The sequence below is a fragment of the Rhinoraja longicauda genome, chromosome 33 (assembly GCF_053455715.1).
Source record: "Rhinoraja longicauda isolate Sanriku21f chromosome 33, sRhiLon1.1, whole genome shotgun sequence".
Lineage (NCBI taxonomy): Eukaryota > Metazoa > Chordata > Chondrichthyes > Rajiformes > Arhynchobatidae > Rhinoraja > Rhinoraja longicauda.
Window position 1 is genome coordinate 7,342,865 of NC_135985.1, and position 72,089 is coordinate 7,414,953.

The 72,089-nt window shown below is 44.2% G+C and overlaps 1 protein-coding gene across 2 annotated transcripts; it reads right to left on the minus strand.

Annotated features, from left to right (window-relative positions):
* Positions 1-10,402: 10,402 nt before the first annotated feature.
* mapk6 (mitogen-activated protein kinase 6) lies at positions 10,403-38,078 on the minus strand. 2 transcript variants are annotated; one of them, XM_078427414.1, is made up of 6 exons: positions 37,867-38,078; positions 25,727-26,949; positions 16,200-16,344; positions 15,418-15,582; positions 14,521-14,722; positions 10,403-12,901 (listed from the first exon to the last, which is right to left on the minus strand). In XM_078427414.1, exons 2-6 carry the CDS (start codon positions 26,279-26,281, stop codon positions 11,770-11,772), a joined length of 2,199 nt encoding a protein of 732 aa, XP_078283540.1. In that variant the 5' UTR covers positions 26,282-26,949; positions 37,867-38,078; the 3' UTR covers positions 10,403-11,769. The 2 variants fall into 2 exon arrangements, with proteins under 2 accessions (XP_078283540.1, XP_078283539.1); XM_078427413.1 differs by lacking the exon at positions 37,867-38,078 and adding an exon at positions 33,064-33,193.
* Between the last annotated feature and the right edge of the window lie 34,011 nt (positions 38,079-72,089).

Consider the following 72,089-nt stretch of genomic DNA (forward strand, 5'->3'; position numbering starts at 1 on the left):
GTTTCCTCCCACACTCCAAAGACGTACAGGTACGTAGGTTAATTGACTGGGTAAAAGGTAAAAATTGTCCCTAGTGTGTGTAGGATAGTGTTAATGTGCGGGGATCGCTGGGCGGCGCGGACTCGGTGGGCCGAGGGGCCTGTTTCCGCGCTGTATCTCTAAATCTAAAAAATAATTATCGGAATGATGTGACTGGAGATATCTCGAGTGGGCTCCCGTGAAAAAGTGAGGCCATTTGGTCATTGGAGTTCTCTGGGACTTTTAATGGGTGAATTGAATTGAATTGAGAGATACAGCAGAGAAACAGGCCCTTCGGCCCACCGAGTCCACGCCGACCATTGATCACCAGTTCATACTAGTTCTATGTAATCCCACTTTTTCCATCCACTCCCGAGGCAATTTTACAGAGGGCCAATTAACCTACAAACCTGCACATCTCTGGGATGTGGGAGGAAACCTGAGCACCCAACGGAAACCCACACGGTCACAAGGAGAACGTGTAAGCTCCACACAGACAGCACCCGAGGACAGGAGATAGAAATGCGGAATAAACTCTTGACTTAATCCCAGGTATCACTGTTTGATTGAGTGGCAGGTGCTCCATAAAGTGCATAAATGGAATCCAGGTCTCTGGCACTGTGAGACAACAGCTCTACCAGCTGTGCTACTGTTCCGCCCCTACTCAACTTTACCCCAGGTTTATTATACGCAAATCACTGAGTTTTCAGGTATATTGAGGGGGTAGACACACAGTGCTGGTGCAGATTGTTTAGTTTATTAACGTCACGTGTACGGAGGAGGTACAGTGAAAAGCTTTAGTTTCAATGCTATTCAGTCAAAGAAGACCACACAAAGACTTGAATTGCTCAAGATTCCAGCATCTGTAGTTCCTTTCTCTTTGCATCCGAGATACTGCCTGACCCGCAGAGTTGCACCAGCATTTTGTCTCTATCTTCAGTACAAATCAGCATCTGCAGTTCCTTCCTAGACATGTTAAGGAGTTAGCTGTGAGGAGCTCAACTGTGAATGTAAAGGTCATGCAATTAAATATGAGCAAGCTGCCGTGTTCTTTTTTTGTTTGCTGGATATCTCATTCAGCGGTGGCAAATTCAAGTGCAAATGTGTTGCCGATGAGATGATGCATCTGTAAGTGGAACCATCTGCCTGTGAGTCACTGGGTGCCTTGATTCAATTATATTCTGGTTCTCGAATAAGACAGATGAAACTTTTGTGTGCGGATGTGAATGCACAGGCTGAGTCAGACTGCTAGTCAAACAAAACAGTGGACAAAAAGGACAGAAAATTCAGTTCCATTGAACAAAACAAGCTAAAGCTATGAAGGCGAGTTCATGACGCAGACCGACGGACATGTGACGTGGGGCGATGGCAGTGGCGAGGCCTCGTGGGTCGACCCGCGATCGATGGTCGACGAGAGCGTGGAGGACCGCCGTGAGGGACGGGGAACAATGGAGGACCCGGTATGGGGGGGACCGCTGTAAGGGGGGAGAACAAAAGGGGGAGCCGGCGTGCTTTGTAACTTTGTCAGCGCCGTAGGTGGTCGCTATTTGTATGCATCGGGTAAACAAGCAAAGAATCTCACTGTGCCTTGTCGCATTTGACAATAAAGTATTCCATCTACTGATGCTGTGGAGTGATGCCACTTATTTACTGATTGGATTAATATTAGTAGTTCAGAAATCAGTGACATTTTAGTTTGAAACCATTTCTCTTATATTATTTTGAAGACAGACACAAAAGTCTGGAGTAACTCAGCAGGTCAGGCAGCATCTCTGGAGAAAAGGAATGGGTGACTTTTTGGGTCGAGACCCTTCCTCAGACATTTTATATTATTTTAGTCCTGATGAATTATATTATTTAGTCAGTGCTGATAAAACGCAAATACTTTTGACATTCAAGTCTCTATTTAAATAACAGTAAAATCCAAGGCCGACACATGATGTTTCCGAAAGTACGATTGAAAAATTGATTATATTACAGAATTTGTTTGAATCAATCATATAGTATATATTTGGAGAACACTTTAGCTGGGGGGAGTTGTTATGTCCCATTGGTTAGCAAGTTTCTATAGGTATGTAAAAAGGAAAAGATTGGTGAAGACGAATGTAGGTCCCTTACAGTCAGAGACAGGTGAATTTATCATGGGGAAACAAGGAAATGGCAGAATAGTTAAACGTGTATTTTGGTTCTGTCTTCACTAAGGAAGACACAAACAATCTCCAGGAAATACTAGGGGACCGAGGATCTAGTGGGGGAGAGGAACTGAAGGGAATCCACATTAGTCAGAAAATGGGCGTTAGGTAAACTGAGTTGGGACTGAAGGCAGATAAATCCCCAGGGCATGATGGTCTGCATTCCAGAGTACTCAGGGAGGTGGCCCGAGAAATCGTGGATGCATTGGTGATCATTTTCCAATGTTCTCTCGACTCTGGATCAGTTCCTGTGGGCTGGAGGGTAGCTAATGTAACTCCACTTTTTAAGAAAGGCGGGAGAGAGAAAACGGGGAATTATAGACCTGTTAGCCTTACATCGGCAGTGGGGAAGATGCTGGAGTCGATTATTAAAGATGTTATAGCAGCATATTTGGAAAGCAGTGACAGGATCAATCAAAGTCAGCATGGATTTATGAAGGGGAAATCATGCTTGACTAATCTTTTGGAATTTTTTGAGGATGTCACAAGTAGAATGGATAAGAGAGAGCCAGTGGATGTGGTGTATCTGGACTCAAAAAGCCTTTGACAAGGTCCCACACAAGAGATTAGTGTGCAAAATTAGAGCACATGGTATTGGGGGTAAGGTATTGACACGGATAGAGAACTGGTTGGCAGACAATGAGCAAAGAATAGGAATTAACGGGTCCTTTTCAGTGACTAGTGGCGTGTTGCAAGGCTTGGTGCTGGGACCCCAGTTGTTTACAATATATATTAACGATTTAGATGAGGGAATTAAATGTGACATCTCCAAGTTTGCGGATGACACAAAGCTGGGTGGCAGTGTGAGCTGCAAAAAGGATGCTATAAGGCTGCAGGGTGACTTGGATAGGTTGGGTGAGTGGGCAGATGCAGTATGATGTGGGTAAATGTAAGGTTATCCACTTTGGTGGCAAGAACAGGAAGGCAGATTATTATCTGAATGGTGTCAGATTAGGAGAAGGGGAGGTGCAATGAGACCTGGGTGTCCTTGTACATCAGTCACTGAAAGTAAGCATGCAGGTACAGCAGGCAGTGAAGAAAGCCAATAGCATGTTGGCCTTCATTGCGTGAGGATTTGAGTTTAGGTGCAAGGAGGTCCTACTGCAGTTTTCAGGACCTCGGTGAGACCGCACCTGGTGCACTTTAGGTGCAAATTTGGTCTCCTAATTTGAGGAAGGACATTATTGTTATTCAGGGAGTGCAGCGTAGGTTCACCAGGTTAATTCCCGGAACGGTGGGACTGACGTATGATGAAAGAATGGATCGACTGAGCTTGTATTCGCTGGAATTTAGAAGGATGGGAGGGGATCTTGTTGAAACATGTAAAATTCTTAAAGGATTGGACAGGCTAGATGCAGGAAAAATGTTCCCGATGTTGGGGGAGTCCAGAACCAGGGGGTCACAGTTTACGAATATGGGGTAGGCCATTTAGGACTGAGATGAGGAAAAACTTTTTTACCCAGAGAGTTGTGAATCTGTGGAATTCTCTGCCACAGAAGGCAGTGGAGGCCAATTCAGTGAATGTTTTCAAGAAAGAGTTCAATTTAGCTCTTAGGGCTAACGGAATCAAGGGATATGGGGAAAAGGCAGGAACGGGGTACTGATTTTGGATGATCAGCCATGATCATATTGAATGGCGGTGCTGTGCTGGCTTGAAGTGCCGAATGGCCTGCTCCTGCAACTATTTTCTATGTTTCTAACATACTGAATTATACCAAATCAGATAGTTGCCATTCATTCTGTGACTCGTGTATGGAGTTTGATTAAGTATATTATCCCATAAATTAGACACAAAATGCTGGAGTAACTCAGCGGGACAGGAAGCATCTCTGGAGAGAAGGAAAGGGTGATGTTTCGGGTCGAGACCCATCTTCAGACTCCTGTCTTCAGAAGGATCTGAAGAAGGGTCTCGACCCAAAACGTCACCCATTCCTTCTCTCCAGAGATGCTGCCTGTCCCGCTGAGTTACTCCAGCATTTGTCTATCTTCGATTTAAACCAGCATCTGCAATTCCTTCCTACACATCCCATAAAATAAGTCGTCAGTCTTTCATGTCACAGTTATCTGAACAGGTGATGTGAAAGGAGAAGAATTTCCATACTGCAAAATCAAAACGTCGCACTAATATGGTTGTTATGCGTACTTTTGATTTTGCAGTCTCATGGTCTAGTTTACTGAGAATAACTTATAACCTCTAGCCCACTAAGGACATTGGATTCTGTACTCTACACTGTAACTTCCCCATTGCTGTATCTTATCTACTTGAGTTTGAACTGATTGTATCTCGAAACAAGGAACTGTAGATGCTGGTTTGCACAAAAGTTCACAAAGTTCTAGAATAACTCGGCGGGTCAGGCAGCATCTCTGGAGAGCATTGATAGGTAACTTTTCGGGTCAAGTCTGAAGAAGGGTCCCAACCCAAAAGATAATTTCTCCGTGTTCTTTAGAGATACTGCATGATCCGCTGAGTTACGGCAGCACTTTGGGTGTGATTGTATAGATGTATGGTATGTATAAGGTGTTTGGATAGCGTGCAAAAAAAAACTTCTTACTGTACCTCAGTACATGCGACAATAATAAATCTAAACTTAAAAGTGATTGCTTCAAATGTGCCTGTAAAGCTGCATCAAAAAATAATTTCATTGTTCTAGTTCCTATCCAGTGCAAATGAAAAATAAACAGTCTTGATTCAAGGTCAGGCTGGTCTATTATTCAGCTGATCTGGGAAGGCACACAACTTAGTTTGATGCGGACTGACCACCATAGTGAACTTACATTTCAACGGAAATATCTTTAATTGTGACAATTGTTTAAGTTTGATGCAAGTCGTTTAATTATTATATGTACTAGCAACAGAACAATTACATTTTTACTTGCTGCAGCCTAACAATCTCATTCATGCAATAAAATACATAAATATATAATATATTTAAAAGGTGTATAAAATCATGAGGGGAATAGATCGGGTAGATGCACAGAATCTCTTGCCCAGAGTAGGTGAATCGAGGACCAGAGGACACCGGTTTAAGGTGAAAAGATTTAATAGGGATCTGAGAGGTAACTTTTTCACACAAAAGGGTGGTGGGTTTATGGAACAAGCTGCCAGAGGAGGTAGTTGAGGCTGGGACTATCCCAACATTTAAGAAACAGTTAGACGGGTACATGGATAGGACAGGTTTGGAGGGATATGGACCAAATGCAGGCAGGTGGGACTAGTGTAGCTGGTCACTAGTAGGAGTCAGTCTGAAGAAGGGTCTCGACCCAAAACGTCACCCATTCCTTCTCTCCCGAGATGCTGCCTGACCTGCTGAGTTACTCCAGCAATTTTGTGAATAAAAACCTTCGATTTGTACCAGCATCTGCAGTTATCTTCTTATACTAGTGTAGCTGGGACATGTTGGCTGGTGTGGGCAAGTTGGGCCGAAGGGCCTGTTTCCACACTGTGTCACTCTATGACTCTAATCGATAATTCAATAAATTAATAATCAATTGTATCAGGAAACCAGACCATAATAGTGCAATGCTTTTATCTAGGAGCTAAGGGAAGAAACGGGACTGCTATGGTAGCTATGGTATTCCTATTTAAAAAACATCTTGATTTGCATCGCAGCTTTCAGACAGGTTAGGAAACAACTCCCATACAAGAAATTCATGGAATCAAATAATATTACTTCACAGAAATGTGCATATTTGGCTCATGTCTGTGCCAATGGTTTTCATTGTGTAACAGATGTCATGCAAATTTGTTCTTCAGGTTCCATTTTCTCTTTAACAAGAAATTAACCATTTATTTGCCTTTACACAGAATTTGTGACTCCTCTCCAAACTTTTCAATTGTAAATTCCATACCTTAACCTCCAGCAGTGCAAAATGAAAGCTGGAAACTTTCAGCAGTTCAGGCAGCATCCGTGGATAGAGAATAACCTTTCATCAGAAAATCAATAACAAGGTTCAAAGAAAAGGGAAAGGGAAGAACAGAATCTGTGACATTTGGGGAACAATTTGTTTCAGAAGGCACAGGTCCTTCTGCCTAACTTGCCCATGCTGACTAAGATGCCCCATCTAGCTAACCCCATTTGGCACATATCCCTGTACACCTTTCGTATCCATGTTCCTAACATTGTTATTGTACCTGTCTTAACGACTTCCGCTGGCAACTCATTCCATATAAGCCACCACCAAAATGTTGCCCCTGAAGCACCTCTTAAATCTCTCCCCTCTCATGAGTTTAAGAATCCACTTCCCTGTGGAAAAAAACTGTGAGCATTCAAATTTAATCATGCCCCTCATGATCTTGGATATCTCAGTTAGGTCACCCCTCATCCTCTTTCATTCCAAAGAAAAAAAAAAACAGACTATCCAACCTCTCGTTACGAGCCCTCAAGTTCAAGTAACATACCAGTTACTTGAATATCTTCTGCACCCTTTTGAACTTAATGACATCCTTCCTATAGCTGGTCAACCAGAACTGCATATGGTGCTCCAAGTCCTCAGGCAGACTTGGTGCCAGCACAATGTGCTCAATATGCTATCTGACCTGCCAGTTCTGTTAAGGGCGTTAAAATTGGAGAGCTTAGCAGAGTGTCACTGTGAATTCACGGAGCTTCTATGAATCACCAACTGTAATCTTCCTCAGTTGGATATCATTGAGAAAGGTTCAAGTGCTAAAAAACACATTCCCCAGAAAGCCAGCAGTGCCAAGGGGCCCACAAATGCAGATTTCACTGAAGGCTTTGTTGACTGTGATGACATGATTTTGTGATGCAAAACACAAAGTGTTGGAGGAACTCAGCGTGTCAGGCAGCCTCCGTGGAGGGAATGGATAGACGACGTTTCAGATCAGGACCCTTCTGATCTTGTTGGCTCCCGCTCAGTTTCCAGGGCTCCCAGATCAGTCTCAGCCATGATCTCAGTTAAATCTTGTTCTGCTCCTGATATGATGCTGCCTGCATGAGGTCAATCACACACTTCCTCTTCCAACACGACTGCTATTTGTCATTACTTAAGTCAATAATAGACACCGGTTTAAAATTGGCTAGACACAAAAAGTTCAAGCAACTCAGTGGCATTTCGGGTCGAGACCCTTCTTCAGTCCTCAAGAAGGGTCTCGACCCAAGACGTCACCTATTCCTTTTCTCCAGAGATGCTGCCTAACCCGCTGAGTTACTCCAGCTTTTTGTGTCTGTCTTCGGCGTAAACCATCATCAGCAGTTCCTTCCCACACGATTACAATGGGCTGCTGGCCTTATCCAGTGAATAAAACCACAGTATATTTCCCTATATCCTCATTAACCTGTCTGGTTAAAGGTGTTCATGATATGTAGAAGGGTTATTGTAATTCCCAGTCTTTCCCTTTGGTTGCACAATGGATTTCAGTTTTGTATAATTACTAGACCAAGTGGACCCGTTTGGCCCTTAACCTCTCCTGCATTGGTGCAGCACCCTGATGACCCCCCTCCCCTCAACCCCCTCCCCCCCCCCTCCCTCCTTCACCCCTCCTTTTAAACTTTAAAATATGAATAACTTAAAAAATATAACACCGATTTCAATAAAACTATTGGGCCTAAAACTGTCACGCTATCGTGTACCGTTATGGCTGAAGTCTAGTCACAAACAAGATAACAAATGAGAGTTTTAGTATATAGATGGATACCTAGTACTAGATTATTAATTTCTTGTATTAATATATATTTATCCGTGTATCATTGTGTTAGTGGGCCTGCAGCAAGTAAGAACGTCATTGTTCTGTTGCCTGTACATGACAATTAAACATTCTTGGGTGAAAGAAAAAAGACATCAGCTTCCAATCGTTCAGCTGACTGATGTCATGACACCACAGTTGGATTAGAGCTGGTGGAGCAGAGATCCGGGTTCAATAGCGGCCTTGGATGTTACATTGAAAATGTTGTCTATGAAGTTCGTATATTCTCTCTTGACCACATTGGTTTCCTCCCACATCCCAAAGACGTGCGGATTGGTAGGTAAACTAGCCTCTAAACGTCCCTGAGTGTGTAGGGAGTGGGTGAGAAAGTGAGTTAACGTAGAACTAGTGTGAATGGGTGATCGATGGTCAGGGTGGCCCAATTGGCCCTTTTCCATAATTAATCCTTAAGCTAAATCTCTTCTTCACTGAGACGGTGTACAAAAACCTGGTGCTGATACACCTCCTCGCTTGAAGTCATTCTTGCTGGGTGTTTCCTCCCCCACTCAAAGGCTGATAGACAATAGGTGCAGGAGTAGGCCATTCAGCCCTTCGAGCCAGCACCACCATTCAATATGATCATGGCTGATCATTCCCAATCAGTGCCCCGTTCCTGCCTTCTCCCCATACCCCCTGACTCCGCTATCCTTAAGAGCTCTATCTAGCTCTCTCTTGAAAGCACTCAGAGAATTGGCATCCACCGCCTTCTGAGGCAGAGAATTCCACAGATTTACAACTCTCTGACTGAAAAAGTTTTTCCTCATCTCCGTTCTAAATGGCCTACCCCATATTCTTAAACTGTGGCCCCTGGTTCTGGACTCTCCCAACATTGGGAACATGTTTCCTGCCTCTAACGTGTCCAACCCCTTAATAATCATATATGTTTCAATAAGATCCCCTCTCATCCTTCTAAATTCCAGTGTATACAAGCCTAGTCAATCCAGTCTTTCAACATACGACAGTCCCGCCATTCCGGGAATTAACCTAGTAAACCTACGCTGCACACCCTCAATAGCAAAAATATCCTTCCTCACATTTGGAGACCAAAACTGCCCACAGTACTCCAGGTGCAGTCTCACCAGGGCCCTGTACAACTGCAGAAGGACCTCTTTTCTCCTATACTCAACTCCTCTTGTTATGAAGGCCAACATTGGCTTTCTTCACTGCCTGCTGTACCTGCATGTTCCTTTCAGTGACTGATACACTAGGACACCCAGATTTCGTTGTATGTCCCTTTTTCTTAACTTGACACCATTTAGATAATAATCTGCCTTCCTATTCTTACCACCAAAGTAGATAACCTCACTTATCCACATTAAACTGCATCTGCCAGGCACCCGCCCACTCACACAACCTGCAACCTCATAGCATCTTCCTCACAGTTCACACTGCCACCCAGCTGTGTCATCTGCAAATTTGCTGTTACTTTTAATCCCTTCATCCAAGTCATTAATGTATATTGTAAATGTATACTGATGTATACTGATGACTCTCTTCCACAAGAGCACTTTCAGCCGTGCACGAGTGAACAAAAGCCCAAGCATCGCATCATTCCACAGCTTTGTTTCTGTAGAACTGTACTGCACTGCACTTTTGAATATGGATGCAATCGACGTGTTTGCAGTGCAATGCAATGTTTAAACCATGGTTGCAGTGTATGACAGTCAGCCTGATGTCCCATCTCAATATCTAGGCCACAACGTTCAATGCACCCATTCTCCAAAAGTGGGTGAGGTCATACGGAATTTAATCTTGCAATTTTGTGTTTAGGACATATTTATGTTAGAACAGCCAGAATTAAAGTGTCATAAAATGCACTGTTAAATTAGGGCCAATATGTATCCGGAAAACTTTAAAATTTGAAAAACAATGCCCTACAGTGAAAGGGGAAATGCATCAGTAGGAGAAAAACCCACTCACAACTTTGCGGCACCTCATTGCACCAATTTCATTGTATAATTAATGATAAATTTAGTCAAGGTTTGTATTGCAAAGCATGCCCTTGTCAAATAATTTGAGCAGTTGAAACTGCAAATTGAACTTAAATGGTAGCTACTCACTGAATGACATGGCACATCCATCAGGCCAGTTTTGCTAATTATGCTCATGTTCCACCTTCAGAGTAATCTCCCTGCCCATGAACAACAGACTTCCAGTTATAAGTTTGTAAGATCATAAGACAGGAGCAGAATTAGGCTATTCCACCCATCGAGACTGCTCCGCCATTCAATCATGGCGGATCTATTTTTTCCTCTCAACCCTAATTCTCCTGCCTTCTCCCTGTAATCTTAGACACTCTTTCTAATCAAAAAACTGTCAATCTCCACTTTAAAATACCCAAAGACTTGGCCTCCACCGCCATCTGTGACAATGAATTCCACAAATGATTCCATAGATGAGAAATGAGGATTTCAACTCCACATTTTCCTTAGACTTACTTTTTTGGCAGAAACCCTAGAGAAGTTCAGATAACACAGCAAGCCATGAGTACTCAGGTTCTGGTTATTTTTATTTGTTCCATTTTTGGATTTTGTGGGAGGGGAGGGGGAAGAAAAGGGGCAAGAACCAGTAATACAGAAACTTGGTATCTAAATTGGTAAATGCAAATAAATTTTCAGAAATAATTCTACATGCTATATTCTGAATCTATGGAAACCATGCTGGCTTGAAGTTACAAATTTAAAAAAAATGTACAATAAAAATAAAGATGAAAATTCAACATTCATCTTACTGCAGTTTCTAGTTTCAACTTTTACAGTAATGGTTGCAACTCAGTTATTTCCATGCAGAGAATTCTAGCCTTTTAGGTCTTGACAATTTAAATACAGGATTTAAGACTCAATGGTGCATTTCCAAAATATGTTTTCAAATGGTTTGTAGATTATTAATTATCATCAAGCACCACTAAAATGTTCCAATTCCTATATATGTAGTGAATGCTCTTTCCAAAATAAGCCAATTCTATCAATAGGAAAACTGAGGAGTCATCAGGTTAAGGAGAATGTTACACAATTAACCATAGTGCTCAACATAAAATTAGCTTCAAAATGCATCAAATTCATTTTTAAAGTCACAATGAAACTTATAAAATTAAAATAAATACAGAAGAAATCTTACATCTGCTAAAATAAATAAAGTATCTGGACACTTTACTATGGAAAATGCATACCAGAAAGTTACATGTACTGACAGCTTTTCAAAAGAGTAATTGCTGGCTAAGTTCAGGTGCATGCTATGAAGCATTGGGTGTGACTCAAGGTAAGCCACTCATTGCCGTTACCTTGAGGTAGATAACACATGCGTACCATGATCTGCATTCATTGCTGGTTTTCCTGGCATCACATGTTTAAGAAACATTTAAGCTATCAGAAAACAAAAACTGTCTTTAATATATTGCGGGGGGAAACAAATTTGCAATTTACTGCTTGGGCTTACTTTAAATTTTCAAATTATTATTTTTTTTTAAATCTCATGCACGTTTATATTAACTGTGTGTTTGCCAAAATGGAAGACATTCCATTCTTAAAACATGGAGAATGTGCTTGGTGGCTTTTGTTTCACTAATAAAATGTACCCACTTGGCTTAGTGCATTTTCTCACCACTGTTTCAGTCACTATTTTCCACGTTAGTCTTTTTTTTTTTTGCAATGTACATTATTTTAAACTGTGTGCAAATGACATACAGGTTTACAAAAAAAAATTAAAATGCAATGTCAAAATAATTTGACTTGTAAAAATGAACTGTTCAAACCAAAAAGCACAAATTCAAATTACAAAAATAAAAAGATTCCAGACTTCAGAAAACAAGACAAATGCACATAGTGAAGTATACAAAACAAATGTCAGCGAGTGTTCTATTCAGTTCAAATGTTTCAAGATGCTACTATAGGTCTTATGAGGAATCTGAGGAGATGGTTTTGCAGCCGCAGGTGCTAAAGTGGTCTGAATTGCTCTCGCCTTCAATGGTGAACTGACAGGATTGTCAAATTGGGGAATACCAATGGACTCCAACTGCTTGCTAAATGGGACCTCCCCATTTCTGCTCGCCTCTTTCACACTCTCTTCACCAACCCTCTCCTCCAGTTTCCTGTCACTTGCTGGCTCAGGTTCTGCTATTTCTACGTCGTCTTTCCTGTTGAATAACTTGTCTAAGTAACTAGTGAATGTAGTTTTTTCCAGCTGTTCGTCTTTCCTTCTATCCCAACAAGCTTCCTCATCCGGAATCAGGAAGCTTTCATCCCACCCACCACTTCCATCAATGGCAAACTGGCACTCCCACGGATTCTGGCTCCGACAACCCAGCTGGGCCAAATTGGCCATCCCCTTCTCCTCCTTCTCCTGACTAACAGATTTGCAATTTGACATTGAACTCTTTAGATCCAACTGGGACACTGAATTGTTCAAGTCATTCAGCTTGTCTACGTCAGGAGACTCGGGCGGCATGCTCAGTTTGATGGGACTGGCCATGAAAGAATCAAAGTCAAACTCCCGAATCTTCTCCTTGTCCTTCTCAACAATCTGCTGGGTTGCCTCCACCAGGGCTAGCTGCGCTTTCACAAGTCCATTCTTTTCACACTTTGACTTTCCTTTTTTATCTGGCTTCTCTCTGCTCTGCTCTTTCCAGTTAGATAGGTCCATAATAAGTTTGGGCTCATAGTAATGGTTCACTTCACTCTCCCTCCACACCAGGTTATCCAAGTAGGAGGGTGACCCCATTTTATAGTTACAAGTGTGGCCACACTGCAGATCACAATACTTATTTTCATGATGATCTGAATGTGACCAAGAATGCTCAGTGGAAAAGTTCAAGTCAAATGCAGGATCCTCCAAGTACTTTTCACGGTCTCCGTCTAAATATTTGCGAGGGTCCACCTGTACCTCCTCCTCTTCAGTCATGTCGGACACTGCTCGTGGGTCGCGCTGGACATCATCTGACTCAAAGTTACTGTGCAAAGGCCAATCATGGTCTGACAACTCACTTTCCTGGTATCTGAAAGGAACAATTCAAGCAACGTCTTAGATAAAGGAGGGATGAGCAATCTTAGAAAAACTTGCAATCTTGAAAGAGTGAGTGAGATTCAGCAGAGAAACAAGCACTTTGACGTGTCAAGTCTCAGCCAGCCATCAACGATAGAAATCTAACATCAATCCCATTTTATTCACCTCCGGTATCTATCCCTCACCCACTCCAGGTGTAATTGGCCAATTAACCTACCAAAGTGCACAACGTTGGGTTGTGGGATGAAACTGGAGCACCTGGGGGATATCCGTGCACTCACAGGTAGAACATGCAAACTCCACACAGACAGCACCCAGCTCTCTCATGCTGAGGGGCAGCAGCTCTACCAGCTGTGCCACTGATTCCAAGACTGAAATATTATCTTGGTGAAATTTAAAAGGCCATTTTGCAATTGTAACAAATGTCCCAATCCAAATAGAAGGTGAGATACACAAAATGAAAATGACTTATTTGGTTTCATCTATCTGTATGAGAGGAAATTTTTCCATATTAGGGTAATTTATAATTAGAAATGTGAGTTTTATTGAGCACATACAACAACCAAAAGCATACTGTCCCCACTGGGCTCCCACCCATCGCACCCCCCCCCCCCCTTCCACAATTCGCACCCCTTACACCTTTAGTCTTTTCTTCTCCGGCCTCTGCCCAAACATCTGCCTAACAAAATTTCCCTCATCACTTATCTCTTGCCAGGATTGGCCCCGCCCCTTCGCTCTTCCAGCTTTCTTCCCCCCATTACCACAATCAGTCTGAAGTAGGGTCTCAACCCAAAACGCCGCCTTTCAAATATTCTCCAAAGATTCTGCCTGGCCCGCTGAGTTACTCCAGCACTTTGTCTTTTGTAAACCAGCATCTGCATTTCCTTGTCTATCCACAGGCATGCTGATTTAGCTACTGTAAATTATCTCCAGTGTAGATGATTGAGGAATTGGGATTGATCCAGCACAGTTTCAATTGGCTGTTGCAAGGATGTACAAATGCAACTACCCCAAGATTTAACAGTAGTTCAATTTTAATACCTCATATTCTAAACATTTCTCTCAATATAGAATGACATATTAGGGAAATAAAATTACTTGTACAGATGCCAGAAATCTAAGTTACATTGCAATCATATACTTTGGTCTGATTTACAAATGTTCAAAGTTAAATGTACATGAAACTGTTCAAATCACCTGGCTTTACCCTCTCACTGGTTGTCTTAATCAAAGTGAAGATTTTCTATCAAAGGTTTCCTTGTATGTGTCCACCATTATGCCGCAGTAATAATGACTGGTGATCATTATTAGCAGAAGGAAATAAAACCAATTAATTAGAGAAACTTAATCGACCAAGATCCCGTCAGAAAGGGAATATGCATTCAAGTCCTTTTGTCATAAAGATCAAGCATGCCTCAAAAGTTTCTCATTGCACCTCGGTTCACTTAATAAACCAGTCCTCTGTGAAGGTCAAATCTTTGTAATAAAAGAACAGGATTCTGCTATCATGCATTAGTCACCTGAAAGCATTTCTGGTTTAATTATTGATTAGATTTCATTTTTTTTTTTTAAAGGAGAAATAGCATTTTACCAATAAAATAAAATAAATACCTGTCCCAATTATAGATATGGCTGTGACTCTCATCCATTAACAAAATATCATCAACTTCGTCCTCGATGTGAAACGGGTGGGTAGAGTTTGGTTCGTCCAATGGGAAGGAATAAATACTCATGTATGGATGTGCCAGGGCTTCAGCTGCTGTCAGTCTGTCCATCGGATTGAAGGTCAAAATTTGTTCCAGAAAATCCAATGCTGTTTGAAAAGGAAAAATATATAGTTTGAAGATCCTCAACTTTTCCTTTCATCTAGTTCCAAGTCCACAAGCAGACCTCTGGCAATATTGTAGAGATAACTGCATTCCTGCACATTTCTGGGATGGCACAGTGATAGAGCTGCTGCCTCACAGCACCATGGGCCAGGGTTCGATCCCGACTACGGGTGCTGTGTATGCAGAGCTTGCACGTTCTCTGTGACTGTGCGAGTTTCGTCCGGGTGCAGTGGGTTCCAAAGACGTGCAGGACAGTAGATTAATTAACCTGCAAATTGCCCCTTAGTGGGCAGGATGCAAAAGTGGGATAACATGGAACTAATGTGCAGGTGATCAATGGTCGGCACAGACTCGGTGGGCCAAAGGGCCCGTTTCCATGCTATAAACTAAACATAGCTGCAATATTAATTCCCAACACAAGGAAAAGGAATTCAGTCTATCCCTAAACTCACGTCACTAATTTTAAACAAACTGCAATGCACAAGCCTGAATTTACTCTTCAATTTCTTCCTGGTAGCTCGGCCAAAATTAAATTAGCAGTGAGGATTCAAGTGCTAGGGTTCCGGTTTGTTTTGAAAGAGAGTTGAAGGTCACATTAAGTTATATTTCGATCTACAAATTAAGACTAAAATGTCAAAATTCTACATAAATTCAGAATGCGAGCTTGTGGAGCACATACCTTCAGGACAGATGCCAGGGAGCAACTGTGGTAAGGGGTTATGTGGTTCTGTCATGTCCTTCTGTAAATAAACTGGGATGACACCCAGCAGCTCCTGATGGTCCTCTTCATGGATTACAGGGATGGAATTCAGAATCAGTTGCATTTGCTCCAATTCATGAGCACCTAAACAAACATTTTTTTTTTTTTTTAAAGCTTTGAATATCTGAATGGTTAAAACACAAAACAATCAACCTTACAGAAATGTGCGCAGCTAAGAGTGAAGTGACTGCTCAATTGTTCCATTAATCCTTCCATTAACAGCACAAAATGCCCAGTTCTGCAAGCGAAGTGCTGCACTGTTTGCTTATTCATAAGTATCAGTGTTTCAGTGAAACATGCTTTATAAACAGATTAACTGCTCGAGTTCAAAACAAATAGGAGTTTAATGCAGACCAACGTACTATGTATAAAACTGTGGGCATCACAAAAAGCTGGAGTAACTCAGCGGGTCAGGCAGCATCTCAGGAGAGAAGGAATGGGTGACATTTCAGATCGAGACCCTTCTTCAGACTGATGAAAGTCTGAAGAAGGGTCCTGACCCGAAGCGGATCAGTCTGAAGAAGAGTCTCGACCCAAAACGTCACCCATTCCTTCTCTCCTGATATGCTGCCTGACCCGCTGAGTTACTCCAGCTTTTTGTGATACCTTCAATTTGTACCGGCATCTGCAGTTATTTTCCTACATGTATAAAACTGTAATGCGCTTGTACTTTAGCTTCGATATCTTCTGGAAACACTGACCTGCAAAGAGTGTTTTCCCGGTCAGCATTTCTGCAAAGATGCAGCCAGCAGCCCACATGTCGATGGCTTTGGTATAATTGTTGGGAGAGAGGAGGAGGCGTGGAGATCTGTACCATTTAGTGACCAATCCTTCAGACAGATGGCCCTAGGAAAATAAGATGTACAATTTTTTGCAGTCTATGTCACTTGCACCCAAAATGGAATACAATAATCCATGCACACAGCACCAAAATTGGCCAATTTACAGATATGTATAATCACTGCTTTTTTTTTTTGAGACAATACCCAACAATATACCGGAACTAGATTGATGTGTGCCCGCCAATAGCACGACATGAACTGTTATATGCGCACTAGCGCCCTATTTGCCTACATAAAAGTACCGTGTATCCTTTCCTATAAAATATAATACACATTCAACTCAGAAATTTAAAACTGCCACTTCCAAATGTTTGGGTACCATTTACAGAAAATTGAATGTGACCAGGAGCTGTGCTTCACTGATTCACTTGCACGTAACTTAATGGTATATCACACAAATAAATGCCAATTGCTCACAAGTTATTTTCACATAACATTATTGAATCCAAACCTTTGTTTTAAAATCACCCCAATAATCTAAAGCTGTGCCTGCAAATGTTAAAAATATGGTCATGTTTGCTCATGCTAAAGAAACTCATTTTCCTGCCCATCTCGTATGCACGTTGAATGGCTTCTGTGGTTAGGCAAATAAATTCTGTCAACTATTCTCACGTAAACTAAAACATAGGGTGGCACAGTTCCACAGCTGGTAGAGCTGCTGGCTCACAGGGTTTGATCCTGACTGCAGATGCTATCTGTGGGGAATTTGCACATTCTCCATGCGACTGCGTGGGTTTCCTCCCATATCCTAAAGATAAGGGATTGTAAAATAATTGGTCTCTGTAAATTGTACATTAATTGGCCTCTCTAAATTGCCCCCAGTGTGGGGAGAGGATGAGAAAGCAGGATAACACAAAATTAGTGTGAATACACAAGCGTCAATGGTCAGTGTGGGTTCGGTGGGCCCATGGGCCTGTTTCCATCTTACAATGATTCAATGCTGATAATTCGGTTCAGAAACAGTTTCTAAAACTTCAACAGTTGACATTTAAAAGAAGAAATATATTGCAGCACAATTATTTCTTGTGCTAAGCATTTTTTAAATATTTTTATTTTCTAAGAGAAAATATAAAAACAACTTGTTGAAAGAAATATTTTGAATTAGCTTCACGAACTTTAAGACTATATTGCTCATGCTAATTACGTTTCATGCAATTCAATTCAAGCCATCAAAATGTGCTTTGCCATGCAACACCAGCATTACTCCATTTCATACATAATACCCCATAAGATAAATTCATACAAAGCATTTTCACACTCTTCAAATTTCTTCAGACTGTACTTTTAAGTTGCCGCACATCAGTTGATTAGTTAATACTTATCAATCAAACACACCTTCCATTCAAAATACAAACCTACAAAAAAGTTAATAATATCCCTCCCGTCTCAGGGTGTCGTGTGGCAAGCATGAAAACCACTTTTGCTGTGGTCTTCGGACAGTAATTTTTCTTTCCAGTCGCCAATTATGCCTGCATTTTTTTCCTTGATCACAATGTCAACTGAAGAGAATATATTCAAGGTATTACGAATGAGAAAATCATACAAACACCCAATGAGGTAAGGTTAGGAGGGAAAAAAAGTTTGGAAAATTGGAGGGGAACACCTAGAACTAATTCAACGAAATAACTAAATATATTATTTTGCCTTTTTTTTTTTTACAATACTTGCTGGATCAATCAAGATTGAAGAGGTGAATTTGCAGGAGCTCGATATTGTATTTCAATTGTATTTCAGGGCAGAGCGGCAGAGTTGCTGCCTTACAGCGCATGCAGCCCCAGAGACCTGGGTTCCATCCAGACTATGGGTGCTGTCTGTATGGAGTTTGTACGTTCTCCCTGTGACCGAGTGGGTTTTCTCCGAGATCTTCGGTTTCCTTCCACACTCCAAAGACGTACAGATATGGTATGTGTAAATTGTCCCCAGTGTGTGTAGGGCAGTGTTATTGTATGGGGATCACTGGTCAGTGCGGACTCGGTGGGCCAAATGTACCTCCAAATTAAACCAAAATTACTATTAATCATCAAATCCTCTCTGCACAAAAAACAATCAGTAAACATAAATGGTTAGATATTTTTCCCCCTTCCAAACCTGCCATGTGGATCACTTCTTCGCCCCAGTTCCAATTTCCTACAGTTTCAATGAAATGTAAAGCACTGCAGAAAGAATACCTACAAGGAGATTCTCAAATTTCCCCATTGACGAAATGCAGAAGTAGCAACAATCGTAGAAGCTCAAATCAAGACTTACGGGTTTTGGTTGTGAACATTCCTACACTAATCCTAAACTATGCCCCCAAACTACATTGCCCAAATAGTCAGTAATTTATTCTTGGCTCAATTGCAGCCGAGCGCCTTTATTTAGTAGGTTGGTGAATCAGTCAAAACAGAAAAAGGGTTTAAGGTTTTTAAATTTTGCTTATGCCATAAATAAAACAAAAAAAAATTCTGGGAAACACTCATCTTATCAGATCAGCAGTTCCTGCTTCAAATAAATGTCAAATGAGAAAGGGCAGAGCTTGGCTGTGAATAGCAGAATTAGCACTCACCATCCAGGTTCACACATGAAGAATGGCCATTTCAGAAGTACTGGAGAGCCACTGCTTGTGAAACCATATCCTGGCACAAATTGCTGCCTTCAGGAGAGGAAGGGAAAGGTCTGGTGAAAACAAAGGGACCCTTGTACGTGGACTGTTTAGGAAAGACGTTAGCTACATGGAAAAACTGTGCATTACCAACATTTAATGAAAACTTTACATTCAGATATTATATTTACATAGTCACAGTACGTAATCAGAAGATTTAACTAAGTGCATTTATACAGCTTGTTTTGGTGCCATGATGATGGTGGTGTTTTCAGATCATTATAAAACAAATTGACCAGTAAAGAAACTGTCAGGAAAGTCAATTAAAACAAACTTGGTTATAAAATTAAAGTGCATTCAACCAATAATCCGATAAGGTTGCTGAGGAAGTTGCAGAATAGGCTTCCTCCTTGATGTGCAATTCTCTGATTAGGGATTGCAAACAAAAATACTAAAATTTAACTCCTGCCTAATCTGTAACAAACATAAAGTGTTCAATTGCTCTTCAAGCGAGGACTGAAATCAGGTTCGGCTGTGGTCTTTTCACTCATAATTAATCCTGCAATCTCAAGATTTTAGTGGTGCACATCTGGCAAATAATCCAGGCTACTGGATGTTAGTCTGTTAACCCTCAAAATCGTGTTTAATTCGCTTTTAAAATATGTTTGACAGTAGAATAACAAATTCATTGGAAGATTTCTTGTTTCAAGGGAGCAGGGGATCACTGGCCTCAGTGAGTGCCGGGGAGAGGGGGAAATCAATACCTGGTGAGCCAGATGCCAGATGATTGGGGATTTCCTAATTGTCTGATGGCAGATAATCAAAGTACCACAAAAGCTTAAATGGAAAGATAACCATTAAACAATGGGAAACAATACCTAAATTTCAGAAAATGTGAAAGCTACTCAGAACAAGTTAGGTGAATGTGAACAGGCAACCGAGACTATTGCAGAAGGCTCATTTTGCAGATTAGCTGTCAAAAATACTTCCGTGATGCGTGTTTGATATTAAGTAAATAGAGCAAATCACAATTATCAGAGCCAATTTTTAAACATACACATATTCAGGGTCCAATTTAGAATATAACTGAGAACTCTGCAGCCAAAATAACTCAGTAATAAGTATCTACAACCAGTTTTAGCAGTAGTCTTCCATCACAGTAAGACACTTCATGAGCGGGTTAGAAACTGAAATGTTATATTTCTTTGCTACAAATTTTCAATAAGTTCAAGCCAACATTAGCAGATGTTAACCTAGCCAATCTGAAGACAGGGAAATTATGAAACAACAGATTAACAGTTATTAAATACAAGATCAAGGCAAAAATAACCAAACTCAAACCACTTGATGTAAACTAATGAGAAAATAGTACATTTTACTTTTATTTAGTGCTTGCCTAAATTGCAGTTTGATTATAAAAAAGTATCAGTTTCAAGACTCATTGTGTACCAAGTACAAGATTGCCATATCCAGGTAACAATTCTTCATATTATGCAAAATAGTGCTGTCTTTGAAATTATGCTATCAAGATACTTTATTAAAAAATTCTAAAAAACTTCAGATACTTCTACAAAGATAAATTAAGAGAAATGCAGACAGTTAGTTTCTGATTCATAAACATCCCTAATGGAAGTTTATACAGTTAGTCACCAGCTGAAGACAAGATAGTTCTTAAATATTACCATCCTATGAAGTTTCTCCAAACCTGCAGATATTTACTATTTAACAATTCCAAGCATTTATTTGGAAGATGGAATGTTAGTTTTGGAATGAATTCCTACATTTAATCTTCAATGCTTAAATTTCTATTCTTAAATTTATTTCAAGTTCCAAATAATTTTTTCACTTGTTTTTTTTTAACTGAAGAATTTGATTGGTCAGCAAAATGCAAGTACAGGTACACCACCAATTTTCCACCATCCTTGGTTCCAGAGCCTCGTCGCATTGTCCGTTTTGCCAGATCAGCAGAGATCACGTAATAATAATTCATAATAAAAAATTATTACGCAGTTTGTTGTTCCTGCTCGACATGTTGATTAATGCAGAGAACAAGAAGGGAGACGCAAGAGCAGTCACCAGCACACAAATCGAGCTCGGCTGCTGTTTAGAGACCGAGTTGCTGCGCTCACCCTCTGTCCCCGAACCGGGCCCACTCACTCCATCTCGAGTCCGGCAACTCACAGCGCTGAGGCTCATACACGTCAGAGTCAGATTTTTTTTTAAAGCATGAAAAAAATGATTCCACAGACATTCCAAAGACACGGGGAAGACACGGCTCATGTATTCTGCAGCTGCAAAGAATTGTTTCCGTGTTGTATTTTGTCCGATTTAAAGGAGGTGCTGGAAAATCTGCAGTGTACCTGTATCTGGATAGCTTTTGTGTTGCTGTTTCACAACATTGCTTTTAATCCTGATACATGCGCATAAAGTATTAAAAATACACAGGACAGCTAAGTTATGATATGCCTTTGATGCGTTTAATTTGTTCTAAGGCAGCCTGAAAAATTAACCTTTTTATTGCTAGACTTGCTGAATATTCCAGTATATTTCCTTCATGTTCTAGTTAATTTCATCGCTTTAGTTTAAATCAAATGAATGGAACATTTTGGTAAATAGTATATAAAGTGTTGGCAATATGATAAGATTTAAAATCAAGTGGGCATTAATGCTCAACATAATTACAGAAATAATTTGTCAGGTATCTAAGTAAAAGATGAAACAATACTTTTATAGAAACCTTACTAGTGTCATCACCTCATGCTTCCTACCCCTGCCCCAGTCCCACCCCATACACAGAACCTCAACCCCAAAGTATAAATTATTTTACATAAAAGGAATGATGCTTTGATAATTAACATACAGCGTTGAGAAAATAGCATTTTCTCAGAAATAATTGTTCCCAACCCAAGTCACCATTGCTCAAGGGGCAAAGGGATTAATTAAAAAGAGGTTTAAGAATGATCCACAAACACAGATAAGATGAAACTCATCTAACATTACTCTCAGGCAACCATTGCATGAACAAATTCCCTTGCTTTTTAAGATTTAAGCCATAAAACCAAATCTAAGCTGGTAATCATGAAACAAAAATAAGGCAAAGATTATCCTTTAAAATATAACTGAAGGAAAATAAAAGCAAATTTAACAAAAAGACCAACCGGTAAAAAAAAGCTCATCTGCATGAATGCTGTCAGAACTTCAAAGAATATCTGAAGTTAAAGTTCTGGAAATTGATCCGAGTAATACTTGGGCAAGAAAAAAATGGAAGTTGGAAGAGCACAGCAGATTTTGAGACTCTACACTTTAATACAAACAAGGTGCTATCTGTCTTTTGCATCCATCTTAATGCCATGCCAGGCAAAAGGGTTAGGGATTTGAACTCTCATTCAAAAAAGATGCTGAACTTGAATCTACATTGCATCTAACTCAAAACCAGTTACAAATCAGGCTACTCAGCATAACCTAAAACTGACCCAAATGGCTAACAGACAACCAAGCACGCAATTCACATCACTCAACCTTTTAATTTGTGGTCATTTAGACAGAATTAGTCTTAGCAGGACTATTCCAGTTATCACTGCTTAACATCACTCAAGATTTTCCCTTCCTCAAATTTAAAAACAATTTATGTAATGTGTAGTGGAAAGTAATATTTTAAATCACCAATTACATGGAATATACTTCACAGAAAATGGCCATTCTTCTTGCCTTACTCTTCATGTGCCTATCTAGTTTTTCCTTTATATAATTTAGTTTTCCCCAATCATTCAGCATAGTAGCAAGTTCCAAATTATTACATTTATTTCTGGATACAGAAAGTTTAATTTTCTATTTGATCTTATAAACATTGATGCATCTAATTTACTTTCCAATTAATTACAGATTTTGCAGGCAATTTATTTCAAGGGATAGATCTCTCTGCAGCATCTTGAAAAACAAAGGTACTTTCTAGCTCCTTTATTATTCAAGTTACACTAATCTCCACTGCCAACAAACGATCCATATCCCTTTGTTCCCTGCATATCCACCTGCCTATCTAAAATCCTCTTAAATTGTACTTTTGGATCTGAAACATTCCTGAAATAATAACAGCCATGGCAGAAGTGATATTGGCTATGATAGAAAAAATATGTACTTAATACGGTCAGCAATCCTTAAAAGTAAAATGGCCAATCTGTCCTTTTTATGTGCCCTAGTTTATTGAAATTGTTGTTGAAGCTCTGAACAATCTTCCAATCTCAATGGAAGAGGATTTAATGCTGAGAATGAGAAGATTGCTCATGTTACATTGTCATTTGAGAGAAAATAAACATGGCAATTAGGTCAATCTTTCAAAAGTCAACAAAGAGAAAACTTTTAGACAGAATGGCCTGGGTCATAATTATTTATTCAATTTTAGTTCTCCAAATGGCAGTTAGCAAGAATTTAGTAAAACAGGACTTGCATTATAATATCTAAAGAAAATTGCAGAAACCAGCTTGCAGACAGAGCGAACTTCCGAAAGTCAATTGATAAACTAATGCATAATAGCTGATTAGCAAAATTAAAGACCATAACATTAAAAGGAACAGTGTACATATAAAAATGGCTGCATGACAAGGTAAAGAACAATGGTTAGTACTGCTATCAGGAGGGTGCTTATTCTCCTTTTATTAAATGAATAATTCTGATTTGATCAGATACAGGATTGATTCCCAAGCTATGATGGTGACAAGGAAATTAAGTATAACAATCAGAAACAGTCTAAAAGAATTTGGTGAAATGAAAGGACATGAGGTTTACTACCAAAGTGATTTATTTTCATCATATGAATGAGAGGCAACATGAATGGTATCATTTTAGAAGGTACAAGAACATAATTCCAGAGGTCTGGAAAAGAAAAGTTCAATGGAGAGGCCATTATAAATAGAAGGAATCAGTCGAAAAATAAGGAAGACATATTAACAGGATGTCAGCCTAGATGACTGCATTCAATTTTAGGCACCATGTTGTAGGAAAGATGGCATGATTTTACAGATTTAGTGGTTTGATGGGGATTTCAACTTTTTTGAGCAATTTTGACAGAGTAACTGTCAGAAGCAGAAGTTACGGTTGTAAGGTGATTGGAAAAAGAGTCAGCACTAAGAATATTCCACTCCATCCCACATGTTAAATGGAGCAGTTGTTGGATCTGGAATCCTTGAAGAGGTCAATTGATTCACTTTCAAACAGTATCATTAAATAATGAATTGGATATCCATAAGCAGGGAAAACTTTACATGACATGTGACAAAGTCAAAGAATTGATTAATCAGATAGCTCTATCCAACAGATGGTGTCCGTGTTATGGACAGAATTAGCTTTTCTTGTGCTATTTCATTCTATGATTTTCCAATTCTATTCATAGTAGTTGGAAGAAATCTAGCCATCTGACTGAGCTAGTAGATCTATTGCTAACAGGAACATTACCAGGATGTGCACTGCTGCTGAAAAAATAAAGCCAACTGAGGCATCCAGAGAGTTAATCTGTACATTTGGAACTGCTGCCAATTTTGGATTAGATGTCAACACTTTCTGAGATGCCACAAAGTAGAATATCAACAAAGCATCCAGCGTCCATATAATTTTACATCATGCTTATTATAAAATGCTGCTGCCAGAATCCAATCCATTAGTTACATCCCAGAAAAAAATTAGCCACAGAATATTTAGCACATCCAAACTATAGATGGGAAGTGACAAATTTTGAGATTCCATGACGAGTGAAATCCTGGACTTGGGCTTTGGAAGAACACAGGATTTGTTCAAATATTAATAGGACTGGCTCTGCCATTTCTGAAAAAGCTGATTATTATTTTTTAAGTGCAGGAATCAAAATAGCATTATTTCAGGACAACTAATGAGTGATACAATTAAATTCTTTCCAAAATTTTAAATAATGCAGGAAAACATTTAGGATTGGTAATTGTGAAAGAACTAATTGGAAGAAGTGTGTGCTGTCATAATGTTCTTCCAAAATTCAGTATGTAAACCAAAGCCAAAATTCTCAAAACAATTCTTGGTATAAATTTTCCATTAACTACACTTTTGTGTAAGTTGGAATACTTCAAGTAAAATGCAGAACTACACTTTCACGCTGGCTTTCCAATGACAATGAAACTTGAATTAGGCTTGGTGAATTATGCAAAAGCAAAATCTTTGTTTTTTATCACTTCTACTCCAATTACAATAAAATTAATTGTAAGAGTGCCAAAAAGGCACTATTTTTAAATCAAAGGTCCGTCACAACTTTCTAAATGGTTAACACTACAGAATATAAAAACTGCATGAGCATTGAAAGTAGAAATACCTCATTCCACACTGCCATTATCTCAATGTCAAATAAAGTGTCTTCTAGCCCTCTCAAGTCTAAACCCCGGTAATTTATCAAAGGATTATATTACAGCTACAACAGAATAGAGGACAAATTGCCGAATGAAATTTACAATACAACTCCCTACATTTGTGAATGGAATCTGTCTTCCATCCTAATAACATTCTGCATTCAGCACCTCACTACGTTAAAATGTTTGTGATGCACAAAAGCAAGAGCAGTGAATAAATGTTGATATTAGGATGGTTGCACAGCTAACGTGTGCTTTACATAAACGAGCCTTACAAAATGCTAGCATACGCGCTCCTCACAAGACAAATGACAGACTACTCAACCTCTTAACCTACGTTATGTACTCGCTGAACATCGTTTGCAAAACATCCAGATAAGGACAGCCAGCACTACTAACAACACACTATCTTATTCGTTCATGGGTAATAAATCAAAACTTACTTTGTGAGAGTAATGGGGGTCCATGATGCGTGCCAGACCAAAATCCCCTACTTTCAGCACCAGATCCTCAGTGTTAATGAAGAGATTAGCAGGTTTGAGATCTCTGTGCAGCACATTAGCCGAATGGATGTATTTTAGCCCACGAAGCAGCTGGTACATGAAGAGCCTAGCATGCTCTTCTGAGAATGGACTCTGTTCCAACAGCTTCGCTAGGTCGGTCTCCATGTACTCTTGAACAATGTATACAGAATTCAGTTCTGTGATGGCACCCACATCATCAGACATCGGTATCCCACTTGGGCCCAAGATATCAAACACTTTCACTATGTTATCATGGTCAAGTCGTCGGATGATTTTGATCTCTCGCAAGGCATGTTTGACACTCTGTGGATCACTCAGGACAATTTTTTTGACAGCCACTCGCTTGTCACAGTCATTGTCCACAGCTGAGAAAACCAGGCCATTTCCACCATACCCTAGTGGCTTCAAGTCCATATACCGAGCACCCAAATCAAACCCATGAATGTTCATCAAACTTCCAAACTTTTCTGCCATGTTGATAACCCTCAAGCTTTCCTCTCCTATCAGATGGCCAATCCTATGTCAAAACTAGGCTATTAAAAAAAGAAATCAGCTTCCACAATTAAAAAAAAGCTTCCTTAGAGAGCAAGCCAACCCTAACCGTTTCTTAGTTTAAAGGTGTTTTCTCTTTGAAATGTGTGCGCCATCCGGCCTAGCTGAGCAAGGTCAGCTCTGTTCCCATATGAATCCCTCCTTTAAGAATGAACAGGTTGCAGAATAGAAACTCAGACCTGACCTATGTCAGTAAAGGTTATGCTTCTAATTCAAATAAGGGCATCCCTGCAGACATTAAAAATTAAAGTAAAGTTTGATTGCAACGGAATGAACCGACAGACAGATGCATCCAAACAACTGTTGTAAACAGATTAACATTTAACAGGGCGTGTGAGAATACATATGTGTTATAAACCTCTATTGATATCCTCCTCATAGTGCAGATACTTTCAGTGTAAGACTGGTCCTGAGCAGCGACATTCTAGAGTGCTGATAAGCACTTTTTCTTTCCTTTATAGTTATAACGTGGTCAAGCAAAGAACTTGTGGCAGCTTTCTATCTCTAAAGATGACTCTCGTCAATGATCAGGTGGCTCCAGCTCACCGCAGTCACAATCAAAGCTATCATCCATTTTATATTTGGACAACCTGTGAACAAAGAGAGAGAAAAGTTGTTAAGTGATAGATCTTAACATTTCTTTGCATTAAACATTTATATACACTTAATTTAAGAATTGTTTCTCCCTCCTTCAACTTTTCGCCGTGTACTTTTCAGAAAAGAGAAAAACAAATAAGTCGATAGTCCCACAGACGTAATAGTTTCAAAGAAATGATGTGGCATATTGGAGATAGTGGATAGATGCATGTACACCTTACTACTATATACATGCATCAATAAGCCAATTATTTTCTTGTGCGAGGTGGGCTCTCCTATACTTCTTTTGGTTTAGCAACAACTGCATGAGGCAGTGGCAGCAATGCGCTGACAGTATCGGTTCTGTTGCAACAAACCAAATTAAAATTGATACATCTGTTTAAATGAAAATTTGAGATTTAGGCAGCAAATAAAGAAATAAAGATAAAGCAAAAGCAACAACAAAAAAATTAAGTGTAAGAAAATAACTGCAAATGCTGGTACAAATCGAAGGTATTTATTTCACAAAATGCTGGAGTAACTCAGCAGGTCAGGCGGCATCTCAGGAGAGAAGGAATGGGTGACATTTCAGGTCGAGACCCTTCTTCAGACTGAAGAAGGGTCTCGAGCCGAAAAATCACACATTCCTTCTCTCCTGAGATGCTGCCTGGCCTGCTGAGTTACTCCAGCATTTTGTGGGGGAAAAATTAAGCTTGCCTGCAAAACTGACTATACATTGAATTGAATACATTTTATTAGCCAAGTATGTATACATACAAGGAATTTGTCTTGGTGCTTTGCTCGCATGATAAGCAGTAAACAATTAAGAATAAAACATTATAATTTAAACATGTGAAGAATTAAATAAAATACCAGAGCAAAAGGAGGCTACAGACTTGTGGCTGTTGAGTAGAGCTACTGCTCGAGGATAAAAGCTGTTTTTATGTCTAGCTGTGGCGGCTTTGACCGTCCAAAGTCGCCTTGCAAAGGGAAGTGCTTCAAATAGTTTGTGACTAGGGTGAGAGGGGTAGAAACATAGAAAATAGGTGCAGGAGGAGGCCAATTGACCCTTCGAGCCAGCACCGCCATTCATTGTGATCATGGCTGATCATTTGGGTCAGAGATGATCTTACCCACTCGCTTCCTGGCCCTTGCAGTGTACAGTCCGTTGATATGGGGGGGGGGGGGGGGGGGGAGGTTGCAGCCAACAACCTTCTCGGCTGATCGAATGATGCGCTACAGCCTCCGGATGTCATGCTTGGCAGCTGAGCCAAACCAGACCATGGAGAAGGTGAGGACAGACTCTATGATGGCAGTATAAAACTGGACCATCATTGCCTGTGGCAATCTTACTTGATAATGAAATCTAAGCCATTCATTCCATTTTGTACAGTTATGGCAATTTGTGCGCTCATACGCTCAGAATAAATTTTCTCTGCACCCAATCTTCATACTTACTTTCAACATTAGGTCTTGAAAAAATCAACAAGCTAATGTGCCCAAATGGGGCATCATATAGCAATGCAATTTTAATGAAAGAAAACAAAAGCACCTAAGATCAAGAAATGCCTTAGAACACCAAGTGCCTTGAGACATCAATAGCCCAAGTTACTCCAGCATTTTGTTATACCTTCGAATAGCCCAAGTTAGGTAATTTCATTTGTGGTTATTACAATTTTTAATTTTTCAGATCAAGGCATTCATCAATTATCAGGTATATTACATTAATGGAATTAACATGAAAATTGTGCCCAAAATAAATCATTTGTTGCTTATGAGTTAAATATTAAGAATAGTAAATATTCCAATTCAACATTTTGTTGTAGATTTAATAATTTGCTATTTTCTTTAAACAGACCCCAGGGAACTTTATGAAAACTTTTTGCTCATAACATTCCACAAAGCACAAAGTACAATGAAAGTTTCTCTAAGAGTGCAGAATATGTTAATCCCCCTCAAATTGCCTTCTGACCTGAAAGTTCACTTTGATTAACCAAATGTCATTTAGATACCCAATTTTAAGTCAGTTCGATAGTTGGAGCTTTATTCTCAAATAGGAAGAAGTTGAATTTAAAATCCTGATTCCCCTCAAAATTCTTAGCTACCACTGAGAAGGGGTAATTTTGATACATAATCATATCATATCATATATCTACAGCCGGAAACAGGCCTTTTCGGCCCTCCAAGTCCGTGCCGCCCAGTGATCCTCGTACATTAACACTATCCTACACCCACTAGGGACAATTTTTACATTTACCCAGCCAATTAACCTACATACCTGTACGTCTTTGGAGTGTGGGAGGAAACCGAAGTTCTCGAAGAAAACCCACGCAGGTCACGGGGAGAACGTACAAACTCCTTACAGTGCAGCACCCGTAGTCAGGATCGAACCTGTGTCTCCGGCGCTGCATTCGCTGTAAAGCAGCAACTCTACCGCTGCGCTACCGTGCCGCCCACATGCATGCGTGCAATCCTTAAACTAAGATAGTATTTCAGATAATTTGCAGATACCTTTCCGTTTAAATGCCACACTGACATTGAGAGCGGGAAGTGGTGAAGGATAGTGATAGGGGATCAGGGTTAGTAAGAGGGAAAGTCAAAGGAATAAAAAGGTCAAGTAAACATATGCTTGGAAGATAGACACAAAAAGCTGGAGTAACTCAAGCGGGACAGACAGCATCTCTGGAGAGAAGGGATGGGTGACGTTTCGAGTCGAGACCCTTCTTCAGACTCAGAAGGGTCTCGACCCAAAACGTTACCTATCCCTTCTCTTCAGAGATGCTGCCTGTCCCACTGAGTTACTCCAGCTTTTTGTGTTTATCTCCGGTTTAAACCAGCATTTGCAGTTCCTTCTTACACATTTAAACACATTGAATGGGATGGATGTCGTTTTATTCAGATGAGTTAAAGTGGTGATCTCAGACATATACTTCCCACAAAAAAAGAAACAGTATTACTCTAGAGTTTGAAAAATGTTTCAGAGCTAGGTAAAATGCTCATTCAGTTAAAGAATTATTGAGGACTTAATAGACATCAGCTTCCTGTTTCAATTTGCTTATCAAAAAGGTAAGCAAGTACCGAAAAGGAACAGCACCTGCACTCAAGGTCTTAATGTTCAAAAATCTTCATTTACATTCTTTGGAAAAAACACTAAAAATGGTGGCAAAAAGGCTCTAAATGTTTTTGCACATACTTGCAAAAGTTGAATAGTAATGCAAATGCTTTGCAAATATAACCAGAATAAAATATTTTTTCCCAGAGATTTCTGGTAAAGATATCACTCCAGGTTTAATTCCATTGTTATAAGATCCTCATAAATCAGCCTTTTTCTATGATTACATGATTTATCTGACATAAATGAAAATCAGGTGACTATTCTAAATTATACTCTAAATTAACACACACACACATAGAGTGTTCACAGTGTTGATACTTTCATAATACAAAACTTCAATTTGAAATTCAATTACTTTCACAGTTTTGCCATTAATTGTTGCAATCAACTATTAAGGAAGCTTCAGACTATCCTCCGTTGAACTACTCACTATGACATACAGAACAAATAAAAACAATCACTAGATGTCATGTCTTATTGCAGTTCAATACTATTTCATATAATATCCATCCAATATTAACCTCTGGGGCTGCAACTATAATCGTGCACATTTTTGACACCTCAGCCCAAACTTTAGCCTCAGATGACATTACCAATGCTATTGTGCACATCTTGCTTTAAATACAAATTTCACATTAAATAACAATGCAACCTTAAACCAAAATTAGATACAAAGTCAAGTACTGTGAATGCTAATACATCTACCATGACAACTATCACCAAAAGGAAATTCCACCAGTGAAATTGATCTATACCAGTTCAAAAGTAAAACAATGGAACTCTAAACAAAACCAATGAGATATTGGTCGTGGAATTTATATACAAAAGCTTGCCCATGTAATAAAAATAGTAACTATTGGTTCAGATTTCATCAGTAAATTCCAAACTGAATCTACCTTTCCATTCTCTTAATATCTGAATAACTCACGCTGACGATTTTTTCTCTAAATTGTTAAACCAAATATTTACTCATTTTAGCTCAATAAAGGGGAAAATGGCAAGTAGTTACCCCGGTAGGTGCTTTCGTTTTCACTAAAGGATCATCCAACAACAAAAATTCCCCAACTGGAAATTGATTAAGTGACGCAAACGTTTCCGAGAACTTTAATCTTAAAAATCGAGACGTGGATAATACAAACTCAATTACTGTTCGGAGAATTCTTTCTAAATATAACTGCATAAATGTGCCCGCAAAAAGCATATTCTTACGTCTAATAAATTCTGAGACTGAAGTAGAGAACTTAAATGGTTCACTTCGAAACACGTAACGCGAGGAATCCCATTAAGCAAAGGAGTTACCATTTAAACCCGACGTTAGTATGACAGGAAACTAAACCGCAACTTGCTTGAGAAAAACCATGCACGTCACATGAAATGGAGCCACGTCGCAGTTTGTGAGCAAGACTATTTTACACTGAGATATCGCCTCTCTGGGAATTGTTACTCACTGACCTGATAGATGTTAAAATTTAGCTTTCATATGACAAATTGGCGGTGGCGGGCGGAAGGAGAGGAGGGGTGTAAAACTGAATCGAGAAACCCAATGTTACTGAGTAATCGCTACCGGGAATAGTTACAGTAATGCCTGGCCAATGCTATTTCCAAACCGCGCTCCATTTCCCAAGAGGAAACTCAAAGTGATTAATTATTGCAAAAGCATAAACTTTAATTTTATGATAACTATTAACTATAATTTAACAAAGATCGCTGCACATGTTTAAAAATAATTAAAAACGGGTATTTAAAAAAGGCAGGAATGTTAATTGAACAGAATGGTTGAGAAGAGGGTTCGAAGAACATGCATTTCTGCAGCACTTGTGGCGGAATAATGGGAGAGCCGCCGGCTGGGGAAACAGACAACACTCACACCAATGTGGTTGCCTTTTCTGCCCGTTTTACTACACGGAGAGGTGGTTGTAGACCCACTGGCTGCACTTTATGGCACTGCAGCCCTCCGAAGGTAAAGGAGCGGTGTAAACCCCCGCAGGTGAAGATACAAACCCCCGCAGGTGAAGATACAACCAGAGCCCCCACAGGTGAAGATACAAACGCCCGCAGGTGAAGATACAACCAACGCCCCCACAGATGAAGATACAACAGGAGCCCCCACAGGTGAAGATACAAACGCCCGCAGGTGAGGACACCAGAGCCCCCACAGGTGAAGATCCAGCCTCAGGTCCCGCCTCCCCCTCCCGCCCATTGGCCAGAGGCCCCTTACAGCCCCATCCCCCGCTCCGGCAGCGCCTCTCAGTGGTCAAATGACCCGTCAATCACGCCACGCCCCTCCCCCGCGCCACACACACACACACACACACACACACACACACAGAGGCGGCGGAAAACAAAAGCGGCCTCGGCCGCCTCGCCAGGTGGGTCGGGCCGGCGGTACAGCCTCGCTCTCTCACCCCCCCTCCCCCCCCCGCCCGAGGGAGCGCGGCCGGCCGGCCGCACAGCGCTCTCCCCCAACCATCACCACCATCCCCTCTCCCGGCCGAGCGGTGCCGTGAGTGAGGGAGCGCGGCCGGCGGTACAACCGTGTAATGCTCTCCCGGGGATGGGGCCGGGAGGGTGAGGGAGGGTGAGGGAGCGCGGCCACGGGGAGGGAGGGTGAGGGAGAGCGGCCATGGGGAGGGAGGGTGAGGGAGAGCGGCCATGGGGAGGGTGAGGGAGCGCGGCCATGGGGAGGGAGGGTGAGGGAGAGCGGCCACGGGGAGGGAGGGTGAGGGAGAGCGGCCATGGGGAGGGTGAGGGAGCGCGGCCATGGGGAGGGAGGGTGAGGGAGAGCGGCCACGGGGAGGGAGGGTGAGGGAGAGCGGCCATGGGGAGGGTGAGGGGCCGGGAGGATGAGGGAGCGCGGCCATGGGGAGGGTGAGGGAGCGCGGCCATGGCTGGAGCCGTCAGACAAAGGAAGGCGCGGCCTAGTCTACTCCCAGACCGCCGCCGCCGCTCTCCCGGCGCCCTCACTCCCCTCCGCCATCCGGCCATGGCCACCCCGGCCCCGGCCGGCACTCACCCCGCGTCCCGGCAGCATGAGGTGAAGAGAGGAGAGGCCCGAGTGTGAGGCGGCGGCCGCAGCTCCGCTCGATGGCAGCGCTCGGGTGAAGCCGCAGCGCCCGCCTCTCGTCACCGCCTCCCGCCGCACGTCACGCCTTCCGCCCGCGTCACGTCACGCCTCCCGCCCGCGCGCGCCCCCGCCTCCCCCGCGCGTGCCCCCGCCGCCCGGCGGGAACTTCAAACACTGCAACTTAAACACGGCCGTGGCAGACTCTGTCTTAACGTGGTCGACGCCACCATATATCTTAACACGAAGGTATTTATTCACAAAATGCTGGAGTAACTCAGCATCTCAGGAGATGCTGCCTGACCTGCTGTTACTCCAGCATTTGGTGAATAAATACCTTCGATTTGTACCAGCATCTGCAGTTATTTTTCTACACTACTATATCTTAACACAATCATTGCAGCGGGAGCTAAACATGATCGTTGCAACTATATCTTAACACGGTCGTTGCAGCTGCATCCATTGCACCTGTATTCCAGATAACAATGGCCTGTTGCCTTTATCATGGTTACTTTTTTACATATCTTTCACTCATTGTTCTTTATCTCTACATAATCGCATAATAACTCTCGTTTCCCTTATCTCTAACCAGTCTGAAGAAGGGTCTCGACCCGAAAGGTCACCCATTCCTTCTCTGTCTGACTATCCCGCTGAGTTACTCCAGCTTTATCTGAACTGGCCATCGCAGCTGAATCTAAATATGATCGTTGCAAACTTTAATCTAAATATGCCTACTGCAACTAAACGTAAACCTGCCCACTGCACCTGATCGTTGCAACTTTATCTAAACCTGGCCATTACAACTCTATCGAAACGTGCCCATTGCACTATATCTGAACATGCCGATTGCAACAAAATGTTGGAGTAACTCAGCGGGAAGGCAGCATCTCTGGGGAGAAAAAAAATGGGTGACGTTTCGGGTATGAAGAAGGTTCTCGTCCCCAAACGTCACCCATTCCTTCTCTACTTCCTCCACCTGCCTATTGCAACTATATCTAAACGTGCCCATTGGAGCTATATATGAACGTGCCCATTATAGCTATCCAAACATGCCCAATTGCAAACTATATCTAAACTGCACATTGCAACTCTATCTAAACGTGTCCATTGTAGCTGCATCAAAACGTGCCCACTGCAGCTGTATCCGAACTTGCCCATTGCAGCTCTATGTTAACGTGCCCGTTGCAGCTGTATCTAAACATGCTGGTTACACCAATGTCAAGCACAATCCAACACCCCGCCCCAAAGTGGCAGTGGCGGTCACTTGCATATTTTAAGAGCTTCCGAGAGAACGAGTGCATAGAGTAAATAGGTAAAGAGCAAAGTTTAAACAGGTATACGCCAAAGATTCAGTGGGTACATGGCAAGGATTAAATAGGCATGACTGCATGACTCCATAGTAAAGATGGAATATATAGTAAAGATGAAATGGGTAAAGAGCAGGATCAAACAGGTATATAGCAAAGATCAAATAGCTATGCAGCGAAGGGATGTAGCAAAGGTTTTCAGCATCTGTCGAGGGTCCAATGCGCTTCTGTGAGCATGATGGAAAATGCACAGCTTAAAAGTTCCAATGGAGAGCAAATTTGTTCTGCTTGGATCCCAAGGTGTTGCTGTTAAATGGGGGGATTCATCTAAACAATGGCCTTTAACCTCATTTTGTGCAATCGGAGGTGTGGCAGCCTCTCACCTTCTGACCAGACTGCAAAATCGTTTCTGCCCTGACCCGGTCTTATGCTCACCAGAGACTCTTCGCACATTCTACACGGTTATAGTAATAAATCCAGTTGGAACTCGTTTCATTACGTGCCTGGTGTTATTTCCTATCGCACGACAAAAAATGAGAAAGTAACACATTACCATAGTAACTCCGGGTACAATAAAGTGAGCGAACAATGCATTGCAAGGTATTGTTTTTGAAGTCGCATGGTAATTTGACACAGTTCACGTCATGGTGCCCGCGGCAGATTGTGGCATTTAATTTAGTCATGGCTTTCACGGAATTGTACCTAGAGTTGCTGCTCTAAAAACAATGGACATCAAACCACATTCTTGAACGAAAGAAGTGTACCCTGTTTCAACCATTTCAGAAATTAATTAATTATAAGGTACCATCCGCGCTACCGTTCTTCGGTTAGATTTCAATGTAATGAAATGGAAGCAAAGAGCAGATCCAATCCCCCCTCCTTCCTCGTCACCTTGTTCCTTCCCCTTCCTCCATCCGTTTATCACACACCTCTCTCTATTCCGGGTCCCCCATTTCTCTCTCAACGCCTTCCCCCTTCCCATCTATTCACCCTCCCCCCCCCCCCCCTTCTGATTTTACATTTCACTCCTCATCTCAGATTCCACCATTCCCACCCTTTGTCTCTTCCCTCCACCCCCACCCCCAGCTCTTTCCCTCCTCACCTCTTTCAGCTTTCCCCAGAGACCACTCACTCCGTCACTCCTTGGTTTGCTTGTCCCTTCCCATCCCCCAACACCCCCCCCCCCCCCCCCCCTCCCAAGCACTTTCACCCACAACCTCAGGAGGTGCAACATCATACATAAAATCCTGTGGGGAACAGATAGGGTGAAAGGTCAGTCTTTTACCCAGGGTAGGGGAACCAAGAAAAAAGGACATTGATTTAAGGTGAGAGGGGGAATGATTGATTGGGAACGTAATGGATAGGAAATGTTTAGAAGGATATGGGCCAACCACAGGTAGGTGGGACTAGTATAGATGGGGCATGAGCAAGTTGGGCTGAAGGCCTGTTTCCATTCTGTATCATTCTATGTCAGAGGGGCAGCATTTTCACTTAAATGGCGGACAGTGTATGGAACGAGCTGCGAGAGAAAGTAGTTAAGGCAGGTACCACAGCAGCATTTAAAAGACACTTGGACAGGTACATGAATATGAAAGGGTTAGGGGAATATGGGCCAAATGCAGGCAAATGAGACTAGTTTAGGTAGTGCATCTTGGGTGGCATGGACAAGTTGGCTGAAAGGTCTTTTTCTGTTCTGCATGACTCCATAACATCCTCCCCTCCACCTTCATTTAGGGTCCCAAACAGCCCTTCTATAGATAATAGGTGCAGGAGGAGGCCATTCCGCCCTTCGAGCCAGCACCGCCATTCAATGTGATCATGGCTGATCATTCTCAATCAGTACCCTGTTCCTGCCTTCTCCTCATACCCCCTGACTCCGCTATCCTTAAGAGCTCTATTTAGCTCTCTCTTGAATGCATTCAGAGAATTGGCCTCCACTGCCTTCTGAGGCAGAGAATTCCACAGATCCTTCTAGATGAGACAGAGCTGTACATTCACCTCCTCCTACCTCGTCTTTTGTGTTTGGTGCTCCTGATGTGGCCGCCTCAACATCAGTAAGGGCAAGCCTAGATTAGGTAACCTTCACTGAACATGCACTCAGTCTGCTGAGGCCTGCTGGATCTCCCATTTTCTAAACAATTTCAACTTTCCATTCCCATACTGACGTTTGATTAGTACAGGTGTTAGAAGTTATGGGGCGAAGGCAGGAGAATGGGGTTAGGAGAAAGAGATAGATCAGCCATAATTGAATGGCGGAGTAGACTTGATGGGACAAATGGCCTGATTCTGCTCCTATTCCTCATGACCTTTCTGTCCTGGGTCTCGTCCATTGCCAGAGAGAGGCCAAACAGGAGTTAGACAACACCTGATATTCCACTTGGGCAGCTTACATCTCATTGGTATGAACATTGAATTCTCCAATTTCAGGTAAACCGCCCTCCTCCTTCCTTATGTACCTAGAATCATGCGCCCCACACACACCTTCATCCACTCCCCAGCCCAGTCACCTCCTTTCCCCTCCACCACTTCCTCCACCCATTCATCACCCAATTCCCTTCTCCAATCCCCTACCAACCCCCCCCCCCCCCCCCCCCCCCAGGTTCTACCTTTCACTCCCCACCTTCCTTTCTTGCCAGATAACTCCATATATATCCCTTTTGTCCTCTCCATTTAACATTTGCTGCCTGGCCCGCTGAGTTCCTCTCCGGCACTTTTTGCTCAAGATTCCAGCACATGCTGCAGCCTCGTGTGCCTTCTCTGAATGAGATCTTGCTTTTGCAATTCGGCATCATCTACGTTTGGCGTAAATGCCACCGCGTTGTGGATGTACCACAAAGGCTAAACTAAAAGGTCTGATTTCGCTGCCACGAGGAATTAATTGCAAAATGCTTTCTGCGAAGTAGCATTATTTACAATCGATCGGCTCAGTATTGTGACATTGGTATTTTTGGACACAATGAACATTTTTAAAAAACCATCTCAACTATACATTTAATTATCTTGCCAAATACTGGTAAATGGGCAACTATTTCAAGTAAATATTTGTGGTTCAGGTAAATTCACTGCCGATTTAAAGTTTAAAGTGTCAAATTTTCACCTTGAATATTTCCAATAGGGAAAATTGAATTCTCGATCTAAATAAGTACAAAATCAAACAGGACCGCCAAAAGAAACAGTCTGTCAAGATTATGAACACGATTGTCGATATTCCAATTGTCCACCTGGCCAGACATCAAATTGTAACTCGAATTGATCTCCAAACGGCGATAAGTGCAGAGAAAAGAAAATAAGCTGGGCGCATTAGCCACACAGTTAGACGTAGCAAAGAACAAATGTACACCACCTGCAACATTATTATCCAACACCTAGCCCACGGAAGCCAAAAGTCTACGTGTTCCCCAGTCAAATATCTAAAGAACCCGCAAGTTCTTTTAATGAAGGACCTTACCATGTTTGGCGTTTGGCAGCGTGCGACAAGTCTATTTACTAATCAAACGGCCGAGAGAAATAGACCACGTTTCCAATCGCTGATTGTTTAAACTGGGTACTTTTTCTTTCCTCCTCTGCACTTATTTAGCATACGTCAGATCCATTCAGAGCCGGTCGGACTTAAATTGCGTTTGCATGGGGCTCTCTGCTGGTTTCGTTGGAGTCTGGGGGAGAGGCGGCGCTTATATCGGTTTCAGTGTCAATGTCATTTCTAGTGTCGACTCGCAGTGACGCATCGGGCTGGTAAACAGAGACGGGGGCCCATACTTTCTAGTCTTGCACAATGGATAAAAGACGAAACACGGCCAGTTTGTTTTGTAAATTAACGTCGAGGTCGGGGAAGGGGGGTGGGAGCGATAAAGTTTCACCTCCCCGACCGCTTGTCAGGGACCCACACACACAGCCAGCCGGCACTGCGGTTATTTGTTTCTTGTTTTATAGGTCAACTCTCGAACCCAATGTCTGGAATTACCATAGTCCGATCAGGTTTCGGGGGCGGGCGGGGGGGGGGTACTTTCTAGTCAAACTGTGCGAGATATATATCCCCCCTTCGCCGGATATAAATAATCTGGTTATCTAGAAGATTTCGTAAATTCAGTTCCACTTTAGAAATATAAGAAAATAACTGCAGATGCAAGGTACAAATCGAAGGTATTTATTCACAAAATGTTGGAGTAACTCAGCAGGTCAGGCAGCATCTCGGGAGAGAAGGAATGGGTGACTTTTCGGGTCGAGACCCTTCTTCAGACTGAAGAAATACCCACTTTAGAAATACCCAGCCTGTAGATTTAGATCATTGAATACAGCGTGTAACAGTGAAGATTTGGCGCAGAGGCGACTCTGCTGAGATGCTGCTGGATTTAGCGCTACATTTGTGGCGCACTTGAGTATTTTTTTTGTACTTACGACCGTGTACATATTCTGCAGCTTGGGTCCCTTGCACAGCTCCGAGAGTGTGCACTGAGTCCCGGAATACACTACAATGTATGTATGTCAAGCAGCGAGGAGAGACACACAAATGCTGGACAGGCAGCATCTGTGGAGAGAAGGAATAGACGTTTCCGTTCGAGACCACTTCTTCACACCCGAAACTTCACCCACCCCTTCTCTCCGGAGATGCTGCCCGTCCCGCTGAGTTACTCCAGCATTTTGTGTCTATCTTCGGTTTGAACCAGCATCTGCAGTTCCTTCCTACACAAGCAGCGAGAGTTATCCTCTCTCTCTCTCTCTCTCTCTCTCTCTCCCTCTCTCTCCCCCCCTCTCTCTCTCTCCCTCTCTCTCTCTCTCTCTCTGCGACGTGTGGATCAATCCCGGCCGGGAGATTACTCCGTTCCCTTCGCAGATTATTATTATTTTTGGCAGAGTCATTTGAGGTTTTATCCAAGAGCCAAGAGCGTGCAATTGTCAGATGTACCGGCAACGGAACGATGAGAGGGGATCTTATCGAAACGTATAAGATTATTAAGGGGTTGGACACGTTAGAGGCAGGAAACATGTTCCCAATGTTTTGGGGAGTCCAGAACCAGGGGCCACAGTTTAAGAATAAGGGGTAGGCCATTTAGAACGGAGATGAGGAAAAACTTTTTCAGTCAGAGAGTTGTGAATCTGTGGAATTCTCTGCCTCTGAAGGCAGTGGAGGCCAATTCTCTGAATGCATTCAAGAGAGAGCTAGATAGGGCTTTTAAGGATAGCGGAGTCAGGGAGCATGGGGAGAAGGCAGGAACGGGGTACTGATTGAGAATGATCAGCCATGATCACATTGAATGGCGGTGCTGGCTCAAAGGGCCAAATGGCCTACTCCTGCACCTATTGTCTATGAGATTACAGTCATATAGCACGGAAACAGGCCCTTCGGCCCAATTCGTCCATGCCAACCAAGATGCCCCATCCCCCAGGCTAGTACCATTTGCCATGCTGACCAAGATGCTCATCTCATTTGCCCACGTTTGTCCCATATCCCTCTAAATCGTTTAGCCCCATTACTCAATGCTGGGCACTGGTAAATGCAGCGCCCAGCTAAAGTGGGGATTTCAAAGGAATCTAGGTTGATGCTACAGTGGGTTCTGAATGCATTTGACAGAACAACTCAGACACTAGGGATTCCTGACTATAGAAGTTGGAAGGTCATGTTGCAGTTATATAAGACGTTGGTGAAGCCGCATTCAGAGTGAAGATCAGAACTGAACACAATACTCTAAATGCGTAAGAAGGAACCGCAGATGCTGGTTCAAACCAAAAATAGACACAAAAAGCTGGAGTAACTCAGTGGGACAGGCAGCATCACCGGAAAGAGGGAATGATTGACGTTTCGGGTCAAGACCCTTCTTCAGAACCGAAACGTCACCCATTCCTTCTCTCCAGAGACGCTGCCTGTCCCACTGAGCTACCCCAGCTTTTTGTGTCTATTTTTGGTTTGAACCAGCATCTGCAGTTCCTTCTTACGCATTTAGAGTATTGTGTTCAGTTCTGGGCACCATGTTACAGGAAAGATGTTGTCAAGCTGGAACGGGTGTGGAGAGGATTTATGAGGATGTTGCCAGGATATGAAGGCCTTGAGCTATAGCGACAGGTTTAGAGGGAAATGGGTCAAACGAAGGCAGGTGGGACTGGTGTAGATGGGACATGTTGGTCGGTGTGGGTAAGTTGGTCCAAAGCGCCTGTTTCCATGCTGTGTGATTCTATGACTCTTTGACTATCTGCAATCTGACTACTCAGCTGAGATGGGACTGAAGGGAATCTGATCTTCTCCTCTTTTGTCAGTGGCAAATTCCAGCAGTAAGTTATGCCTGTTATCTACAGGACATGAATAACCAGTTCTCCGTGATACCAAACTTCCAATCAGTCTGAAGAAGGGTCTCGACCCGAAACGTTGCCCATTCCTTCTCTCCCGAGATGCTGCCTGACCTGCTGAGTTACTCCAGCATTTTGTGAATATATACCTTCGATTTGTACCAGCATCTGCAGTTATTTTCTTAAACTTCTAATGGTGCTCGGTTCTCTGAGAACTGAGATCAAGAGTTAGGAGTGTTTAATGGTCATATGTACCGACAGTGGAACAATTACATTCTTGCTTGCTGCAGTTTAACAGGACTGAAAATGTAACAACACAACAAACAAATATGTAATAATCAATAATACAATAAATTAATAACCGTAATACTAGCAGACCATAATAGTGCAAAACCAAAGGGCGGCACATTGGCGCAGCGGTAGAGTTGCTGCCTTACAGTGACAGAGACCCAGGTTTGATCCTGACTATGGCTGCTGTCTGTATGGAGTTTGTACGTTCTCCCCGTGACTGCGTGGGTTTTCTCCGGGTGCTCCAGTTTCCTCTCACACTCCAAAGGTTTGTAGGTTCTTCGGTAAAGATTGTGCATCATATGAGTGAATATATGCACCAGTTAGATAGATGTCTGCCAACGTTGTCAAAGGTGGCATTATTCAATGGCTCTCACTTGCACTGGTATTAAAACACCTATGAAGGCGTTCCATGTGTCCGGAAAGGAATCCGATTTCAAACATATTGATTCAAATATTAAGGGCACTTTCAATTGGATTCTATTTGAGCTTCATGTACTCAGAGAAGAAAACTCTTTTGAATCACTCAGCAGCTAGCCGGAGAATACAATCTAACTAATAGACTTACATAAGGCATTGTTTGATTGATATTCAGGAGAAACCATTCATTTTTCACTGACTCTGTCTCCTTGTTGATTCAGATTTATTTTCCAGTTGTCAACACAAGGATTAGGATCTTTTCAACTATATCACAGCATTACCTCCCATTTTTAATGTCCTCCCAAAAAACCAACGTTAAGGTTAGTTTTGGTTAGTTACCTAAAATTGGTGGATTCAATGTTCAACCTATTAGGTTGTAAGCCTCACAAGTGGAATGGGAGGTTGGGAGAGCAAGTTAATAAAATGAAGTTAATACACCCGATCATTCCAAACACAAGCTAGTAATATTCACATTACTATTCAATGGAAGATATGCTTCATAATAAACTCCACAAATTACACAACCAGATTGTGCTCATTTTATGTCCTCATTGCTGAAACGAATAGCATCTTAATATTTTGAGCATAGGTTAGTTTAGTTTAGTTTAGAGATACAGCACGGAAACAGGCCCTTTGGCCTACCGAGTCCGCGCCGACCAGCGATCCCCGAACACTAACACTATTGTACACACACACTAGGGGCAATTTGCCATTTTACCGAAGTCAATTAGCCTACAACCCTGTACGTCTTTGGAGTGTGGGAGGAAACCGGAGTATACTTAAATAAAGATCTAACTTTCTGTGCGATAAAGATGCAAAGTAAAAGAAATACAACTAACTGGAAAGAGCTATATTTTCTTTTTGGAATTAATGGAAGGGACATCCTGACCATTGCTTTCCCCGTGCCTCCTGTTTCGTGGAACTAACCATAATTTTAATGCCTTTAATACAGATTTAACAGAGATTTTGTTCTCGTGCTTGCAATGCTTATAACCAATAGAAGTCCACCCTAAATCATTTCAAGCTGCTTATTATCCTATTCTTTTGCATGCGGTCGATGATTGCAGTGCTACCCAGGGGCATAGCGTACATGTTTAACGAAGGACTAAACGCAGCTAAGGCAATCGTTATGATTTACAAGCTTACCGTGTGACAGTGTTATTCGACTAATTGGTATTTTAGCATTTTGTGCTATTATGTACTTTTATAAACTCTCCAGGAAACCAAACACAACCTCCAGGGATTTGGATGTGGCTTGGCACATCCTCAGCATCTGCATATGATTCTTATCAGCCTGGGCATCGTGCCTGTTTGCACTACATGGTTAAATGTTTAGCCTTTACAAGGGGTGCACTGTGCTTGTTAACCACCTTCAACTATAATAATCTTGGCTAAATATTAGTCTTGTAATATTTGGAAAGCCAATACTAATGTTTGGCTAAGATTATTCATGGAAATCTTCACATGTTCTTCTTTAGTTGTACTGTACCTTAATTGGTACCTGTGACAATGAAATACCCTGTGAACCCTTACTTTCTACCCGTGTTCCTCATGCCCTGTATCTTGAACATTGTGAAGAATGTATTTTAAGGAATTTCGCAAATACTATTAAGTTCACTCTAAATCCTCATTACCGACATGGTGTCATACAACATGGAAACAGGCCCTTCGGCCCAACTTGCGCATGCTGACCAGGCTGCCCCATTCTAAGTGGATCCCATTTACCTGTCTTCTTTGGTCCATGTCCCACTAAACTCCTATCCGTGTACCCGTCAAAATGAGATGTACGTGAGATTATCTTTTCCAGAGGGAAAAAAATAATTGGGTGGTTTCATTGTTTTCAAACAGTGCCATAAATGGTCTCATCCCCCTCACTGACCATTGTCTGTGTTTGACCCAGATTGTGTGTCAAGGTGAATTCAAGGTGAGCATGTACTTACAGATTCGCTCAGACCATTTATTTCCACTGTAGAATTATCTCCTGTATCAATTCATCTGGTTAAACTCGGCGAAGGTAGGCAGTCCTGGCCAAAGTCACAAATTATACCATCAGTCAACTTGACAGCATCCAAAACTCTCATTTTGCTCATTGTCTTAACCTTGATCTCCCCCTATCTCACTTCTCATGTGCTTGTTGCTCTGCATTGGTTCTATAGTACATCTGGACATTCTATAAGACACTTGGATGGGAAGGGTTGAGGGGGCTATGGGCCAAACATGGGCAAATGGGACCAGCTTAGATGGGGCACCTGGGTTGGCATGGCTGAGTTGGGCTGAAGGGCTTGCTTCCGTGCTGTATGTCATTGTCTAAACAGCTTAGCCACATGATGTCCTGCTATTGCTTTGCTTCAGTTAATCTTACATTGATTAAAGGTTGTGAACAAAAGCAGAACATTGTCGGAACTAAGATCAAGGCAGTCAACATTTGAATGAGAACAAACTGTTAGCACTTCAGAAAGAACTCTTTTCTTGCAAAATCTCTTTAGTCGCAGCAGAATAATACTGAAAGGTTGCTTCACATTAGGAGTTTCATCATTTTGATGATATCATCTGGCAGCAGCCGAATAGATTTATTATTTATTGTCTTCTTATTTATTTGTCTTTGCTCATCAAGATGAGGTATGTCAGAACCAAGGAAAAATACATTTCACTGAGGAGAAAAAGTAAAGTGCCGGTGGAACTCAGTGGGTCAGGCAGCGTCTATGGAGGGAAATGGACAGGCGACGTTTCGGGTTTGGATCTTTCTTCAGTCTCAACATATGTTTCACCTGCAGTTGCCTTCAGGTCAGCCGTAGAAAGATATATGGAGCAATTAGGTCATTTTATACTGTCACATGAGAATGCATGCAATTTAACCTCAGAACATGACCTCATACTTTCCTAGTGCCAATGCTTCTATTTCCCATTTGCATTGCCCTTGATTAAAATTACAAATTTGGATGATGGTTTTATAGACAATAGACATATGAAAGTCTGGATAGTTTTGTACTCCTGATGCATTGCCATTAGGGACAGACTTGTGGTTTAGTTTAGTTTAGAGATACAGCGCGGAACAGGCCCTTCGGCCCACCGAGTTCGGGCCAACCAGTGATCCACGCGCACTAACACTACCCTACAAACACGAGGGGCAATTTTAAATTATACCAAGCCAATGAACCATACGTCTTTGGAGTCTGGGAGGAAACCAGAGCTTCCCAGAGAAAACCCACGCAGGTTACGGGGAGAACGTATAAACTCTTTACAGACAGCATCGAACCCGGGTCTCTGGCGCTGTAAGGCAGCAAATCTACCACTGCGCCACCGTGCTGCCCCTAAACTGACTAAATTTGTGACTGACTAAATTTATCTCAAGGCACACACAAAATGCTGGAGTAACTCAACGGGTCAGGCAGCATCTCTGGAGAGAAGGAATGGGTGACGTTTCAGGTCGAGACCCTTGAAGGGTCTCGACCCGAAACGTCACCCATTCCTTCTCTCCAGAGACGCTGCCTGACCCGCTGAGTTACTCCAGCATTTTGTGTCCACCTTCGATTTTTACCAACGTCTGCAGGTTTTTTTTTCCTATAAATTTATCTCAATATGGAAATGTTGATATATCTTGCGATGTGAAACCAAACACTGAGGGGCAACTTCTTCCCTGCTGTCCTCAGACTACTGAATGGTTCTCCCATAAACCACAGGTGTAGGCCTGATCCTCCAACCTACCTCATTGCAGACCTTGCACTGCTTCTCTGTAAATGTAATGCTGTAACAATGTCACACTGGTGAACATCACCGAGGATCTCTCCTGGAGCAACAACACCACGTCCATCGCCAAGAAAGCCCAGCAGCGCCTCTACTTCCTCCGCAAACTGAAGAGAGCGGGAGCCCCCACACCCATCATGTACACTTTTTACCGAGGCGCCATTGAGAGCATCCTCAGCAGCTGCATCACTGTGTGGTTCGGAAGCTGCACAGCCTCCAGCCGCAAGACCCTGCAGCGCATAGTGAACACTGCTGAGAGGATCACTGGCGCCTCACTCCCAACACTCCTGGTCCTTTACACCACCCGCCTCACCCGCAAAGCACTGAGCATTGTGGGTGACCCCTCCCACCCCTCCAACAGCCTCTTCACCCTCCTGCCTTCAGGGAGAAGGTTTCGCAGCCTGAGGTCGAGCACCACCCGACTAAAGAACAGTTTTTTCCACCAGGCTGTCAGGATGCTGAACTCTCTCCCCTCCCTCCCTCCTCTCTCCCCTGCCCCCATTGGACCTGGACTTTAACACCCCGCACACACGCACATCCAGCACCAGACACTTTTTTTAACGCTGCTATGGACAGGCTTTGCACTACTGTTCATTATTTTTTATTGTAATATATTCATCTTCATCTTTTTTTCATTGAAGTGACTATATTTTATATTGATTGTTGTTTGCTGTGCCTTTTTAATTTTAACTAAATTTAATGCACTTTATTCCTCGGGATTGTGGGAAACGGTATTTTGATTTTCTGTCTGTGTAAACTAACTGGAAATTGACAATAAAGTTGACTTTGACTTTGACACTGGAATGTACACACTAGTATTTTTCTGTCTGCACTACCTGTTGTACCTGTGCATGGCTTGACTGTACTCATATATCGTGTGGTGTGGATAGCATGCAAACCAAACCCACAGGCCAGCAGGACTGTCAACTATTATAACTCCAGGGACTAAATTTTCTTTTCTGTATTAATTTTAATTTATATGCTGTAATTGTAACTTTTTTTTGCACAATCCGCAGGCATTGCCACTTTCATTTCACTGCACATCGAGTGTGTGTATGTGACAAGTAAACTTGACTTTGGACACATTAGAGGCAGGAAACATGTTCCTAATGTTGGGGGAGTCCAGAACAAGGGGCCACAGTTTAAGAATAAGGGGTAGGCCATTTAGAACGGAGATGAGGAAGAACTTTTTCAGTCAGAGAGTGGTGAAGGTGTGGAATTCTCTGCCTCAGAAGGCAGTGGAGGCCAGTTCGTTGGATGCTTTCAAGAGAGAGCTGGATAGAGCTCTTAAGGATAGCGGAGTGAGGGGGTATGGGGAGAAGGCAGGAACGGGGTACTGATTGAGAGTGATCAGCCATGATCGCATTGAATGGCGGTGCTGGCTCGAAGGGCTGAATGGCCTACTCCTGCACCTATTGTCTATTGTCTATTGTCTATTGACTTGACTTTTAACTGTATCTCGGTGCGTGTGACAATAATAAACCCATTTATCCTGCTATCTCCCACCACCCTAATCACCTGCCCCATTCTGCTTCTGGTTGATTATTGGGCAAACACCTCATAAGTGGTTATCTCGTGTTATTCCCCTCCTCTGCACACTCATTTCCCATCCCCGAGTCCCACATTTCCTTTTGACCCACCCTCTTTCCCCTCCCTCTATCCCCTTCCAACCATATCTCTCCCCTATGGCTTTACATTTCACGCTTCTTTCCTAGTTTAACTCCTTTTTTGCCTCCTTTTCACCTCGAGCCTTTGTCACTTACTCCACCCATCTGCCAATTAAACATCTCGCCAGGTTGTCAGGTTTTGTCTCACGAACACCTCTCTTTTCCAGCTTTCTCCCCTCCCCCTGCTCCCAATCAGTCTGAGAAAGGGTCCCGACTCGAACCATTGCCTGTCCATTGAGTTGCTCCACCATTTTGTGCTTTGTTAGAAGACCACAAAATTGAATGTCCTTTCAGACATATATCGTAAAAGTCTGACGAAGTGTCTGAACAATGATATAAATAACACACAATGGGGCAGGAGGGCCGTGAATGATAGGTGGGCTTTCTGGAGATTGGAGAGCTTTGCATCAATGCGATGAGCATTAAATGTGACATCACAACGTTTGAGGTGAAATATTTGAGAACAAAGAAGGACCTGGTGTGGGAGAGCTGACGAGAGAACAAAGGGGGCCAATTGGGGACTACTTTGTGACTGTTGGTGCCCTATATGTGATGACACTTTGCGGATGGAATGCAAAACAAACAGTTTCACTGTGATGTGCCACATGTGATAATAAAGTATCAGTCAATCAATTAATCAATCAATCAATCAAACAGTACAACCACAAGAGAGACACAAAATGCTGCAGTAACTCAGCGGGTCAGGCAGCATCTCTGGAGACAAGGAATAGGTGACGTTTCGAGTTGGAACTCTTCTTCAGACTGAAAGGTGGAGGTAGGGGGAAGTGGGAGGGGGGTAGAAAACCAAACATAGGAAAATGAGGAGGAGCCAGCGCTGCCGTCGCAGCTGCGGCTTGCCTGCAGTCCATCTGTCTTTTGTGTTTTTTGTTGTTTTTGTATGAGTTGTAGTTTTAATATGGTTTAGTGTTTGTATGTTATGTGGGGGGGGAGGGGGTGGGAGGGAACGGGAACTGTAAAAAAAATCTCTCCCGAACGGAGACACGAACTTGTTTCTGTGTCGTGTCTCCGTTCCCGTTGCGGCCTACCAGCGGCCATGCACCTGGGACCACCTGGGGCTCTGGTTCGCAGAGCCCGCGGCCCGGACTCACCACCTGCGGCGCTGGCCGCCTTCGGATGCTGCGGGAGCGGCTGCGACTCGTCTCCAGAGGCTCCGGCGCGGGCCGCGTGGACGTCGGAAGCCCGCAGGCCCCTGGGTGGGGGCCGACATCGGGAGCTCCGGCAGAGGCAGCGTGTTCGCCCGCCCCGAATCGCGGGGCTTGGGTCGGCCCGCCGCGGATCTTTCACCGTCCGGCGCGGCCTGGAATAGGCCGTGGACCTTTCACCGTCCGGCGCGGCGCTCCAATGTCGGGAGCCCCGACCGCCCCGACGTGGCAACTACAACAGCCTGACCTCGGGAGAAGAAGGCAGGGAAGAGAAAAGACATTCTGGCCTTCCATCACAGTGAGGAGGGGACTGGAGGAGACTCACTGTGATGGATGTTTCTTTTGTTTGGTGTTAGTTGTGATTTTATGTGTTATTGCATTTTTATTGATTATTCTTATTGGTCTTAATGTTTCAACTGCGGGTAATGCTTCATTTCACTACACATTTATGTGTATGTGACAAATAAACCACTATTGACTATTGAGATGCTGGTTCAAATCGAAGGTAGACACAAAACAAAGACAAAGTCAGAACAAATCAGTGTCGGCAACAGATGACCTCTGGAAGGGTGATATCCAAGATCCATAATTGAGACTAGAAAGGAGGAGCAAAGGTTCATCAAGACAAAAACGATCAGGCTTAAATTATCTGCCAAAGTGAGAAATGAGAAAGAAGGAAATGATAAAAATGCAGAGAAGATAAATTAATTCAGGACTTCAGTTCAGGATGGTGCAGTAACCTGCTGTAAATATAAAATCAGAAGGAAGTAACATGGTTGGGATGCACGCAACAACCTTAATCAAGGACAATCTTGATTAATATCAGTTCAGTAAGCTCATAGATTGTTTTTAGGTATTCATGCATACAACTAACCATCACATTTAATCAGTGCTTTTTTTTTGTGGGGAAAAGGTGATGCATATCAATTTAAAATTAAGCTATATTTATCAACTGTTTTTTTGCATCAATATCCCCTCCCCCCCCCCCCCCCCCCCCCCCCGCCCCTTTTCTGTTTTGGTTTCATGATCAATCAACTTATTTAATAATGTGTATCTAAAAAGTAGAAAATCGGTGCATATTAAAAATTAATCATGTTATTCAAGTCATGTACATAGAGCATAGAGCAGTACAGCACAGGGACAGGCCCTTCAGCCCACAATGTCCATGCTGAACATGATGCCATGTTACACTAATCTCCCCTGCTTGCACATGATCCATATCCCTCCATCCCTGCATATCCATGTGCCTATCTCAAAGCCTCTTAAATGCCACCACCCTACCTGCCTCCATCACCATCATCATACCTGGCAGTACATTCTAGGCACTCACCACCCTCTGTGTAAAACACTTGTCCCGCACATCTCCTTCAAACTTTGGCCCCTCTTGTCTTAAAGCTATGTCCTCTAGTATTTGACATTTCCATTTTCGTTTAGTTTAGTTTAGAGATACAGTGCGGAAATAGGCCCTTCGGTCCACCGAGTCTACTCTGACCAGCGACCCCCCCACACATTAACACCACCCTACACACAGGCCGGCACGGTGGCGCAGCAGTAGAGTTGCTGCCTTACAGGGAATGCAGCGCCGGAGACTCAGGTTCGATCCTGACTACGGGCGCCGTCTGTACGGAGTTTGTATGTTCTCCCCGTGACCTGCGTGGGTTTTCTCCGAGATCTTCGGTTTCCTCCCACACTCCAAAGACGTACAGGTATGTAGGTTAATTGACTGGGTAAATGTAAAAATTGTCCCTAGCGTGTGCAGGATAGTGTTAATGTGCGGGGATCGCTGGGCGGCGCGGACTCGGTGGGCCGAAGGGCCTGTTTCCACGCTGTATCTCTGAATCTAAATCTAAAAATCACACACTAGGGACAATTTTACATTTATACCAAGCCAATAAACCTACAAACCTGCACGTCTTTGGAGTGTGGGAGGAAACCGAAGATCTCAGAGTAAACCCACGCAGGTCACGGGGAGAACGTACAAACTCCGTGCAGACAGCGCCCGTACAGTCAGGATGGAACCCGGGTCTCTGGCAGTGTAAGGCAGCAACTCTATCCCCCGCGCCAATCTGCCGCTCTGATTCTCGAGAAAGGATTTCCTGGGAAGAAAGAAGAGGAGAAATTCTTTGGGAAGAAATTAAGCGAAGAATAAGAGCAATGCCAATGCCTGGTTGTGGCCTGCAGAGGCCAGCTACCACTTCAACCAACTTGGACTTTGAAAACTCTCGTCCATCCTTTCATTTGCCGGTCCAGGCTGCTGCAAGCCCCCAGCTACCGCCTTCCCACTTGAACAGGTACTTGAGTAGGAGAGGAGTAGAGGGGCACAGGTAATGGTTGCCAACTTCCTCACTCCCAAATACAGGACAAGGTGACATCACCACCCCACGCCCCACGTGACCTCACCCAGCCAGCGGCCACGTGCTCCCGCTCCACCAATGGCGGCCACCATTGGTGGAGCGGGAGCACGTGGCCGCTGGCTGGGCGAGGTCACGTGGGGCGCGGAGGCGGTGACGTCACCCTTTGTCCCTGATTTGGGAGTGTGGAAGTTGGCAACCCTACTAATACGGGACAAGGGCGGTCCCGTACGGGACAAACTAATTTAGCCCAAAATGCTGGATGTCCTGGCTAAAACGGGACAGTCGGCAACCCTCGACACAGGCCAGATAATCTCCAGCTGTGTTGATTGAGATTTAAGGTGTGAGAAGCCAATAACTAGGTCTAAAAAACAGAACGTTCTGGAGGAATTCAATGGGTCAGGTGAACATGGCTAAGTGATATTTCGGGTTGGGACATCGATGTGCTGGCCCCGGGACAGATCTTTAGAGATCTGCATGCCCATGAACTTTCTCTCGATATCCATCCCTCTCCCATCCTCTTTCTCCAACCAGTCTGACTGTGTTCCTATATTAAACTTTATATTTGTATGCTTCGTTGTTCAGTGAAGAAAGCCAATGGAATGTTGGCCTTCATAACAAGAGGAGTTGAGTAGAGGAGCAAAGAGGTCCTTCTGCAGTTGTACAGGGTCCTAGTGAGACCGCACCTGGAATACTGTGTGCAGTTTTGGTCTCCAAATTTGAGGAAGGATATTCTTGCTATTGAGGTCGTGCAGCGTAGGTTTACTAGGTTAATTCCCGGAATGGCGGGACTTTCATATGTTGAAAGACTGGAGCGACTAGGCTTGTATACACTGGAATTTAGAAGGATGAGAGGAGATCTTATCGAAACATATAAGATTATTAAGGGGTTGGACACGTTAGAGCCAGGAAACATGTTCCCAATGTTGGGGGAGTCCAGAACAAGGGGCCACAGTTTAAGAATAAGGGGTAGGCCATTTAGAACTGAGATGAGGAAAAACATTTTCAGTCAGAGAGTTGTGAATCTGTGGAATTCTCTGCCTCAGAAGGCAGTGGAGGCCAATTCTCTGAATGCATTCAAGAGAGAGCAGGATAGAGCTCTTAAGGATAGCGGAGTCAGGGGGTATGGGGAGAAGGCAGGAACGGGGTACTGATTAAGAATGATCAGCCATGTTCACATTGAATGGCGGCGCTGTCTCGAAGGGCCGAATGGCCTCCTCCTGCACCTATTGTCTATTGTCTATTGTCTATTAACAATGATCTATTCTACATTGTCCTTGGACTTCAACCCTCTTTGGTGTCTCGTTTTCACACCTTTTTACCCTTCCATATCTCTGTTGCTTAATCTCCGCTGATACTCAGGCTGAAGAATGGCTTTGACTTGAAACGTCACCCATCCCTTCTCTCCAGAGATGCTGCCTGTCCCGCTGAGCTGCACCGGAATTTTGTGCGTATCTTCCATGAAGGTGAAGCTGCTGGCTCTCTCCACCACCATCCCAACGATGAAGACAGGTTCATGGGTCCCTGTCTTTCCCGTCCTGAAGTCAACATTGAGAGCAAACATGTTGTTCTTGCATCATTCAACCAGATGCACTTGAGGGAAGGTACCAGGACAGTTTGAGGTGCCTGGTGCAAAATTGTGGCAGGATATCAGTGTCTCTGGAGAGGAAGAGAAACGGGCGAGGGAAAAGAGAGAGAGAAAAAAGACTTACCATTTACTCTTTTTTATAGAACAGGAAACATTATTTTGTCTGACGTTATGAAACTCAGTCACCAAGGGCATATTGAGAACAAAGGCAGGCCTGAAATCTTCAGCGATCTTATGGCCACGAGTAAATAATAGCTGCTTTGATCTGACATTTGCAACCATGCATGAAATGTAATTTTCACCCTTATTACCTAACCTCCACATGGAGGTATGTATTATCTCAGTCCTCACTGGGATTTGCAAAAGTGAAGACTTTGTATTAATTAAAAGGAGAAAGAAAAGTTAGCACGTCTAACGGGGCCTCCGGGGCCTAACGATGTCCCAAAGCACTCTGCATCCGATTAAGTGTTTTAAGGTATTTTTGCAGCTTAAGTCACTGTTATAATGCAGGAAATGAATCAGATAATTTGCTCACAAACAGCAGCTCAGTAATAACGGTATTACCAGCTGTGGTCATTTAGTTTTGCACTACTTTGAACTGCACTCCAATCTTGCACCATTCTGTTGTTCTGCACCCATCGTTGTATTTATTGTTGTATTTATCAGTACTGTAAGTGTACTGTTTACTTTGCGAGTTTCGTGTTAACAGGGGATTTCAATGCACCCTGGTGTTTGTGCCAGTAAACCGATCTGCATCTGGTGATGTTTAGAAAGACCTGGATGATTTCATTGGCCACTTCTACCTGGTGCAACTGGAATTGGGGATTGGAACATGGCCCAATTGTGTGGCTCCATCTGAGGATCCGGCTGGTAGAGTCACTGCCTCACAGCGTGCTTCCATCTCAGGGTCCAGCTGCTAGAGTCTCTGCCTTACAGTCGGAGCCAGGGATTGGAATGTCCATGGTCAGAGACTGTGGTCAGTGTGTGGGTCAAATACTGGGACGTTTGGAACCTAAGGGACAACTTTTTAACACAGAGGATGGCGTATACATGGAAAGAACTGCCAGAGGAAGTAGTTGAGGCAAGTACTAATAACTATATTTAAAAGACATTTGGACAGGTACATGGATAAGAAGGGATAACGGATATGGGGCAAATGTGAATAAATGGTTATAGTTTAGATGGGGCATCTTGATTGCATGGATGAGTTGGGCTCGTTTTATACATGCATTTTGTGTATAAATTATAAAAGGACTGGACGAGTTAGATGCAGGAAAAATGTTCCCAATGTTGGGGGAGTCCAGAACCAGGGGCCACAGTCTAAGAATAAAGTGGAGGCCATTTAAAACTGAGATGAGGAAACACTTTTTCAGTCAGAGAGTTGTGAATTTGTGGAATTCTCTGCCACAGAAGGCAGTGGAGGCCAATTCACTGGATGAATTTAAAAGAGAGTTAGATAGAGCTCTAGGGGCTAGCGGAATCAAGGGATATGGGGAGAAGGCAGGCACGGGTTACTGATTGTGGATGATCAGCCATGATCACAATGAATGGCAGTGCTGGCTCGAAGGGCCAAATGGCCCCCTCCAGCACCTATTTTCTATGTATCTATGTTTCCTATGAGCTAAAGGGCTGTTTCTTTGCTGTGTGACTCTAGTGTGGGAGTTCACTGACTTCATCACCAGATTAAACATGAACATTCCCAATCAGTGGCATCAACTGAGGCAAGGGAAGAGAATGCATTTCCAATATTTACCGACCAAATAGCCGATATCCCAGTAGGGAAGTAAGGAACTGGAGATGCTGGTTTACAACAACAAAAAAGACACAAAGTGCTGGAGTAATTCAGCGGGGTCAGGCAGCATCTCTGGGGAACATGGATAGGTGACGTTTCAAGATCGCGATCAGAAACATCACCTATCCATGTTCTCCAGAGACCCGCTGAGTTACCCCAGCACTTGATATCCTAGTGAGGTTAGATTATATTCTAAGGAGGATTATATTCTCCTTCACCAATTAATGATGGTTTTTAATTAATCTCCAAGGATTAGAATGATTCTCCAACCAATTGCTTCACCAACAATCCCAGAGACAATTCTGAGCCACATACACCTTCCTGATTGTGACACGAATATTTATCTCTGAACGTAGAGCCACAGAGCACGTAGGCTATCCCCAGATACAGCATTTCTACCCAATGTTCACACCACAATTAGCAGAGCTGCCGCAATTGGCTTTTAGTGTTGTCTGTATCCGACCATGGATGACAATTGCACCTAAAGGATTTCTCTAACACAAAATAAGGCCCAATAATAGCTCCTGCTGTTTACGAATAAATCTTGCCCTCAAAATGCTGGCTGAATCACTTTGGCTTTGTTACATCAGCAGCTGTCCAGATGTAGCCAGTTCCTGAGCAAACACCACAAAGTCTAATATTTCCGTAAAGGAAATCTTTATTTATGTTGCTTAATTGAAGAGAGAAATAAAAGCTGGGGCTGGCTTCTGCCTTAATTCCTGGGACCAGTGATCCAGCCCTGTCTTGTCCTGGCTTTCTCTATCTTTCAGTCTGAAGAAGGGTCTCGACCCAAAATGCCATCTCCAGCATTTTGTGTCTATCTTTGGTATAAGCCAGCATCCGCAGTTCCTGCACATCAAGAGGTGAGACTGTTGGAATCGTTGCATTCACTGTGTCAACTGCTCAGACCACACAAGGAACTGTTGACCCAATGTGTGTGTGTGTGTTGACGCATGTGCGGCACGGTGGCGCAGCGGTAGAGTTGCTGCTTTACAGCGCTTGCTGCACCGGAGTCCCGGGTTCGATCCCCACTACGGGTGCTGTCTGTACCGAGTTTGTACGTTCTCCCCATGACCGCGTGGATTTTCTCCGAGATATCTGGTTTCCTCCCACACTCCAAAGACTTACAGGTCTGTAGGTAAATTGGCTTGGTATAATTGTAAATTGTCCCTAGTGGGTGTAGGATAGTGTTGATGTGTGGCGATCGGTGGTTGGGGCGGACTCAGTGGGCCGAAGGGCCTGTTTCCGCACTGCATCTCTAAACTAAACTAAAGAAGGTAGATCCTCCCACTCCAAACAGTGAGGAAACAGTTTAGTTCGTCTTTGTACTTCAGTTTGACGATTGTATTTATGTACAGTATTATCTGATTTGTTCGGATACCATGCAGAACAAAGCTGTAAGAAAATAACTGCAGATGCTGGTACAAATCGAAGGTATTTATTCACAAAATGCTGGAGTAACTCAGCAGGTCAGGCAGCATCTCAGGAGAGAAGGAATGGGTGACGTTTCGGGTCGAGACCCTTCTTCAGACTGAAGAAGGGTCTCGACCCGAAACGTCACCCATTCCTTCTCTCCTGTGATGCTGCCTGACCTGCTGAGTTACTCCAGCATTTTGAGAAGAAATGGGTGACGTTTCGGGTCGAGACCCTTCTTCAGACTGAAGAAGGGTCTCGACCCGAAACGTCACCCATTCCTTCTCTCCTGAGATGCTGCCTGACCTGCTGAGTTACTCCAGCATTTTGTGAATAAATGCAGAACAAAGCTTGTCACTGTACCTCGGTACACTGGACAATAATAAACCTAAACCTAATGGTAGTCACATCCTGGAAGGGTAGAGGAGATGGTTACAATGAAGTATCTGATGATCCCTCATAGCCTGAAGGACTGTTGACCAAGGGCTAAGAAGTGGGACTGTGCTAACAACCAGTTTAGGCTAACATGGATGCGATCAGTCTCAATATGCTTTGACCTTCACCACAGAGAGTTCTGCCAAAATGTTGATGTGGGAAGAGGCTGCTGCGTTCTCATTAATGGGGCCCAGTGACGTGTGAGGTGCCAGAACTCACCACCACCAGCATCAACAACTTGTATTTATGCCGGCACTTCCAACAAAGCAAAACGTCCCCAGGAGCTTCGGAGAAGTCTGGAGCTGAGCCACACACAGGTATCAGAGCAGATGGCCGAGCATTCACTCCAAAGAGACACGCATGAGGACCACCTTCAAAGAGGAGAGGTTGGAAGTGGGGAGATTGAGGAATAGACAATAGACAATAGACAATAGACAATAGCAATAGGTGCAGGAGTAGGCCATTCAGCCCTTCGAGCCAGCACCGCCATTTAATGCGATCATGGCTGATCACTCTCAATCAGTACCCCGTTCCTGCCTTCTCCCCATACCCCCTCACTCCACTATCCTGAACATGAGAAGTTGGGACTTTAGACAATTGATGTCAGGGGCTTTGGGGTGCAAGACTTTGAGTGGAGGAACATCAAGGTCAAAAGCATAAGATACTGCAGATGCTGGAATACCGAGTAAAAACACTTTAATGGCATCTTTCCTATAGTGAAGTGACCAAAACTGCACACAGTCCTTCAAGGCAGCCTCACCAATGTATTGACCAACTGTAACATAACGTGCCAACATCTACACTTAAATGCCAAAAGCCTTCTTCACCACTCTGCGATCCCATTTTCAAGGAACTATGTACTTTTACTCTGCTCTGCTTGTACTCCAAGATGTCCACCTGCCCAACCTCTCCCTATAGCTCAGGCCCTCGAATCCCAGCACCATCTTCATAACTCTCTGCACACTAGGCCTCTGCTATTCAGTGCAAAGGTCCTGCTATCCTAGGGTTGCCAACTACCTCTCTCCAAAATACGGGACAAGGTGACGTCACCACCCCATGCCCCACGTAACCTCACCCGGCCAGCGGTCACAGTGGCACCAGTTGGCAACCCTGTGCTATCCTGTCTTCTCTATACTTTGAAAGATCAGATAGTAATCATGTGATGCACTGACTGCTTCATGTCAAGAAGATGCCATAAATCCTGTCTTTAATAAATCAGGGGTTTCTTTGACAGAAATGCCAGAGGCCTGTGAATTAATCCATGTTTGAAACACAACGTCTTGTCCTGTGACATTGGTTAAGTTTCAACAGACACCGCTGGTGCAGAGGTAGAGTTGCTGCCTCACAGCACCAGAGTCCCGGGTTCGATCCTGACAACGGGTGCTGTCTGTACGGAGTTTGTACGTTCTCCCTGTGAGTGCGTGGGTTTTCTCCGGGAGCTCGGATCTCCACCCACACTCCAAAGACATACAGATTTGTAAATTGTAAATTGTCCCTAGTGTGTGTAGGATAGTGTCAGTGTGTGGGGATCGCTGGTCAGTGCGGACTCGGTAGGCCGAAGGGCCTGTTTCCACGCTGTATCTCTAAACTAAACTAGGCTGCATGAGATTCTCACCAATTCGAGGCTGTGATTAAAAGCAAACCTGTTTATCTTCGGCTCCCAAAACCCAAAAGTGGTGCAAAGTCATCCCACAATTTGACGAGCTTCAAGTTAAAGAAAGCAAGGTCAATGTTTGACGTCTGCCTGATCATCGGAATAGTTTAAATACTTTATCAAAGGATCCTACTCATAACATCAACACACTAAACTATTCCTTGGCATCTGATTTAGTCAGAAAGGGTTCAATTCTCCTTGAAAGGTTAAATGTAACCAACGGATTAACTGCCGTCGTGATTTCTGTGAACTTTGCCCATCGTGTTGTATTTGTTGTGCACTTGGACTCGAAGGAAGAGGTTAAAACTCGAGAATTTTATTTGACACAGCAATGCGGAATGGTGCCAGATCCAAAGTCCACTGAGGAGATTATTTGAGTTTAGAATTTCAGTGTAATTAAAATGCTGATTTTAACATCACATGGTCGTCTTTTTTCACGTTTCTCAAAGCCTACTTGTGAAGTATCCTTGTAAAAGGTTTCACTGTGAGGAAGCAGATTTAGAAACTGATGTGCGGGAGAAATAATAAGTTGGACTTGTGACTCCACCAAGGAAAGTTTGATCATTGTACCTTAATTACAGCAATTATGCTCGGTATTTAAAGAAATAACCATAGACTAAAATTTTCTACACTTGGGTCTAGGAATAAATAATTCCTATATTCCCAACCTCTTTTGAACTAAGCTGGCAACCCTAGACTGTGGTTTTAAAGATGACGTTCTCCAAGATTAAATTCAGATTTGAGCCAAGTTGGAGTCACACAGCAGGGAAACAGGTCTTTCGGCCCAACTCATCCATGCTGACCCAAATGCCCCATCTAAGCTTGTCCCATTTGCCTGCGTTTGGCCCATAGCTCTCTGACCCTTCCCTGTCCATTTACCAGTCCAAATGTCTATTGTTATTGAACCTGCCTCAACTACTTCCTCTGGCAGATCGTTCCATATACCCACCATCCTTTGAATGAAAAAGTTGCCCCTCCGGTTCCTATTAAATCTTTCCCCTCTCAAATTAAACCTGTGCCCTCTGGTTCTTGGACTCATGTGAGACCAGTGCACGGGACAATTATACACCCTCGACTCATGATCTTGACAAGTGTCTTGCCTGTTCCATTGCGGTGTTACGTATGATTTCCAGGACATTGGAACTCGGGAAATATTAACTGCAGATGCTGGATGTTATTGGCAGGAAGGGCCACGTCATTGTGTCATGATGCTGCCCAACACTTGAGGACTCTCTCCCATGAAAAATGGCATGGAGGCGGAAGCTTAAAGGTCTAAGGAGGTTCCAACATCTGGTTGTATATATATGTTGTGATATCATGAGAGGTAGAGTCATAGAGGGGAGATACATTTCCTCCTGGTGGATGCAACAACGACTACAAACCATCATGGCTGCCAGCAAAGACTACAAAACCCATAGTCAGCAGGGCTGCCTGCCCTGCTGACACTGATTGCTGCTGACACTGATTGCTGCTGACACTGATTGCTGCTGACACTGATTGCTGCTGACACTGATTGCTGTTGACACTGATTGCTGCTGACACTGATTGCTGCTGACACTGATTGCTGCTGACACTGATTGCTGCTGACACTGATTGCTGCTGACACTGATTGCTGCTGACACTGATTGCTGCTGACACTGATTGCTGCTGATACTGATTGCTGCCCAGCTGAACCAGATGAGCTGATTGCCTCAGTGAGCGAGCTAAAAGGGAAGGGAAGCAGTGTATTTAAAGAGAGAGACAACGACTGGAGCAACGACAGGAGCAACGACTGGAGCAGACGGGGACAATGACTGGAGCAGACGGGGACAACGACTGGAGCAGACGGGGACAACGACTGGAGCAGACGGGGACAACGACTGGAGCAGACGGGGACAACGACAGGAGCAGACGGGGACAACGACTGGAGCAGACGGGGACAACGACTGGAGCAGACGGGGACAACGACTGGAGCAGACGGGGACAACGACTGGAGCAGACGGGGACAACGACTGGAGCAGACGGGGACAACGACTGCAGCAGACGGGGACAACGACTGGAGCAGACGGGGACAACGACTGGAGCAGACGGGGACAACGACTGGAGCAGACTGGGACAACGACTGGAGCAGACGGGGACAACGACTGGAGCAGACTGGGACAACGACTGGAGCAGACAGGGACAACGACTGGAGCAGACAGGGACAACGACTGGAGCAGACAGGGACAACGACTGGAGCAGACAGGGACAACGACTGGAGCAGACAGGGACAACGACTGGAGCAGACAGGGACAACGACTGGAGCAGACAGGGACAACGACTGGAGCAGACTGGGACAACGACTGGAGCAGACAGGGACAACGACTGGAGCAGACAGGGACAACGACTGGAGCAGACAGGGACAACGACTGGAGCAGACAGGGACAACGACTGGAGCAGACAGGGACAACGACTGGAGCAGACAGGGACAACGACTGGAGCAGACAGGGACAACGACTGGAGCAGACAGGGACAACGACTGGAGCAGACAGGGACAACGACTGGAGCAGACAGGGACAACGACTGGAGCAGACAGGGAGAGAAGCAGCGTTTGAGTTATATTTTGTAAGAAGGCAGCAAGCTACACTTTTGATTTACCATACCTGTTTTGGTTTTGTGTACCTGTCTGCAAACAATTAAGTTTACCTGTTTTTGGAAAAGACTAAATATATGGAATTTAAGTTTGAAAACAAGAACTTTTCTGCCTTCATTTCCGGCACCCAGACCTCCCAACCTTCAAGGGAAAAGCTCCCGACCTCTCGAGACATCACAGTGTGTATATGTGAGAGTGTGTATATATGTACACGCACACAGTGAACTTTCTTTTTCCTGGTTACATTGTTTACAGTGCATTATGTTTACATATTCTGTTGTGCTGCTGCAAGGAAGAATTTCCTTGTTCTATCTGGGACGTGTGACAATAAAACACGCTTGACTCTCGACGACTCGTGACTCTTGCAATGTTGATGTGGTTTACAAAGTACCTGTTTACAATGTCAACAGTTCCTCATGTGGTACGAGCTGTGACACAAGGAATGCAACAATTACAGCAGTTTCACCTCTTGATGAGTAGGAAGGAACTACAGACGCTGGTTTACACCGAAGATGGGACGGCACGGTGGCGCAGCGGTAGAGTTGCTGCTTTACAGCGAATGCAGCGCCGGAGACTCAGGTTCGATCCTGACTACGGGTGCTGTACTGTAAGGAGTTTGTACGTTCTCCCCGTGACCTGCGTGGGTTTTCTCCGAGATCTTCGGTTTCCTCCCACACTCCAAAGACGTACTGGTATGTAGGTTAATTGGCTGGGTAAATGTAAAAATTGTCCCTAGTGGGTGTAGGATAGTGTTGGTGTACGGGGATCGCTGGGCGGCACGGACTTGGTGGGCCGAAAAGGCCTGTTTCCGGCTGTATATATATGATATATGATATGATTGACTCAAAAAGATGGAGTAACCCAGCGGGTCAGGCAGCACCTCGGGAGAAAAGGAATAGGTGATGTTTTGGGTCGAGACACTTCTTCAGTCTGAGAGTCAGGAGGGAAAGAAACTAGAGGTAGGAAAAGGTTCAGAATAAATCCTTAAAGGTCTAAAGAGGGTAGAAGGCCATCCAGGGGGAGTACAGGAGGAGGTGGGCCGGTGGGGAAGGGGTCATTAGTGGGTGGTGAGGACTCTTTCCCATTTTTTTAAAAAGGCACGGAGGCAGAAGCTTAAAGGTCTAAGGAGGTTGGAAGGTGGTCTGGGACAGTCCAAGAGGAGGGGGACTGGTGGAGACGGGAGCAGGGGATGTTGTTTACCTGGCCACAGCTGATACTTGCTCAGCTCACCACTTCCAGCAATTTTCATTTTGAGTTCCTATTTTCCAGCATTCTCATCTTTAGCTTGTGCAGCAGTACATTAGAAAGATTGCACATAATTACATTGATGTGCCAAAGCCACAAACTGCCCCGATCCCTCTGCGTGTGGAGCTGACAAGACCTGGAATTTAGAAGGATGAGGGGGGATCTTATTGAAACATATAAGATAATTAGGGGATTGGACACATTAGAGGCAGGAAACATGTTCCCAATGTTGGGGGAGTCCAGAACAAGGGGCCACAGTTTAAGAATAAGGGGTAGGCCATTTAGAACGGAGATGAGGAAGAACTTTTTCAGTCAGAGAGTGGTGAAGGTGTGGAATTCTCTGCCTCAGAAGGCAGTGGAGGCCAGTTCATTGGATGCTTTCAAGAGAGAGCTGGATAGAGCTCTTAAGGATAGCGGAGTGAGGGGGTATGGGGAGAAGGCAGGAACGGGGTACTGATTGAGAGTGATCAGCCATGATCGCATTGAATGGCGGTGCTGGCTCGAAGGGCTGAATGGCCTACTCCTGCACCTATTGTCTATTGTCTATTGCCTGACAAGGAGGTGATGCCCGTTTAAGCAACAATTAGCCTGACTTGTAATGATTCCGAATCACGTTCTTATGCGGAGAGTGGAGATGGGCGGGGAGAGATCTGAAAAATACCGGCTCAAAAAGGCAGCTAATATCATCACAGACCCACACCACCCTGCCCACGCTCTCATCTTGTTGCTACCATCGGGAATAAGATACAGGAGCCTGAAAACCATGACCACCAGGTTCAAGAACAGCTTCTTCCCAGCAAACATTAGGCTCTTGAACACTGCACTACACTAACCTCAGCAACCAGGATCTTCTATGGCCCGTGTCTTTGGTTGCACTACAGATCTCGGTTGTGCACTATTCTGGTTGGCGAGTATTACAGTCATTAATTTATTATATTAGTGTTTGTTGTATTTATTTGTGTGTTATTGCATTTGCAGGAGTGTTGTGCTGCAACAAGTAAAACTGCTATTGTTCAGTTCAGGACATATGACAATTAAACACTCTTGACTCTTGAACGTGGGAAAAATAAACTTAGCAAAGAACAGCAGCTGGATAAACAAATGGAGAAAACAGGAAGGGTGTAATGTTGGAGTCACTCAGCGGGACAGGCAGCATCTCTGGAGAGAAGGAATAGGTGACGTTTTGGGTCGAGACCCTCCTTCAGACTGAGACCCCAGTCTGAAGAAGGGTCTCGACCTGAAACATCACACATTCCTTCTCTCCAGAGATGCTGCCTGTCCTGCTGAGATACTCCAGCATTTTGTGTCTATCTTTAGTTTAAACCAGCATCTTGTGTTCCTTCCTACACATTTCAAGGGTGTAACGTAGTCTTGTTAGTCGGTGAATCTGTGAAGTGTATGTGATACACATATGCTCCAACAGAAGCCCATAGTTCAAGAGCTAACATTAGACGAAGCAGATTACAGATACAGATGCTACCTGTCAAAAATAAATGAAATACAAATGACACAGGAAGCACACTGGTACAGCCAGTAGAGGCACTTCCTCACAGCTCCAGAGCCCAGGTTCGATCCTGATCTATGACAGTGTATGTGTGGAGTTTGCAGGTCTCCTGTGTCAAGTCAAGTCAACTTTATTTGTCACATACATATACAAGATGTGCAGTGAAATGAAAGTGGCAATGCCTGCAGATTGTGCTAAACTACAAAACAGAATAGATTTTTTTGATTTTTTTAACACAAAAAATAAATTAATACAGTAAAATAAATTAGTCCCTGGTGATATGAGAGTTAACAGTCCTGATGGCCTGTGGGAAGAAACTCCGTCTCATCCTCTCTGTTTTCACAGCGTGACAGCGGAGGAGTTTGCCTGACCGTAGCAGCTGGAACAGTCCGTTGCTGGGGTGGTAGGGGTCCCCCATTATGTTGCTGGCTCTGGATCTGCACCTCCTGATGTATAGGTCCTGCAGGGGGGCGACTGTTGTTCCCATAGTGCGTTCAGCCGAACGCACTACTCTCCGCAGAGCCTTCCTTCCTGGGCGGAGCTGTTCCCAAACCAGATTGAGATGTTCCCGGACAAGATGCTTTCTGCATCTTTGTGGCTGTGTGGGTTTCCTCTGGGTGCTCCAAAGATGCGTGGGTCCATGGGTAAATAGGTCAATGTAACTACACTTGTAGGCAAGGTAGACACAAAATGCTGGAGTAACTCAGTGGGTCAGGCAGCATCTCAGGAGAGAAGGAATGGGTGACGTTTCGGGTCGAGACCCATACTTCAGTCTGAAGAAGAGTCTCGACCCTAAAGGTCACCCATTCCTTCTCTCCTGAGATGCTGCCTGACCCGCTGAGTTACTCCAGCATTTTGTGTCTACCTTCGATTTAAACCAGCATCTGCAGTTTTGTTTCCTACACTTCTACGCAAGTTTTACAATCTTGGGTTGTGGTAATCTGGGGTCGATGGGAATGTGGGGAGACAAAAGTGTTTTAGGGTAGGAGTAGTCAAGGGGGGAATTAAAGGTCAGTGTGGACTTGGTGGCCCAAAGGGCCTATTCCATGCTGTACTCTCGATTACTCTACAACCACTCAGCTGAGGACTTTGGCACTTGAATGTGAATGTAATTGTGGAGTTGAACGCTTTCTTCTGATGACTTGAGGTCTTTGCAGCAACAGTTAAATGAGCGGTATCTGTCCTCTCAGTCACCCCAGTGCCCAGTATGTGTGACCACAGCTCTTTCCTTTATCTTTCAGGAGGTGTCAGAGATAGTCCAAGTGACTTCATAAGTTCCTAAGTTCCAGGATCAGAATTAAGCCTTGTGACCCTTCAATTGCACTCCGCCATTCAATCATGGCTGATCTATCTTCCCCATTCTCCTGTCTTCAGCCCATGACCCCTATCCCCGTACTAATCAAGAAGATGGCAATCTCCGCCTTAGAGCACAGGCTGGAAGTAGGTGGTAAAGTTGATGAAACCAACGTTCTGCACGGGTGCAGGAGGCAGCCCCATTGCAGTCGTCAATGTAGCGGAGAGAGAGTTGGGGGTTGGTGCGCACCCATCTCTCGCAGCACCGCCCATGCCCCCGTCAGCTTGCTCCTCTCCCATTGGGCGGCACGGTGGCGCAGCGGTAGAGTTGCTGCCTTACAGCGAATGCAGCGCCGGAGACTCAGGTTCGATCCTGACTACGGGCGACGTCTGTACGGAGTTTGTACGTTCTCCCCGTGACCTGCGTGGGTTTTCTACGAGATCTTCGGTTTCCTCCCACACTCCAAAGACGTACAGGTGTGTGGGTTAATTGACTGGGAAAATGTTTTTTAAAAATTGTCCCTAGTGTGTGTAGGATAGTGTTAATGTGCGGGGATCGCTGGGCGGCACGGACTCGGTGGGCCGAAGGGCTGCGCTGCATCTCTAAAACCTAAAAAAAATCTAAATCCCCATATCCAGCATTTCCCTTTTATCCCCGCTCTTTCCCCTCCCCATCCCCTTCCACCCATATCCCTCTTTCCGCTTTCCATTTCACTTCTCCTCCTCTCCTTATCTGACACCGTTTTCTCTTCTCCTGTTCCACCTCTAGCTTTTCTCACTATCTCGACCCATCTGCCAATCCTCCCCTGTATCCACCTATCACTTGCCAAGCTTTGCCCCAACCCCACCTCTCTTTTCCAGCATTCTCCTCCCCCCCCCCCCCGCCAATCCATCAGTCTGAAGGGGGAGTCTCGACCCGAAATGTCTGTGCATTCCCTTCACGGAGGCTGCCTCACCCGCTGAGTTCCTCCAGTGCTTTGCTCAAGATTCGAGCATCTGCAGTTTCTTGTGTGTCAACTATATTTACTGGTACACATTTAGTACATGGCATGGATCCATTAGATGATTAGGAAGGTGGTACTAGATACTTCCTACTGGAGCCAGTACTGGACCCATTCCCTTCACAATAGACAATAGACAATAGGTGCAGGAGTAGGCCATTCAGCCCTTCGAGCCAGCACCGCCATTCAATGCGATCATGGCTGATCACTCTCAATCAGCACCCCGTTCCTGCCTTCTCCCCATACCCCCTCACTCCGCTATCCTTAAGAGCTCTATCCAGCTCTCTCTTGAAAGCATCCAACGAACTGGCCTCCACCGCCTTCTGAGGCAGAGAATTCCACACCTTCACCACTCTCTGACTGAAAAAGTTCTTCCTCATCTCCGTTCTAAATGGCCTACCCCTTATTCTTAAACTGTGGCCCCTTGTTCTGGACTCCCCCAACATTGGGAACATGTTTCCTGCCTCTAATGTGTCCAATCCCCTAATTATCTTATATGTTTCAATAAGATCCCCCCTCATCCTTCTAAATTCCAGTGTATACAAGCCTTACCCACGCTTACTTCAGAAGAGCGGGAATTGGCAGGGTGGCACTGCCCACCGGGTTCCACCCAGCCCTACCTCCCAGCTCCCAGAGTGCATAAACCTACCAACCCATCTTTTTATGGACTTCCCTTGATGTGTGGGGCTGGAATGGCCAACCTTGCAGGTCATACCTCACCCTGGCTCCTGAGGGAAGGCTATAAATGGGAGAACTATAACAGGACTGGCTATTTTTATAAACCACTGAGGTCTTGCCTGTAATGTGAGTCAAGACCAGGCATGCTGCTGACTCATGGTTTGAAAACTCAACCCTCTTACGGGTGATCAGTGCACAAGGAATACAATGTCAACTACGTGTGTGTGTGTGTGTGAGTGTGTGTGAGTGTGTGTGTGTGTGTGAGTGTGTGTGTGTGTGTGTGTGTGTGCGCGTGTGTGTCCGTGTGCGTGTGTGTGCACGTGTGTGTGTCTCAGTCTTTCTCTCACTTCCATTCTGCTCGTTATCGTGTCTAACAGTTTATCTCAGTGTTCTTCTCTCCTCATGAAACACGAGCAACTAAATGGAAAATCCACGTGCAGCTTTCAGATATTGTGGCTGGGTGGATGAGTGAGGATGCTTACTGGGCCAGGTCAATCAACAAGGCCAAGGAACTGATCGTTGTGTTGAGAAGGGGAAAGCTGAGGATCCACAAAGCTGTCTTCAAGGACGATTGGTCGGTGGAGGGAGTCAACAACTCCAGGTTGCCAGGTGAGCATATCTCTGAAGATATGTCCTGGGCCCAGCATCGTGAAGAAAGCCCATCAACACCTCTACTTACTGAGGAGATTTAGTAAGTCGATTGATACTCTCTAGAACTTCTGCAGGAGCACACTGACTTGTTGCAGTAAGTCGTAACTGGTTCGGTAACTCGAACTCGAACTCGAACTCCCAGGAACGAAGGAGATGACAGAGAGCGGTGGACACCAGTCCATCACAGGCACACCATAGGTAGTTTAGAGATACAGCGCGGAAACAGGCCCTTTGGCACACCGGGTCCGCGCCGACCAGCGATCCCCGCACATTAACACTATCCTACACCCACTAGGGACAATTGTTACATTTACCAAGCCAATTGACCTACAAACCTGCACGTCTTTGGAGTGTGGGAGGAAACCGAAGATCTTGGACAAAAACTTTGTGACGCATGTCATGGGAAGAACGTACAAACTCCGTACAGACGGCACCCGTGGTCGGGATCGAACCCGGGTGTCCGGCGCTGCGTTCGCTGTGAGGCAGCAACTCTACCGCTGCGCCACCGTGACTGACCTCCCCACCACCAAAGGGATCTACAAAAAGTTGCTTCCTCAAAAAGGCAGCCAGCATCATCAAAGACCCGCCACACCTTGGCCACACTCCCACTTCACTCCTGCCGTCAGGACGAAGGTACACGAGGCTGAAAACCGTGAGCACCAGGTTCAAGAACAGCTTCTTCCCAACAACCATCAGGCTCTCGAACACTGCACAACACTAACCTCAACTATGAACTTCTAGGGACTGTCTTTAGTTGCAGTTGGGTAAGGACATTTAGGGGTTTTTTTTACACTGGTATTGGGCTTATTAATTTATTGCATTTTTATTTATTATGTATTACCTGTGTGTATTGTGTTTACGAGCCTGTAAAGGTGCAGCAAGTAAGGATTTCATTGTTCTGTTGTCAATTAATATATGACAATTAAACTCTCTTGACTCGTGCCTTGACTCTTGGCTTGTTGGGCAGTTTAGGGCAATGATTATGTACTGCAGTTGTTCCCAGCATGTTTGTGCTGACCATTAAGAACATTTCTTTGCTGACTTCATCTTCCAGCCCTTTGGCCAAATGCCTTCTGCACATGGTGTTGCATGTGCTTAACTAAATGCTCTTTAATGAATACTTTATTTTCACACGTGGCAAGTCACAGTGAAATTCTTTGTTTGCATTCCCAAGGTATGCAGTAGTTGCCACATAAAGGGCGCTTACACAGTTGCAGAGTATCCTGCGCCAGGTCTAGCTTTGTAAGAAAATAACTGCAGATGCTGGTACAAATCAAAGGTATTTATTTCACAAAATGTTGGAGTAACTCAGCAGGTCAGGCAGCATCTCAGGAGAGAAGAAATGGGTGACGTTTCAGGTCGAGACCCTTCTTCAGACTGATGTCAGGTGGGCGGGACAAAGGAAGGATATAGGTGGAGACGGGAAGATAGAGGGAGAACTGGGAAGGGGGAGGGGAAGAGAGGGACAGAGGAACTATCTAAAGTTGGAGAAGTCAATGTTCATACGGCTGGGCTGCAAGCTGCCCAAGTGACATATGAGGTGCTGTTCCTCCAATTTCCGGTGGGCCTCACTATGGCACTGGAGGAGGCCCATGACAGAAAGGTCAGACTGGGAGTGGAAGGGGGAGTTGAAGTGCTCAGCCACCGGGAGATCAGGTTGGTTAAGGCGGACTGAGTGAAGGTGTTGAACAAAACGATCGCCAAGCCTGCGTTTGGTTTCGCCAATGTAAAGAAGTTGACATCTAGAGCAGCGGATGCGATAGATGAGGCTGGAGGAGGGGCAGGTGAACCTCTGACTCTGTCTCAAAGGTCTAGCTTTGTTCTCCCCCCCCCCCCCCCCCTCCACAGCGGTCCCCCACGCCGGCTCCTCCATTATCCATTGTTCTCCCCCCCCCCCCCCCCCCCCCCCCCAGGCCGGGTCCATCGTTTCTTCCCTCGGCAGCGGCGTCCTCACTTCCACGCGGTCCGTCCTCGTCCATTGGTCGTCGACCGCCGCACCGACCTCTCTGCTATCGCTGCCGGGTCCTCTCCGGACATCTCCGTGGCCCCGACCCCGGCCCCGGCCCCGGGCTCTGCAGACCCAGCCTTTAATTGTGAGAGTTTCTTCCTCCAACACCCCCCCCCTTAGCCTGTACGTTCCAGGTTTTACTTCTTAGTGTAGAAAACCTTCCCAAATTCACTATTCCTTACATTAAATTCCTTGACTTTCACGTTAAGACAACCTGCTAAAACGATACGTTTCTCACAATCCATTCTATTTGCACTCGTTGTATTTTTTTTTTTTACATCAATTGAGTCCCAGTTCAGTCCTTTGTGTGCTGCCTAGCCGGTCTGCTGTATAAGTTTGTCAGATTGTATGCAAAACCAAAGAATTGCCCTGCACCTAGGTTCACGTGACCATGAAGTGCCATTGTATCATTGTATAAATACTTCTTTTAAACAGTGCCCAGTTCCAAAACTACAGGCAAGTTATGCAGCTGTACAGCTGGGAAACAGGCCCTTTGGCCCATCTAGTCCATGCTGACCATATTGCGCTCATCCCCTTTGTCGTAATTGTTTCAGCTTCTATAGCTCCCTCTGGCAGCTCCTTACACATACAGAATGCCATCTGTGTGAAAACCTTTTCCCCCTGAGGCTCCTCTTAAATCCCCCCCCCCCCCCTCAGAAACCTATGTCCTCTATTTTTGGAATCCTCTACTCTGGGGAAAAGACTGTGAGCGTTCACTTTATCTATGCCCCTCATGACCTCGTGCACCTCAATGCGCTCACCACTCAGCCTCCTATGTCCTCAGCACTCAAAGGTTTTCTTGGGCTCCCAATCATTTAGTTAAGGTAGACACAAAATGCTGGAGTAACTCAGCGGGTCAGGCAGCATCTCTGGAGAGAAGGAACGGGTGACGTTTCGGGTCGACCGAAACGTCACCCATTCCTTCTCTCCAGAGATGCTGCCTGTCCCGCTGAGTTACTCCAGCATTTTGTGTCTACCTTCGATTTAAACCAGAATCTGCAGTTTTTTTTCCTATTGATTTAGTTAAGTTTAGTTTAGTTTAGTTTAGAGATACAGCACGGAAACAGGTCCTCCAGCCCAACAAGTCCACACCGATCAGTGGTCCCCACACTCTAACACTGTCCTACACAGACTAAGGGCAATCTTTTTACTATTTCACCTAAGCCAATTGTCCCTTTTTGGAGTGTGGGAGGAAACGGCAGCACCTGGAGAAAAGCCACACAGGTCACGGGGAGAACGTACAAACTCTGTACAGGTAGCACCCGTAGTCAGGATCGAACCCGGTCTCTGGTGCTGTGAGGCAGCAACTCTACCGCTGTGCCAACGTGCCACCCAATGATGTGATATGGAAGAGGAACCCCCAGGAAGAGCAATAGACAATAGGTGCAGGAGTAGGCCATTCGGCCCTTCGAGCCAGCATCGCCATTCAATGTGATCATGGCTGATCATTCTCAATCAGTACCCCGTTCCTGCCTTCTCCCCATACCCCCTGACTCCGCTATCCTTAAGAGCTCTATCTAGCTCTCTCTTGAATGTATTCAGAGAATTGGCCTCCATTGCCTTCGGAGCAATGCTGAGTTAAGCTGAAAGTTGCCCTGCAAGGTGAAAGGAAATAAATCCTTTGATTACAGACACTTTCAGTTCAGGATCACCTCTTTAAAATGTCTGCCTTGATTGGGGCCCTTGTTGCACAGATAACTTTGAATGCTAAATACTGCAACGGGAACTCTAACCAATTATATTCAAATGTCTGTTATTTGTACTAAAAATAGTCAGGGCTGACGTTTCGACTGATGTGGCTGAAGTCCTCAATGTTGTCAGCGCGGATTGAAGTGAATCTCGTGATGTTATGGATGTTGACCCACCTCGAGCCTTTCGTGCTGAGTGGTTGCAGGGGAAAGTCCGTCATATGTTTGGAGTGTGTGGATACGGCTGGCTGGCTGGCTGGATAAACCTGTTGGTGCCGGCAGCTTGTTTCACACAAGCCACACTTGGGTCCCTCCCCAGCTCACACACCTGTCCTAAACCACAGCCCAAATACCTCACCACACTGGAACGGCTGATTCTCACGGACAGAAGTGTCTCGACCCGAAACGTCACCCATTCCTTTGCTCCAGAGATGCTGCCTGTCCCGCTGAGTTACTCCGGCACTTTGTGCCTCCCTGAATCTCTCCAGGAGAGGCATGGATAGGGTAGAGAGTCGGTACCTTTCTCCCAGGATGGAAATGTCAAAGACTATTTGCCAAGCAGGACAGTGGCGCAGCGGTAGAGTTTCTGCCTCTCAAACGCCAGAGACCCGGGATCTATCCTGAGTTTATCCTGAGTACAGAGTTTATACATCCTCCCTGTGACCGTGTGGGTTTTCTCTGGGTGCTCTCGTTCACGTCCACATTCCAAATTGCCCCTCGTGTTGCGGATGGAACTAGTCAAGTCAAGTCAAGTCAAGTCAAGTTTATTTGTCACATACACATACACGATGCTGGAGTATGTGCATGATGTGCACATTGAAATGAAAGTGGCAATGCCTGCGGATTGTGCAAAAAAAGAATTACAGTTACAGCATATAAATTAAAGTTAATACAGAAAAGAAAAATGTAGTCCCTGGAGTTATAAGAGTTAAGAGTCCTGATGGCCTGTGGGAAGAAACTCCGTCTGATCCTCTCTGTTTTCACAGCGTGACAGCGGAGGCGTTTGCCTGACCGTAGCAGCTGGAACAGTCCGTTGCTGGGGTGGTAGGGGTCCCTCATAATCTTGCTTGCTCTGGATCTGCACCTCCTGATGTATAGGTCCTGCAGGGGGGCGAGTGTAGTTCCCATGGTGCGTTCTGCCGAACGCACTACTCTCTGCAGGGCCTTCCTGTCCTGGGCAGAGCTGTTCCCAAACCAGACTGCGATGTTGCCGGATGTTGATGTTGGGTGATCGCTGGTTGGCATGGACTCGGTGGGCCAAAAGGCCAGCTTCCACACCGTGTCACTAAACGAAACTAAAAACGAAAATAAACCAGCGAGCATAGCTTTAAGATGAGAGGGGGTTTTTTTTGCACTGCAAATTATGGGTGCCAGGAAGGTGTTGCTTAGGGGTGGTGGTGGAGGCAGAAAACAATAGTGGCATTTTAGAGGCTGTTGGATAGGCACACGGAGTTGCAGGGAATGGAGGGATATGAATCACGTGCAATTAATGAAGAGTTTAACTTGGCATCATGAGGATTCTTTATTTATTTATTTATTTTTAGGTGGAAGGTGAGAACGAGGGGGATTCCGTCCTTGTTGCGAGTGGGGGGAGGGGGAGCAAGAGCGGAGCTGCGGGATGTCGAAGAGACCCTAGTGAGAGCCTCATCTATAATGGAGGAGGGGAAGCCCCGTTTCCTGAAGAACGAGGACATCTCTGAAGCCCTAGTGTGAAACACCTCATCTTTTTAACATGGCATCATGTTCGGCACAGGCATGATGGGTCAAAGAGCCTGTTTCTGTGCTGTACTGCTCTGTGTTCTATCAGTACAATGGAGGTAGGCAGAGCTATGAGGTGCAATGCCAAGGTGCACAGCCTTGGGATCATCGCAGGAGAGTAAGGAATGTCTGGAATATCCTCATCTGATGAGTCTACTCCTGGCATTAAATATTCCAAATGCTCAGGCAAACAAGCCTGTGACTTTCTCAAAGCTTTCTCAAATTTATAATTATTTCTTTGCTTTCAAAAAAAGCATGCTGTTTTAAGAGAGATGTAGGAGAAATTGGTTGGTTTTCATGTTGGTTTATTATTTTTAGTTTAGATTAATTTGGAGATACAGCGCGGAAACAGGCCCTTCGGCCCACCGAGTCCGCACCGACCAGCGACCCCCGCACATCAGTCTGAAGAAGGGTCTCGACCCGAAACGTCACCCATTCCT

Excerpts from the sequence above, each read along its gene's own strand:
- mapk6 (XM_078427414.1), bottom strand. The coding sequence starts at position 26,281 with ATGGCAGAAAAGTTTGGAAGTTTGATGAACATTCATGGGTTTGATTTG. Across the intron at positions 15,583-16,199 it reads CGGGAAAACACTCTTTGCAG|GTGCTCATGAATTGGAGCAA; the intron begins GTCAGTGTTTCC and ends ATGTTTGTTTAG. Across the intron at positions 14,723-15,417 it reads CCCTGGCATCTGTCCTGAAG|CATTGGATTTTCTGGAACAA; the intron begins GTATGTGCTCCA and ends CTTTTCAAACAG.